This window comes from Odontesthes bonariensis, chromosome 9 (assembly GCF_027942865.1).
Source record: "Odontesthes bonariensis isolate fOdoBon6 chromosome 9, fOdoBon6.hap1, whole genome shotgun sequence".
NCBI lineage: Eukaryota > Metazoa > Chordata > Actinopteri > Atheriniformes > Atherinopsidae > Odontesthes > Odontesthes bonariensis.
This window is the reverse complement of record NC_134514.1, coordinates 33,167,030-33,238,600: the sequence shown is the minus strand read 5'-3', so window position 1 is coordinate 33,238,600 and position 71,571 is coordinate 33,167,030. Positions and strand designations below refer to the sequence as shown.

General features: G+C 40.5%; 3 protein-coding genes and 2 long non-coding RNA genes across 6 annotated transcripts; 3 read left to right on the top strand and 2 right to left on the bottom strand.

Moving 5' to 3' along the window:
• Positions 1-15,477: 15,477 nt before the first annotated feature.
• dhrs13b.2 (dehydrogenase/reductase (SDR family) member 13b.2) lies at positions 15,478-23,349 on the bottom strand. Of its 2 annotated transcripts, XM_075474065.1 has the most exons (8): positions 22,966-23,348; positions 22,574-22,750; positions 22,223-22,498; positions 21,706-22,035; positions 17,360-17,707; positions 16,911-17,000; positions 16,726-16,745; positions 15,478-16,609 (listed from the first exon to the last, which is right to left on the bottom strand). In XM_075474065.1, exons 1-8 carry the CDS (start codon positions 23,018-23,020, stop codon positions 16,595-16,597), a joined length of 1,311 nt encoding a protein of 436 aa, XP_075330180.1. In that variant the 5' UTR covers positions 23,021-23,348; the 3' UTR covers positions 15,478-16,594. The 2 variants fall into 2 exon arrangements, with proteins under 2 accessions (XP_075330180.1, XP_075330181.1); XM_075474066.1 differs by lacking the exon at positions 22,574-22,750 and having other exon boundaries at positions 22,966-23,349.
• Positions 23,350-23,519: 170 nt separating this feature from the next.
• Positions 23,520-33,733, top strand: gemin4 (gem (nuclear organelle) associated protein 4). Its single transcript, XM_075474063.1, has 6 exons — positions 23,520-23,728; positions 25,899-27,887; positions 29,562-29,718; positions 29,860-30,133; positions 31,617-32,330; positions 32,436-33,733. Exons 1-6 carry the CDS (start codon positions 23,707-23,709, stop codon positions 32,643-32,645), a joined length of 3,366 nt encoding a protein of 1,121 aa, XP_075330178.1. The 5' UTR covers positions 23,520-23,706; the 3' UTR covers positions 32,646-33,733.
• Positions 33,734-33,975: 242 nt separating this feature from the next.
• LOC142388608 (TLC domain-containing protein 3A-like) lies at positions 33,976-36,823 on the bottom strand. The gene is made up of 5 exons (XM_075474064.1): positions 36,494-36,823; positions 36,155-36,238; positions 35,764-35,983; positions 34,759-34,854; positions 33,976-34,391 (listed from the first exon to the last, which is right to left on the bottom strand). The coding sequence occupies exons 1-5, from the start codon at positions 36,613-36,615 to the stop codon at positions 34,101-34,103; spliced, it is 813 nt and encodes a 270-aa protein (XP_075330179.1). The 5' UTR covers positions 36,616-36,823; the 3' UTR covers positions 33,976-34,100.
• A 751-nt stretch (positions 36,824-37,574) lies between these two features.
• LOC142388937 (uncharacterized) lies at positions 37,575-39,574 on the top strand. Its single transcript, XR_012770348.1, has 3 exons — positions 37,575-37,751; positions 38,635-38,697; positions 38,831-39,574. It is a non-coding gene; the product is annotated as an uncharacterized LOC142388937 (long non-coding RNA).
• Positions 39,575-66,387: 26,813 nt separating this feature from the next.
• LOC142388936 (uncharacterized) lies at positions 66,388-67,485 on the top strand. Its single transcript, XR_012770347.1, has 3 exons — positions 66,388-66,442; positions 66,524-66,583; positions 67,128-67,485. It is a non-coding gene; the product is annotated as an uncharacterized LOC142388936 (long non-coding RNA).
• The last annotated feature ends 4,086 nt before the right edge of the window (positions 67,486-71,571 follow it).

Sequence of the window (71,571 nt, the reverse complement as noted above, 5' to 3'; positions counted from 1 at the left end):
ATAACTGTTTGTGGACTGTTAAATGCTGCACCAATCGTTTGCGGCAAAGTGGCTGTCTGACGGCAATATACTATTATGTTCAAGTTTGATATTCTGTGTGGCGCTCTGTCATGGTCGCTAGGCATGCTGTTCCTCTTCATGTGGATATGGTGGACCAGCGTAGTTCTATAGTCAGGCTCTGTTTAGTGGCCTATTGGAAGTGTGGATCAGGGGAGGGTGAATGTGTTTCATTTGGGGAAATACACTCTATTGTTTCTATTGTTATTATTGTTTTTCTTGCACATGTTCATTTACTTTTGCACTTTAATAAGTTTCCTTTTTGTTCAATACTCAACTCCAACACATATTTACATTATAGTATCACAGTATGCCATCTGAACTTCAGTTCACCTCTTGGAATGTAAGAGGTTTAAACAAACTTGTCAAGCTAAAGCAGGTAATGAGTAGGATTAAACAATTGAAAGCTAAGAGTCTTTCTGCAGGAGACGCATCTTACTCCTGAAGATGTAGTGAAGGTGAGGAGGAGATGGCCTGGCCGAGTATTTTCTTCATCTTGTAGTTCCCACGCACGTGGGGGATCACTCAAATACATAACTCACTACCATTTCATCTCATTAATGTCGAGCAAGATCGATTTGGGAGATACCTTGTTATCCAGTGTGAAATTCTTTCAGAGGCTAAATCTTGTTAATTTATATGGACCCAATGACGACAACAACTTATTTCTGTCAATGGCTGATATGCCTGGGAACTTCATCATAGGTGGAGATTTTAATTGCACCCTCCAGCCTGATATTGATAGATCTACAGGTATAGATGCATCCCATACCCAAACAAGAAAAGAATTGTTGCAGTTTATTAGAGAGCTAAACTTGACTGATATATGGAGAAACACACACCCTAAGCAGTCAACCTTCTCATGTTATTCTGCCACCTGTCAGACATTCTCCAGAATTGACTATTTCTTGGTCTCTGCTTCTTTAACATCCATAATACCCAGGAGCTGGTATGATAGCATCGTCATTTCAGACCATGCTTCAGTTTAATTTAGTTTGAACATGCCGCAGCCTCTGACTTACACCACAAGATGGCGCCTTCAGTCATTTTGGCTCAAAGACCCAGAATTTATGAAGTTTGTTGGGGCACAAATTGATTTTTACTTTCAAATTAATACAACCCAAACATCAGCTGCTATACGGTGGGTAGCATTTAAAGCCTTTCTGAGAGGCCAGATGATAAGTTACACAAGCTATAAACACAAATCTTGAAGGTTGGAGATGGTTGAGTTTGAAACAAACCATTTCAAAAATCCTTCTCAACAGTCATTTAAAGAACTTAATGGGCTAAATATAATGTTCTAACTGTAAATAAGGCAACTAAAAGCCTTGCTAAAACTGAAGCAGTCCTATTATGAACAAGGGGAAAAGGCTAGTAAGCTTTTAGCTTGGCGGATTAAACAATCTGAAACTGAAAGAACAATTAATGCAATTCAGTTGGATGATGGTGTGGAGTCTAGTGACCCAAAGGAAATTAATAATGCATTTTTAGGTTTCTATCAGAACTTGTACAGCACAGAGCATTCAAACTCAATTTTACATAAACAAAAAGAATTCTTGGACTCCTTAAACATTGATCCTCTTGAAAATAATTTACTAGCTGATTTAGACCTGGACATAACCACTGTGGAGCTGTCCGCAGCCATTGGTGCAATGAAAGGGGGAAAGGCACCAGGCCCGGATGGGATTCCCATCGAAATTTATAAAACATTTTGGGAAGCATTAATACCGCCTTTGCTTGAAATGTATGAAGAATCTCTAAATAGTGAGTCCCTCCCCTCCTCTCTGAATATGGCAATAATTACCCTGTTGTTAAAACCAGGGAAAGCATCCACTTTGTGTGGATCATATAGACCAATCTCACTCCTCAATAATGATTTAAAAGTTTTGTGTAAGGTTTTAGCTAGAAGGTTAGATTCAACCCTGACCAGAACGGCTTTGTGATGGGACGACAAAGCTTTCACAACATACGACGGGTTCTGAATATTGTTTTTAAAAAAAGTGGATGTGTGAACACTGCTATATTGTCATTGGATGCCGAGAAGGCTTTTGACATGGTGGAGTGGCACTACTTGTTTGAAGTCCTTCAGAGATATGGCATAAAGGGGAAATTTCTTAACTGGATTAGACTTCTTTACTCTAACCCTCAGGCTGAAGTTCTAACAAATGGTCTGTCTTCTGCTCCCTTCAAGCTTTGTAGGGGCACAAGACAAGGTTGCCCCCTGTCTCCATTGTTGTTTACCCTAGCAATTGAGCCACTTGCCATGGCAATTAGGAATAGTGTTAATTTCAAAGGCATAACTATAGGAGATATGGAACATCGTATAGCCCTGTATGTAATTTTTTTCTGCTCCAATCTGAATCAGACTCTGCCTGCTTTGCTTGACCTAACAAGTTACTTTGGTAGCTTTGCAGGTTACAAAATCAATTATTCCAAGTCGGAAATACTGTTTTTGAATGAAAGGGAGAGACTGAACCCTCCAGTCCACTCTCCCTTCATGAATTCCCTAAATGGTTTCTCTTACCTGGGTGTGAAGATAAGCCCCTACCATTGACAAAATTGTACCTAACAACTACAATTCCTTAACAGAAAAGGTTACTCAACTTATAGATAGATGGACAAATTTACCCATCTCTATGATTGGGCAAATAGATGTCTTAAAAATGTCTATCCTACCTAAATATTTATACTTGTTTCAATCTATCCCTCTTGCTCCCCCACCTTCACTCTTTAATCTACTTAAAAAGCTCTTTTCAAACTTTATATGGAACAACAAGCGCCCCAGGCTCAGACTTTCCCTATTATACTTACCATATGATAGAGGTGGTCTAAAAGTACCTAATCTAGAATGGTATTACTGGGCAGCTCAAATTAGAGCAGCAATGTTTTATTTTGAGAGGAATCTTCCTCCAGCCTGGGTTTCAATAGAATCACATTTAGTTAACATTCCTTTAAACCTGTATCTATACTCTGCAAGCAAACAAAAACTAATCAAACATACTAGTAATCCCTTTCTCAAAAATTCGGTTTGGCACAATGTTCTTGCACATCTGGGAGAAATCAGTAAACTAAATCAGTTTTCTCCAATTTTTGGTAACGATGACTTCCTACCTGGTAGAGCGGACTCAGGGTTCAAAATCTGGGCTTCTAAAGGTATAGCCAAAATAGCTGACCTCTACAATGATAACTTGGTTCGTATGTCATTTGAGGAGCTTAAGTCAAAATATGGGATTCCTGCAAAACACTTTTTTAAATATCTGCAACTACGGAGCTTCATCCTCTCCAAACAGAACAATAGCATGACACCTCCTCCCCTAACTTTTCTGGAAGACTACACTTTGACTTTCTTACATGACAGGGGCCAGATTTCATTGTTATATAAGCTGTTTGTAAGTAAGTCTAAAGAGTCATCTGAACGCTTACTAAAAGCGTGGAGAACAGACTTGGATTTAACAGAGGGCTTAACAGAGGAGGAATGGTCAGATGCATGTCTCATTGCTCAGACCCAATCCATCAATACAAATTCAAAACTACTGCAGTATAAATGGCTAACTAGACTATATATAACTCCAGCTAAACTGCACCGCTTTAATCCCAGCATACCTGACACTTGCCCCAAATGTAAAGACCAAAAAGGTACTTTATTCCATTGTATCTGGGAATGTCCACAGGTACTATCATTTTGGAAAAGAGTATTAGACCTGGCTAGCGAAATCATTGGTAAGGAGGTTCCTCTTAAGCCAAAATTATGCATATTAAATCTCTACCCAGAGGGCTTCATTACCACCCAAAAAGTAAAATCTTTGCTGAACATTTGTTTCTTGGAAACCAAATGATGTATTGCCTGCTCTTGGAAGTCAGACACGCCTTGTACTACAGCACAATGGTTGAGGGGATTGACCTTTTATGATGCTTTAGAAAAGATAAGCTACTCAACAAAGAACAAACTTGACAAGTTTTGGAAAATGTGGAATATTTTCTATAATTTTCTTGAGAATAACAATATGGATGTAGATGGTTGGATGGATGACAAATAGGACTTAGTTGTCTTTATTCAATTTATTTATTTAATATCTGGTCTTTTTAGTTTTGTTTTTTTATATTATAATGTAATCTTTATTTATGATTGTAGCGTGGATTTGTGTGAGTACAAACCATATGCTTGCTTTATTTATGCTTTATTACAAGTCCCCTTTCTCTATTTTGTTTTGTTTTATTATATATATATTTTTATGTAGCTTACTCTGCCATTGTGCTGTTTTGTATTGATCTCTGTTTGTTTATAAAATGAACAAAATTCTTAATAAATGAATGTTTAAAAAAATATAAATATATGTATGTCTCTTTGTTCAGAAACTTTCAAGCACCACAATGCTGTTCATTGTTTACCATTTTATTCAAAAGTGAAAAGTTTTACTGTATTTGACTGAATTTTATCCACTACATAGACCCATTTATAATGTTGTTCTTCATGTTTTGTAGAATCACTGAGCGACTTTCAGAATTCTTTTCACTGCACGCCCAAAATTATACCACTGTTGCTAATTTTGACATGAAGTTTTAAAGGATTAGGTTTATTTTTATGACAGGAAAGTCTTTTGAAGGACAATCTCATTTTACATATTTATGCCAGTTTTCATAGTAGTCAGTTCTATGTAATTCCACAGCCCAACCTTTTGAGATGGAGGGTGAAACTATAACCAGATAAATATTTATGTCCTGGTTATAAATGAAAGCACATGCTGCTCTTGATTCATCCACCTCAGTCAGTCATGTTCTATCTTGGCCTGTAATAGCAGGCCTGGACACATGACATTATATATGAGGAGCTGTGAAGGTAGAAGGTAGCCAACACTGCCTATTTTTACTGATTTTAAATGAGACACATCATGTGTTCTCATGGTATATGACTTTTGTCAGGGTGGAGGAACCCTTGCAATAGGACATATTTGGTTGTTAGAAGTGTTCCTGTTTACGTAAGCATATCCAGTGTCAGATTCAGTACTAGATCCAAGAGTAATATTAAAAACTCTGTAGTTTTGACATGGTGTGTGTCATGTAATTGAAATTTTGACCTTGATTCTCAGATGTAACAATTACCTTGGTCTTTTTAGACTATCATAAAATCAGGTGCAGGACTGCTTTCTGGCATTGAACGGAGGAAGCAGACTATTTATATACACACACATATATGCACACGTACACACATTTTTTTTTTTTAATGAGTGCATGTTTCTAATGAGAGAGCCTCAAAAGTAAGCATAACAATAGAATAAAATAAAATAAAAATATAGCACACCATTTTGTTTGACTTGTTTGTTTTTTTTCATAAAAAAGCTTAAATCATGCATAAGGAGTTTGTTAAAATACATCTGCACTTCCTTCCACTTCCTTTCAAAGTATATGAAGTTGCAGATATTCATTTTAAAAGTTCAGTTTTAAGAATTTAAGAGTTTAATTACTTGCAAAAACTTAATCCAGCATCATTCTGAACTATAATCCTCAAATATTAAAGACAGCTAACAACCTAAACTATAAAGCTTTTTTAAAGTAACGTAGGCTTAGTTAGAATTATTAAGCCCTTTTTTTAACAAGTCAACACAATTTCCTGAGTTTTTAGTGAAAAGTCTGAGACAGAGTTAAGACAAAATACCAGAGACACTGTACAACAGCTCCTTTTTCAACCATGTCTTCATAGCTCTGTTCATAGCAGCTGGTTTAAGAGTGTACAATGAGACATTTGACCCCATTTGACCCCTGTCTTCGGGGGCCTGTTCCTCTTTTGAGATAAATGTTATAGTATTGCATCGTCATGGAAATGTACATTTTAACCTCAACTATGCTCAATAACCCTTGAAGAACTTTATCACTGCATGCCAGAATATACAGTACCTCACCTGTAAGCACACATTGGTAAACACAGCAACATTAACTGAGATTAACTGAAATTAATTACCCTCCTCTACAGTTTGGCTGCATACAGTTGATACTGATCTCTTTTTAGGTACAATCTTGTTGAGAGTGGGGAGTTGAAGCCAGGATAGGGAAAAGTTTTTTTTTTAATTCCATCATTTATTCAGCCATGCAGTCCGCAGTAACAGTCACTACTACTCCGCTACTACTACTTTTTACTTTTTTTTTTACAGCTGAAGTGTAGAACATAGGCTGAAAGCCAAAGTGTGGGCTGAGCAGTTGCAGTGAAAAGGATCGGCAGGGTCAGTTGAAGAGTGTGAAATTAGAAGAGTTGAGAGGTCGGTTGTTGTATTTTTCTGTAGGGTCTGAATGAAAATTCTCGAAGACCTGGTTATTTACAGTATGTTAGAGAAAACAAAACAAAAAAACAAAACAAAAAAGAAACATTGCAGATAGACACCCTGGCAGTTAATAGATGAGCCAAAATTACACAATAATTCCTTCTTCCTACGCCTTCACAGCAACTCGCAGTTGTTTGAGGCTACGTGCCCACGACAACGCTCTGAAGCATAAACGCAGATGTCCGTTTTTTTCCTCCACAATTTATCTGCGTTCTCACGAGCGTCTTGGGGTGGATATCTGTCTACCCATGGGAACAGGGAAAACGTATAAAACTCGCAGTTTGCCGATGTAGTATGCACGCCCCGGACGTAGGTGGCAGTAGCAACAATACCTTTGGTATTGTTATATGAGTTATATTGTTATATATTAATAAATATGAGAAATGCCTGTTTTGTGGCTACTTCCTCCGCGTCAGTTGGAAGAAAATGGCGAAGCGCGGCAGCAACAACAGTACGCCTTCAAACTTTGTTTGGACAGATGATGAGGTCCAGTTGCTCCTGAACACGACACTGAACTACAAAGCCAGGAAGGCAGTGGATAATGTGGATTGGGAGAGTGTCCAAAATAAATATAGTGAGATATGTGAGTCGTTAATGGAGAACTACCCACTTAACGTGTGCAAAAAACGCACTTCTGCGTTTTGAACTGTTCCTACGGCGACGAGAGGTTGGATCGTTTTCAAGATCTCCACTCTGGAGGGCGTTTGCGTTTTCTCCGTTTTGAACTCCTAAAAACGCCGTCGCCGTGTGCAAGATAGGCACATCTGTCGAAATGTTCTGCGTTTATCTGTCGTTACCGTTGTCGTGGGCACGTAGCCTCATTCTTCTGTGTTTTATTGAAGTGTTTAGAAGGTCATTCTAAGAGCTGCTGCTCTTATTGGAATTTTACCCATGTTTACACGTTTGCTTTTGTAATGCTGTATTCAACTGTTGCATTATCTATATTGTTTTCATAAACAAATTTGAACTTTGAATTTCCAGCTTCTAATTAGAAAACAAATAAAAGGGTAACGAAAAGCTTGATTTTTCTAATTAAGATAGATCACTAGACGAAGTACTAGAAGCATATTAGTTCATGTCTTTCTTAACTGAATTATATAATGATGAGGATTTGCTGCAAATAGCAAAGCAAGAGAAAGTGTTTCGACTTCCTCATATACAGTGTGTTAGAAAAATCATGAAGTTATACTATGAGAAAAGCTGTACTATGTGATGGGGGGAGGCTTCCTATCTTTTGGTTCTCATAACATTGTGTAGCTAGTGAGATTGTCTGAACTCGATTTCTCATAACAGTGTATGGCTAGTAAATAGTAATAGTATTATTTTTTTTTAACACTATGTTTGGACACCGTGTTCCCTTGCCCGGACGCGGGTCACCGGGGCCCCCCCCTGGAGCCAGGCCCAGGGGTGGGGCTCGCCGGCGAGCGCCTGGTGGCCGGGTCGGTGGCCGGGTCTGTGCCCGTGGGGCTCGGTCGGGCACAGCCCGAAGAAAGGACACGGATCCCCCTTCCGACAGGCTCACCACCCGTGGGAGGGGCCATGGGGGTCGGGTGCAGTGTGAGCTGGGCGGCAGCCGAAGGCGGCAGCCGAAGGCGGGGACCTTGGCGGTCTGATCCTCGGCTACTGAAGCTGGCTCTTGGGACGTGGAACGTCACCTCTCTGCTGGGGAAGGAGCCTGAGCTGGTGCGCGAGGCTGAGCGGTTCCGGCTAGATATAGTCGGACTCACCTCGACACATGGCTTGGGCTCCGGAACCAGCCTCCTCGAGAGGGGTTGGACTCTCTTCCACTCTGGAGTTGCCCGCGGTGAGAGGCGTAGAGCAGGTGTGGGCATACTTATTGCCCCCCGGCTGTGCGCCTGTACATTGGGGTTCACCCCGGTAGACGAGAGGGTAGCCTCCCTCCGCCTTAGGGTGGGGGGACGGGTCCTGACCGTTGTTTGTGCTTATGCACCGAACGGCAGTTCAGAGTACCCACCCTTTTTGGAGTCCCTGGAGGAGGCACTGGAGAGTGCTCCTCCGGGAGACTCCCTCGTCCTGCTGGGAGACTTCAATGCTCACGTGGGCAATGACAGTGAGACCTGGAGGGGCGTGATTGGGAGGAACGGCCCCTCCGATCTGAATCAGAGTGGTGTTTTGTTGTTGGACTTCTGTGCTCGTCACGGACTGTCCATAACGAACACCATGTTCAGGCATAAGGGTGTCCATATGTGCACTTGGCACCAGGACACCCTAGGCCGCAGCTCGATGATCGACTTTGTGGTTGTATCGTCTGACTTGCGGCCGTATGTCCTGGACACTCGGGTGAAGAGAGGGGCGGAGCTGTCAACTGATCACCACCTGGTGGTGAGTTGGCTCCGCTGGTGGGGGAGGAAGCCGGTCAGACCTGGCAGGCCCAAACGTATTGTGAGGGTCTGTTGGGAACAGCTGGCGGAATCCCCTGTAAGGAGGAGTTTCAACTCCCACCTCCGGCAGAGCTTCAACCATGTCCTGAGGGAGGTGGGGGACATTGAGCCCGAATGGGCCATGTTCCGTGCCTCCATTGTTGAGGCGGCCGACCGGAGCTGTGGCCGTAAGGTGGTCGGTGCCTGTCGTGGCGGCAATCCCCGAACCCGCTGGTGGACACCAGTGGTGAGGGAAGCCGTCAAGCTGAAGAAGGAGTCCTATCGGGCCTTTTTGGCCAGTGGGACTCTGGAAGCAGCTGATGGGTACCGACAGGCCAAGCGGAACGCGGCCTCGGCGGTTGCTGAGGCAAAAACTCGGGCTTGGGAGGAGTTCGGGGAGGCCATGGAGAACGACTTCCGGACGGCCTCGAGGAGATTCTGGTCCGCCATCCGGCGGCTCAGGGGGGGGAAGCGGTGCACCGTCAACACCGTGTATGGTGAGGGCGGGGCTCTGCTGACTTCTACTAGGGACGTCGTGAGTCGGTGGGGGGAATACTTCGAGGGCCTCCTCAATCCTACCGACACGCCTTCCGATGAGGAAGCAGAGTTGGGGAGCTCGGACGTGGGACCTCCCATCTCTGGGGCTGAGGTCGCCGAGGTGGTCAAAAAACTCCTCGGTGGCAAGGCCCCGGGGGTGGATGAGGTCCGTCCTGAGTTCCTCAAGGCTCTGGATGTTGTGGGGCTGTCTTGGTTGACACGCCTCTGCAGCATCGCGTGGACATCGGGGGCAGTGCCTCTGGACTGGCAGATTGGGGTGGTGGTCCCCCTCTTTAAAAAGGGGGACCGGAGGGTGTGTTCCAACTATAGGGGGATCACACTCCTCAGCCTCCCTGGTAAGGTCTTTTCGGGGGTACTGGAGAGGAGGATCCGACGGATAGTCGAATCTCGGATTCAGGAGGTGCAGTGTGGTTTTCGTCCTGGCCGTGGAACAGTGGACCAGCTCTATACCCTCCGCAGGATCCTGGAGGGCGCATGGGAGTTCGCCCAACCGGTCTACATGTGTTTTGTGGACTTGGAGAAGGCGTTCGACCGTGTCCCTCGGGGACTCTTGTGGGGGGTGCTCCGGGAGTATGGAGTGCCGGACTCCCTGATACAGGCTGTTCGGTCCCTGTATGACTGGTGTCAGAGTTTGGTCCGCATTGCCGGCAGTAAGTCGGACATGTTTCCTGTGAGGGTTGGACTCCGTCAGGGCTGCCCTTTGTCACCGATTCTGTTCATAATTTTTATGGACAGAATTTCTAGGCGCAGCCAGGGCGTTGAGGGGGTCCGGTTTGGCGACCTCAGAATCGGGTCTCTGCTTTTTGCGGACGATTTGGTTCTGCTGGCGTCCTCAGGCCGTGACCTTCAGCTCTCACTGGAGCGGTTTGCAGCCGAGTGTGAAGCGGCTGGGATGAGAACGTCTGCAGTGATGCAGGCTCTGCACCGGCCCGTCGTGGTGAAGAAGGAGCTGAGCCAGAAGGCGAAGCTCTCGATTTACCGGTCAATCTATGTTCCTATCCTTACCTATGGTCACGAGCTGTGGGTAGTGACCGAAAGAACGAGATCGCGAATACAAGCGGCCGAAATGAGTTTCCTCCGTAGGGTGTCTGGGCTCTCCCTTAGAGATAGGGTGAGAAGCTCGGTCATCCGGGAGGGGCTCGGAGTAGAACCGCTGCTCCTCCGCATCGAGAGGAGTCAGATGAGGTGGCTCGGGCATCTAGTGAGAATGCCTCCTGGACGCCTCCCCGGTGAGGTGTTCCGGGCCCGTCCCACTGGGAGGAGGCCCCGGGGAAGACCCAGGACACGTTGGAGAGACTATGTTTCTCGGCTGGCCTGGGAACGCCTCGGGGTCCCCCCGGAAGAGCTGGAGGAAGTGGCCGGGGACAGGGACGTCTGGGTCTCTTTGCTCAAGCTGCTGCCCCCGCGACCCGATCCCCGGACCAGCGGAAGATGATGGATGGATGGATGGATGGATTATTTTTTTTTTAACTCAGACAACTTTGAGCCAGCTTCCTGATATGTTGTGCGGACTTGTCTCCTTGCTGCAAGAATAAATGTGTTAATTGTCTCCAGCGGCTCTGAACCTAATTTTGAGAGATTTTTCTAACAACTTGGTCCTTTGAGTCAGATCCCAACATCCTTTCCACTGTACAGGGTCGGAGCTGAAACCGTGCACGGGGGAGTCCGGGACTCCCAACTAAAATGCAGCTTACCTGAAGATTACTTCATCTATGATCCATCACATACTATGGTCACTCTTTAATAATAATAATGATAGACTATTAGCATGACCTGACTTATCCTTTCCTACTTTTCTTTTTAAACATACTGTGGGTCACAATGCTAGATTTGAATTAAACAGAAAAAAGCGGATTAAAAATAATAAACATATAAAGGAAAAGAAAAGAGAAAAACTGCTTGTAGTGCAGATTAATTATTCTGCTGACTTCAGTAAAGTAAGACACAATGGGCCTCATGCAAGAACATTTTCGTATTTTTATTCTAAATTTTTCTTACTTTTTTCGTACGAAGGTCTCGTACGAACACGCCACGTCAGATTCAACAAACGCTCTTAACTTCGGAAAAAGTGTGTAAACGACCTGCGTAAATGATAAATCCCACCCGTGCGTATTTAAGGGGCACGTGCACGAGGATAGTAAATTTGCATACTCCACGCCCAAAATTATACCATATAAGGCTGTGCTTCCTCGCTCCTGTGCCAGGAAATGTTGAGTGTTGAGTAATCAGAATGGCAATCTGAGATTGAAGTTCTGCTTTCAGAGATCCAAAAAGGAAAATCTGTAATTTTTAGCAGTGTCAGCAGTGGAATTACGGAACCTGCTAAACCGAAGAAATGGGAAGCAATTAGGAGTGCTGTTAATTCAATGTCACCTGTGGTTCGTAATGTCACCGAAATAAAAAAAAAAAAAAAAAGAAAAAAAGAAATGGTTTAATATGAAAATAGCTTAAAAAAAAAAAACGTCTTGCCATGGGCAGGCGCTCGATGACTGCAACTAAAGCCATGCAATCAGTTGTTGCCTCATCATGATGGCACTTTGACGGGGTGGTCCATGAGGGGGGTCTTCTGGCACAACACCTTCTGGTCTGCCTGGGCTGGTTCAGGTAGTAGGAGACCCTCGTTCATGGCAATATTGTGCAAATCTGGCATGCCTTCTCTGGGCTATAGAGCAGTTTGCCCCCGCTGTATCGAGACACCCACCTGGCCTTCAGCTCAGTGCGCTCCACGACAGGGGCACGGGGGCTTTGATGAGTATATGCGTCTTGTGCTCCAATTATGTTTGGCAGTCCAGCCACGACATGAAAGTCCCTCTTAATTTGTACTTGTTGGACAGGGGTGTATGGGAATTTGATCGTACCATGGGTGATAAACTGATGAGAGCTTTGATGACCAAGGGGAGCGCACATAGGAGTGGGACACACCCGATTTTCCTTTTTGGATCTCTGAAAGCAGAACTTCAATCTCAGAGCCCGTAAAGTTGTTCTTTTTGCGCCTTGATGCCATTCTCATGACTCAACACTCAACATTTCCTGGCACAGGAGCGAGGAAGCACAGCCTTATATGGTATAATTTTGGGCGTGGAATATGCAAATTTACTATCCTCGTGCACGTGCCCCTTAAATACGCACGGGTGGGATTCATCATTTACGCAGGTCGTTTACACACTTTTTCCGAAGTTAAGTGCGTTTGTTGAATCTGACGTGGCGTGTTCGTATGAGACCTTCGTCCGAAAAAAGTAAGAGAAATTTAGAATAAAAATACGAAAATGTTCTTGCATGAGGCCCATTGTCTTTTAATTTCACCTTGTGGCAAAGCTAAGTTTATTAAAGATTCATGCAGCTCTTTTGCGTCTTGACAACACTGGATACGATTTGCAAGCTCCAAATTCACAGAATTGACATTTTCATTTGATTCCATTAACGCAGTGATTGTTTGCATTTTACACTACTTTTTTCCTGACTCATTTCTATAACGAAGCACAATCCTTTAGGAGTGAGTTTTATATTCCTTTTTGCTGGCAACATTTCAGCCTCTTTCGGTGTATCATCAGACATTTTACTGATTCTTCCAACACTGCTTGTTGTGCTCCAGTCAAAAGCCAAAATGGACAAAACGTGCAGATAAAATAGCAACAAACAACTTAATTATTGACTGATCAGATCCAATTAATCGCACACAACGCCACACAAAGGTCGTGGAATTTTATGAATGGAAGCCGCTGACAGCTATGCATAAAGTGTGCGTAATGGTGACGTGCGGCAATTCAGCGCCGTTCAAACTTTTCCGGTTTGATATGAAATACTGACTTTCAAACTCCACTCGTTTGTCTGTTGTCCAATACAGCAGTAGTCTTACATACCAGTTTCCATGCAGTTTTAAGGCTGAGCACTTTTGTTCATCTGAGCTGCCGGCAGTGTCCCGTTAATGTCGATGACATGACAAAAGGTGTTGAACAAAACAATGCTGATCATCAGTCCATAATCCAAGAAAATCCAATCTGTCCAATGATTAGAATAGAATCCTTCCTTTGAGTCCAAGGGCAGGGTTTTTACTTGATTGAAGTGGCCATTTGTCCATAAAAAACAAATTAAACTTAAACCAAACAAAATCAAAAGACCACTGATGCACCATGGGGATGTGGTTTAACGAAGGTAAAAGAAGATGAATGTCCAAAAATGAATTCTTGCGTTTTTCTGATTATTTATTTCCAAACAATAAAACAAACAAAAGAACAAAGAAAACCTACTGCTCTCTCCCTTTCCCGGGTAAAAACCATTGACCCACCCCGGTGCATGCTGGTACTCCAGAGGTCCGTTTCATGAAGCAGGTTTAGTGAAAACTCTGAGTTGATTAACCCTGAAATGAGGGAAACCCTGAGTTTTCAGTTTCACAAAGGGAGGTAACTCAACCCCGAGAAAGAGGGGTAACTCTAGCCTGTTGCACAAAGAGAGGTAACTTAACCTCTCGGTCAGTTACCGTAGTAACAAACTCTCTGAACCTAACCTGGTCGGGACCAGGTTTTCCTCAAGAAACCTCGAGTTTGTTTCTGTTTCCGCCCTCTTTCAGCCACACACGACATTTGATTTCCTCATTCATTCAGTCAGCAGAGCGAGTTCTTCTACTTCTAGAAATCCATTAGGCACAGTAGGAGATGACTTTTTTCACGAACATGTCCTTCTGACAACGATCCCGTGGATGAAGGTGCAGCATTATTGCGCAAAGAAATAAATATTCGTCGGAGATGGTTATCAGACCGCGCATAAATTTTTGCATTTACAGACAATTATCTTTTTGAGCGGCACCATCAGAATTTTGTTGGGACAAAAGAAAAAAAAGACGTAAAAGACAAATAAATATTTGTATGAATAGGCTTAAAAAAGACATATAGGCCTATTATATTTTATAAAGACACTTGTCTCTTGGGGGTGGATTCCCTCCAGGGATTCCCTCAGCCACTGGCCTTCCGTTAGAGGTGGCGGTGCTGGGCACCACCCGTTTTACGGGCATCTGCCTTCTTTCTGTTGGCTCAGTAGAAATCTGTGTTAGTTTAAATAGGCAGAAGTATTTAACAGAACATGATAGCCTATAGATAAGAAGACATAGTTTATGTGTGTGAAAACAGCATTATGTTGGGAATAAAATAACTGCAGTCAAATAGCCACTTAATATTTACTTTACAGTGTAAAACATGATCAAAATGAGGTACCTCTATGCCGAGGTCTCACCTGTTTGAACAATGTTTCTATATTTCATCTTAAACTGCTGCCAAGTGCGCTTCTCCCCCGCGAGATTGCACCTAAATTAAATAAATGAATGGGCTACCATTCAAGCAGTTTTCCCTGTAATATTATTGTGATTGCAAAAGACTACATTTAAACTTACACTTTTGTTGCTGCAACGGTGTTGCACTTATTTCTAAAAACTATTGAAACTCGCCTTATGAGCGCATTAAGATTTCCAATTCGAGGTTGGTGAAAAACGTAGCCCCTCCTCTTCCCCGTTGTCATGGTGACTCGTCGAATCGGGGCTCCATTGATGCTGGCTTTTTAAAGTTGTGGTGCACACGCAAAACTCAAGGTGAACCTACTCAGAGTTGATTAACCTCACTCAAATCAGCGTTTCTGGAACCGAAAACTCAGGGTTTTCTATCTCAGAGTAGATCAACTCAGAGGTCAGGAATAGACTCAGAGTTGGTTGAACCTGCTTTGTGAAACGGACCCCAGGTGCCTACCTACATAAATAGCCTCAGGTGCCCAGTGTGACCCAATTAGCAAAATATTCTAAACAAATAACAAACAAAGAATATTAGCAAAAAATCTAATCTAAATAAAGCACTGAAATTAATCAAATAAAGTTACTCATAATTAGCAAATTAAATTTACAACTAGAACCAAAAAACAAAAACTAACTCTACAAATAGCTCCTACAGTTCCAGTGGCCAAAAATCCAAGGGTGGTGAGGACCAGGATGAGTGGTAGAACTGGGTTTGATCGGCTTGTTTCTCTGGAGTTGTGGCTCTAGCAAGTTGCATATTTGCAGCAGCACAGTACTTGGCAATCTTAATCGCAATGTCAGCCATTCGTCTGTCTCGGCAAGGATATCTACACGGTCTCTTCAAGAGCCTGACGCGCTAAGGCATCCAAAAGTAGCAAGTCAGCCGCTGGTTACACTTCCCATTGACCTTGTTATATACAGAGTCAAATTAACCTTCAATTAGTGAATGATTTAAGTCAAACAGAATGTCAGCATCATTATGGGGTATAATGTATATATTTATTTATGTTTGCTTCAAAGTAATTAAATATACAATCCATTAGTCAAGCAAACTTGATTGGAATAACAGCGGACTATTTTACGAAACTCCTACGACAGGTGTGGATCACTCGTAAATTCTGTTCGTACCTGAAAGAAAACGTAAAATACGAAAAGATTGGTGAATGCGCAAATTCTCTTAAATCACTCGTACGCACGATTTAAGAACAAATCTGTGCGTACGAACGGTTCTTGCATGAGGCACAATATATTATAACCCGACTTTAGTATCACTGTAACAAGTGCATATGAGTACATATACATGGTGAGTGGCTGTAAGCAATAAATTACTGTTTTCATTTTTACCCCTTAAGACTGAAAAAGAAAGAACCATATTAGCCGTTGTTAAACATGGGTTCACATCTTTAATCAGACTTTTAATATTCCAAGAACACAATTCCTTTTCACTCAGATGCTGCCGGTGCAAAAAAAAAAAAAAAAATCAGAACTACCTTTTTTAATTTAGCAAGTTAAGCAATTTTCTCTTCAGCTTTATTAATCAAACCTATTAAGTCTTAATCTATTTTATGGACATACCAGGTCCCATGTTTAGAGCTTCAGGTTCTGAATGAGTTAAAGGTGTTGTGTGGATTTTTCTTGTCAATAAAAAAATGTTCCTGTTACACTAAATCAAAACACACACTGTGTATCTGTGAGGCCTCGCATACATGTTCACTGATCTTCGTTGGCCAATTCCTTAGAACAATTCATAATTTTAGAACATCTGAAGCACCACTTTAAAGAAGAACCTTTAAAAAGTGATTGTTACATTATCTGTTGTTTGATTATATATGAAGAGTTCCTTGCCAAGATGATCAGCCATTTACGTAACAAGTTTCACAGAAACCCCAATTAACCCAAAGAAAAAAAATCAAAAGGTGCAACATTTTTAAACAAAAAAGAATGAGGGAGGAGTAATTTGAGACACAGTCTGCCTTCAGTGTTAATTCTTCTCACACCATCAGTGCTGCTCAGTATGGTTTCTTCTGCTCAGGGTAGACACACAAACACACACACAGATGCGAACACATTTAATTAGATAAAAACTTGCAATGATATTTGTGATTAAATAAAAATATATTTGTTTTTCATATCAGTTTACCTGTGCTAACTTTTTCTTTACTGTGGAGAAAATAAATGACAGTTAATCTTCAGGACATCAACACCTCACATTTCTCAGTGATATTACATATAGCTTGTCCTCATGTTATTTCATTTGTTTCTCCATTGAAGTTACAGATTTGTTGTAATTTAGCTGTTTGTTTGTTAAAGGGCTTCTTCACTCACCTGAGTGCAGGTGGAACAGCATTGTAGCCAGAATGACCAACAGAAAGACAAAGAAACAGACAGAGAGGTAAAGCATCCAGCTGGCTGGCTCTGTGGTGAAAGCAGACACAAATATTAACCTCTGCTGTCACCAGGTGGTAGCTGGTAGTACTGTAGCGCAAATTCTGTAACCAGGAGTGTGGTTGAATAGTAAACGCAATCCCATTCTATCCTTTTCCTGAGCTACTTTCTTTGACCTTGTTGGAAAACATCACAAGGTTAAGAATAGATTGTAGCAGACATTTCTAAGGACTAAGAAAAAGACAACTGCGCTGCAATGAGAATACAACCATACTTACATTAAGTTAAAATGTGGGTCTGCAGCACTGAAACTAAGGCTGCACAGATATTTTCTTCTAAAAGTGCTTTAGATACAAGCAAAAAAGACTATTTCACTGGACCCCTCTTACCTTCAACATTCAGGATGAAACTCTTCCTAATGGGCATTCTCAGAGACTGATGAGAAACACTACAGGTAAACTGCCTCCCTGATGCCTTGAGTGAAGCCTGGAGGTAGAAGAAAGCTGACACAGTGTAGGTCATGTCCTGGTTGTGTTTGTGGCTTGACAGCAGGACATTTGGCAGCACTTTAGGGAGAGTTGCGCCAACCCGTTGACCGGACATTGCTGGGTCCTGCTCGTACCAAACAATCTCCACATCCAAAGGGTAGTAGTTCTCTGCCTCACAAACAACCTTTTGCTCCCCGCCCTCCTGTAGCAAGAGAGTGGGTCCTACATTAAGGGAGACACGGGGGGGCTCTGAGGAGAGTGGGGAGAAAAAAATATATAGAGAGGTGAAGCAGACTTTCTGTCGGTCTTTCCCAAAACACAGGGTGCTTTGGTTTGCTATTGGATGTGTAAAATGATGATGTAAAACTAATGATGCCAATCCTGAAACACTTGGAGCTTGAAATAAGCAACTTGTAAAATTGTGGCCTCAAAATTTAAGCAAATGCTTACAAAGGTGTACAGGTAATTCATAACATTGACACTAATGGATCCTGGTAACTGTATACTGACTAAACTGAAAATATCACATAAGACAGCACTCTAGTGTCTATTCCTTTTTGAAAAGGTCAAATGTCCAATTAAGCTCTGCAGGCACAGTGTACACTCCTACAATGCCTGCTAAAGAAGATGGTTTCTCAAGGTCAGCTGTCATTTACAGTTTGTCATAGATATTATTTTGAATTTTCATCTCAGAATTTTTCATCCTTCACATCAGTTGAGAGCAACCCGAAGACCAATATATTGGGTTTACATAAATGCAAGAAGGGTTAAAAACTAAACCCATTTGTAGATGTTTAAAGATTGTTGCCTACTCATTTCAGTGTTACGGAAGCCCAGAACGGACTTTTTCTCCCCAGTCCGCCCCTGTTTATATGTGTTTATATGTATTTCTGGCAAAGGTGTACCCATTTTTACCCCCCTTTCATTGAAAAATGAATAAAGTAGCCTATGAATCAAACATGGAATGTGGAGCGTTTGTGTAACAATTCTGCTTGTGAAAATGCACAAAGCAATCCCGCTGGTGTGACAAGCATTTAGTTTTCTCGAGATAACGATTTATTTATCTCGTTATCTCGAGAAAACGATAACGGCACCTCTCGTGCATCATTCGGTAACCATAGAGATGGCCTGGGCCCCATAGCTGGTCACTGATGAAGTTGACTATATCAACAGGATCACTTAGGTGTAAACGCCTATTGAGCTGCAGTCGAGCCAGCCGTCTCCTTAAATGACGCGGGCTGATATGAAAGCTATCTCTACAAGCAGTGGCGATTCTAGAGTCTGTGGGGGCCCCAAGCAAAAAAATCCTAGGGGGCCCTACCGACCAGTGTTCGTCACCAAAACATCTGACACCAACAAAAAATGTATGAAATAAAACCTCTTTTTATTCCAAACATGAAAAACATTGTTAGTTTTAAAATATACATGTAAAGAATAAATAACTAAAAAAGACTATGTTGGCACTTGATAGCCTGTTGCTATTTATCTACCAGGTGTAGCTGGCCATCCAATAATAATTGTGTTCATTTAAAGATTCTTTGTGACAAGTAAAGCTGTTCATGATGTCGATTTCATAAGTATGGTTTTTATTTTCCACTAGCCTTGAATTTCTGGCGAACGTTGCCAACAATCGCAAACACTCTGAGGGGCTAGTTCTCCGCGAACATAGCCTACAGTGGAACTCTATGTGAGTTTGACGAAGTCAACAATCCAATTATTGAATTATAGAATGGCATGTTAACTAGACAACCTTTGACTAAATCATTTCAATTTAACTGTTCAAAGAAAACATGTTCACCACGAACGTTCGCCACTGTTTGAGACAGTTTATAAAGTAACTAGAACATTTCTGATTGAATGCACCCAGGGTATCTGCACATTTTTTTAAATCAACAAATTGAATAACTTTTAAGACCTTTTTAAGACCTCTAAGAATAAAAATTAAGACCATTACCAAGGCAAAAATATATATAAAAACTACACTCTAGGCTGTTCGGTGTTGAAAAAAAGTCCAGTGTGAAATGTGTGCTTCAGTGTGTCAACATGATCGCATAAGATTCGAACGCACAACACCACACACTACAGGACAATCGTGCCCAATTGTCACACCTCTGCGAAGGAGCGTGTTTTCGCTACCATTTGTCTGTCTGTTTGTCTGAGGCTCTGAGCAAAATAAATCCATAATTGAACCTAATTTTCGAGTTATGTCTACTGTTCTTTTACAACTAACAAAACGATTTTACTACCCAAGTTAACTTAAACCAGAACTTTGGACAACTCACATGAAGCACAGACTATGGACAGTGACTTTGCATTGCATAAACCACACGACAAAATTTAATTTCCTTCGGGATTAATAAAGTATCTCCAATCTAATTAAATTTAAAAAAAAACGAGCACAGACCGCTCATACAGTCAATGGCACGTACCCATAGAAAAAATACACACTCACCCACACATCACACAACCTGACTATCAACTGCTAACAACCATGATTAGTAACCTACACAAACCCAGACACATAATGGCTCGGCGGCCAGCAATCGGATAAACCAATGAAGTGAATCAATCCTGTGAAAGAATGAAAACAAGTGAATGAAACCTGCACTCACCCATTATGAAGTTAACTCTGCCAGCCCCTCCATAACCTTACCCCTGCTCAGCCAACTCCTTGACGTCGGGTATGGTTGGTAACGTTACTGCGGCTAGCATTAGCAACTAGGCTGCTAGGCTTGCTAAATCGGTAAGCATTAGGCTACTGAAGAAAGCTAGTCTTTTTAGCTACGTTATATTATCATCTTTCTTCTCGGCCATAAGTTAATCTTTGTTTACGGCCACTGGCCCTAACCTGACGCGCTAGCTGTCAAATCACCGGAAGTTTTCACCGGAAGTACTGGCGCACACACAAAAGTTCGAACGTCAGCGGTCGCCATATTGTGCACAGAGCGATAGAAAATCGTCTCTCCAGACATATCTTTCGTTCATTCCGCCCAGATGAAATTTAATGCCGCCCAGATGAAATTTAATGCCACTCTTCAAAAATCAGCAAAATTTAAGACATTTTAAGACCTTAAAAAACGTATTTTTTATTTAAGACTTTTTAATACTTTTTAAGGATCCGCGGAGACCCTGGCACCTCAGCTCTCGGGGGCCCCCTAGTGGCTCGGGGCTCCAAGCAGTTGCCTGCCTTGCCTGTTGGCAAGCTGCGCCTCTGTCTACAAGACAAACTAATTGAGAACCCATAAAACCCATATAAACAGGGGTGGACTGGGGAGAAAAAGTGGCCTCGAAAACCATCGGTAAATTAACTTAATTAACATAATTATCTCGTTGTCTCGAGAAAACCATAAAAAAAAGTTTATACGTACCACATCCGTTCTGGGCTTCCGTACAGTCTGTTAGTCTGTACTTTATAATGCTTTAGAATGATGTACCTAAGATCCGTTAAGTCCTACATTTTTTTAATATTTCATGCATTTTAACTCTATGGTGATAAGTACCTTTTTCAGAAGAAGTTACTTATTGGGGTTAAAACTGACAGAATAACAGAGGGATAGAAAAGATTTATCATTGGTTAAAGTATCAGTTAATCAAACTGAATTAAATTTTGAGGCTTTTCTATATTTGGCGGTGTGTTTTAAAGGGGAAAGGTTATACATTCAGGAGGTCAGGAGATAAGTTTCCACTGGTTAACTGTGGGACACCAATAGCTATCTCAAAAACACAGATCCAGACAGCATGGGTTTCATTATGTAACACACTAAATGAATCAATACCATGTGTTCCGAGGTGTGTGGGATGCAGTGATATCTAGTGGCGTGAATTTAACAGAACACACAGCTAAATCTCACCTGACCCAGCTCTTCCGAGCTTGTAAAAATCTATGACAGTCATGAAAAACCTGAAAGGCGTTCACTAGATTGTTTTGTTGTGTCTGATTGACTGAAGCTGCAAGGTGTGTTTAAATATAAATCGTTAATTCTAACTTAGTTAAAACCCAACAAATGATTATGCAGTTACAAATATTGTACTTTACTTCTGTTGATAGTTTGTTCTTAATGCTGTTATGGGATTTTTAGTCAGGGTCAACTTTGTCAATGAAAGCCAATTAAGCTCCATCCACTTGTGAAAACCACAAGATGTAACCGGAAGCTCCCCTATTTTTCTTTATAGCTTCAAATATCAGACAGATAAACATGTTGTGGCAATTTTTTTTTTGGGCCATGACACACTGCCTTTTTCCTCACCTTCAATTTGCAGATTAATATCCACACTCGCAAACAGTGGAATCACAGACACAGAACATATATAGGTTCCTTCACTGCTCAACTTGGTGAAGGGGAGGGAATAAGAGGCATCTCCTCCTGCGAGGGCCTTCAATCCAACACCATTCCCCTGAGTCTGCCCTGAGCGGCTGGTATGGCTGAAGAGTTTAGTCCTCTCTCCACGATGTTGCCGCAGCCACTCCACAGTGACATTTGGTCCTCGATGGTCAAGTTCAAATTGGCAGTGAAGTTTTTGCTGTGAACTCAGGCTGGCTTTCACTGACGGAGATTGAGTTTTGAGTACCATGGCAACTATGGAAACAGACAGGACAAAAATTATACACAGAGACATACAGAAATGAAGACAAACTTGTCTTTTACAGATATGTCATGCTGATGTGTTGTGGAACTCCACAGCTTGAGTAGTTTCTAACATGTCTTTTTGATCAGATTTCAGTGTAAAAGTGTCCCATAATGAGAAAAAATATGTTGACTTTACCTGTTGTAGTAAGTATCTCTCCGTCAACGATAGCAGGCCAGCTGCGGTAGTCCTGCTGATCTGGTGGAGGTTGGTTAGATGGAAGTCTCAGGAAGCCAGTGACGGTGAAACGGCCCTTTGTGTGTTTGAGGGTGCAGCTGAACCAGCGGTTGTACCCTTGAGCCCCTTGGACTGGCCATCGGACATGGATGCCTTCTGTACTGTATCTACGCAGCCCACACTCCAACTCTTCTGCTTTCACTCCTTCCACATACCGCCGCAGGTCCAATTTGGATCCTAGTACAACATAAACAAATAAAAATAAACCGTAACAGTTGTAGTCTCCTCATCGTGTAGGCTGCAGAAACTGACCTGTGAGCAGGAAAGTGATGGCATTTGGATTAACAGGAGCATCTCCTTTTTGACCAAACTGCAGCATTGCCTCTCTGTGGATCAGCTGAGTGTCAAAGTATCCCTCATTATTCACAGACACATGTTCATCGGTGAACTGACAGGGCAGCCATGGTATCTGATGGACACTCTGCAGCCCTGAACAACAAACGCACACAGCCAGTTCATAAAACTTCCACACACACTTACGATAATTAAATGTGCTAAATGAATTAAATTGACATTGCCACATGTATGTGGCAATATTGTATACAATAGTAGTTCTGTCACGTATTTCTGTGAATTTCTACCTCCCGACCAAACATAAACTCCCAAATCCGCCACAATCTGTAATAACCCTTGAAACAACTTACCTGTACACATATAAAAGTAAATAAGAATCTTCAATCGTAGACCCATGGTGATCATTGGCAATTTCTACTTTGACTGCTATAGCTGCTTGAGAAACACACCGAGTTGCTCGAAATACTTTCACTTTCATTTTGCAGGGGAAAAAAACCCTGCTTTGCCTGCGACTGGCATCACGTGACGATCAGGACAATATCACGATGATACATTATAAAATATTCTTAAACGTCTCAAATGTGTTATTGATTAATAATAAACTAGGGTAATTTATTATTAAATTTTGATGGGTATCAATGGAGCTACTGCCCGCTAAGAGACCTACTTGTTGCCGAACATGAAATCTATAATCAAACAACTAAAGTACAGAGATGAGCTGAAGATAGCTTGACATATGAGATCCTTGCTATGGTGAAACCTGCCTGCTTTAGGCAGCATGAGGAAGGGAAAGAAGGACTGTTTAAGCCAGAGAGACACAGGACGCTCCAGACTCTTTGGATGACGTCACCAACATTTGTAGTACTGAAGATGTCCTGAGGGGTCGCTGTGAAGAACTGGGACCACATAAGAGACGCGGGTGCTGTTGTTTGCTGGCGGAAGCGCTTACTACGAAGTAAAAACTACGAAAAGCTTTTGTATTTGACTAAATATACTCGTTCCAAACGATACGCCGGGACTGTTTACGAAGCTAATTGGACCGAAATTAGCGAACTAGTTAGTTTACCTGCATTTACGTACGCTCAGCAGCCATGACACTGACTCTGAACAAAGGTAACGAAACACTTTTACTCTCTCTACGTTTGGATTTTCTGACAATAAAGCAAGGAGCGTGTGACTCATGGGTTTGGGATTTGGATGGTTAAAGTGATGTTTTTCCTCATTTTATCTTTGCTGATTATTTTCTTTCCTGTTTTTGCTCCGTTTGGAAAAACTTAAGTAAAAAGCTGAAAAAGTCAGAATTACATAGATACAGTGTCACCTACACTTTAACCAGTGTAACTCACATGTGTGCAGTACCATAGACATATACGTAGACGCCTCATGGCGTGCTGGAACGTAACAGCGTCGCCGCCATATCGGGTGGACTTCCTCACTCTGGGCCAGTGTTTCTCAATTCCGGTCCTCGGGACCCACTGCCCTGCATGTTTTCGATGTTTCCCTCCTCCAGCACACCTGATTCAAATGAATGGCTCCTGATCAGGACACTGCAGAGCTTGATGACGAGATGATCATTTGAGGCATTAAGGCCGCACCACATCGCAAAATTAACTACCCTGGAGTTACAGAGAGCCAGCATACGCAAGAAGCTGTGCAAAACAGTTCCTTTTCAAGGGTTTCAGCTCCCCAGCCCCAGTTGCAAGCCTAACAGTGACGACTTGGAATTATAACGCTTACTCTCTAGGCCTTTAAAAAAAATGTACTGAGCTGGTACAGTATATCTGTGCAATATTATATTACATATAGCCTACTGCGTCAGTGTTTACTTCCATCATATTTACAATTCCACCATTTTTAGAATGGTATATATCTTTTTCTAATATATTTATAACTGTTTTTACTACTCGACACTTTATTTTTATTTATTTTTTTATTCACAACACTTTATTTTATTCATTGTTGCTGTTTTGTCTGTTTTTCTTGCGTGCCAAAAAATTTTTGTTGTAGGAATACAATGGCAAATAAAAAAAATCCTTGAATCCTATATGGGAGCTTGTATGTTTATGTGTTACAGAAGGGTCTTGTGTGTGTGTGTGTGTGTGAGAGAGAGAGAAATACATTCAAATGAACAATCAAACTTGTTTCTTTATTAAAATATAAAAATTTATATTTAAATTAATTTATAAATTTATCAATATGCCATAGCCTACCATATGTCTTTGTTAAAGAATGTAATACAAAGTGATTCAGAATGAAAGTACGTATTTTTAATGTGTGACAGCGTCCTGTATCGTAACTAAATCTCTGCCGTTTGTAACAAACCAAACCGTGTGAAAATCCTTTAAATATTTGGGGAGTTATGATCATTGTAGTTGGGGATATACACCTTCCTCAGTCAAAATAGAGACCCATCCAGGATGGCGGCCGCGCTGATACGTCAGCTCCAATAGGCAGCGTCAGTCTATGAGGCATCTACGTATATTATGTCTATGTGCAGTGCAGTTGTCGTGTGCACAGGAATGAATGACAGTTGATAGATTTGTGGATTATTCTTCCCCGTGATTGGTCAAAGAAACTGCTGTGCTGCTCTGACCTGACTGTCTCTCCCTTTAGTGCCACCGTGTTAAACAATTCTTTGTTTTTTTACATTAAAAAAAAGTTAGTCAGTTTGCAGAATGGGCTTTCCTATTTTTTTATTTGCATATTAGGAATTTTTTAACAGAAAAATAATTAGTTACTCATTTCTCCACAATGATGCAAAACATCCTAATTTTTCTGCGTCTTAATGTGAGGCTGTCATAAAGTGAACCTCTTCTGTTTGGGGGAGTTGCTCAACAATATGGAATTTGTACATTTGTACTTTTGTTGTAAGAATAACTAAATAGCCGGGGCGGTCGGTGGCGTAGTGGGTTAAGCAGCCGCCCCATTTACAGAGGCTACAGTCCTCGCTGCAGCTGGCCCCGGTTTGAGTCCCGCACCGGACGGCCCTTTGCTACATGTCTTCCCCATCTCTCTGCTTCCTGTCTCTCTCCAACTGTCTATACATTAAAGGCATAAAAAAAGCCCATAAAAATATTTAAAAAAAAGAATAACTAAATAGCCTTTTATTGTTATTTAAATAAAACATAACAAAAAAAGATGAAGAGCTGCATGTTTAATAACATATTCTCATCAGAAGAGTGTTGAAAGAAGAAAGTTCACAGTGCTTTTCTAACTGTTTGTGTGAATATGTTATATCTTGTTTCTTTGTTTTATATTGAGCCTTTCTCTCTTGTTCTTTCAGATTCAGCCGTTCTTCAAGGTGCTTTCCTCCAGGCAGACAAACTTTGCCACCCCTCATCCCTGTCCTCAATACAGAAAGCTGACTGGAGCCAGGTGGGATACCCAATCCTGCAGGCAGTCAGGCAGATCTGTGGACAGGATGAACCCAACCTGGAAGCTTTGACCTGGAAGAAGAGGATTGTTTGTGCTGTGTGGTTGAAGTTGTTGTGCACAGAGGCTGAAGAGGATGTTGAGGAGGCATGGAGGGAGAACCCTTTCTTCTCCCTCCTAAACAGCCTCCCTAAAGTTAACTATGTTGTCTTGTTGGAACTAGTGAAATCAACAGCAGCTGCACATATTTTTTCCAGTTTCCTGTTACATCTTCCTCAACCTCAGATCTGTGCAGAACTGGAAAGGCTGACAAAACACATGATGCGCGATCCCACGAAGGAGGATGATGTCCATTTCTTTCTAGAGGTGTGGTGGGAACTGTGGAAAGGCCAAGCTGAACCTACTGAAAGAGAAGTAGAAAGCATGGAGATGATGTTTGCTAACCAGTTTGCTCATCTCTCTTTGAAACCATCCAGTATATCCCCTCAGGCTTCCAAGAGGTTAAAACTGGACTCACTGGATTTATTTGCATCACAGGAAAACACAGATGTTCTGCACATTCTCCTCCATGCACTTAAAAATATGACAAGTCACTTATCCTCAGTAGAACTTTTCTTCAAGGCCCTATCCATTTCCCTTGATGCGTTTTACACATCTTTCCTAATAGACCAAGAAGTTGCACTTCCAGCTAAAGAGAAGCTGCATATCCTGTGTAAAGTCATCAGCACCAGAAAAAATGAGAAACTAAGACCTGAACTTATTCAGAAGTTTCAAAGAGACTTGCATGCTTCAAACTCTCCATCACGGTTTAAACCCAACAGGATCGGGCAGAGTGAAGCCTTGAGAGTTATAACAGAACTTACACAGATTTGGCAAGAGAGGGGTTTCGTCCATGACAGCTCGACTCCTTCTGCGCTCCAGCTTGAGCAAAGTGTCCAGAGAGTCCTGACAGCTCTAGATAAAGATAAAGATGAAGCTGTGGCTGAGAAGAATGTACTAAGAGGTTTGCTAAAGTTACTGGCTCTCCCTGCCACAGACGGCAGTACTGAAGCACACTTGCAGGTCACCAGCACCATCATTAGTCATCGCCTGGAAGACTACGAGAACTTTGTTACATTATTTGCAAGTGAGACGTCTTGGGCACAGTTTGATGAACTCTGGATGGAGTGCCTAGAGAAGAACCCAACAGCTTTTCGGCAGCACAGCACACTGATCAGTCTCTCCTCCACCCTCATGAATAAACTACACAAGGAGAACTCCAACATAAGCCAGTCCAGGAAACTAATGAAAATTATCGCAGATATTTTCTCTTCACTTTCAATAGAAGACAAGAACAAAGCACTGGCTGCCATGTTGAGATTATCCAGCAGGGGGTTCTTTGGGTGCTCTGTCCCCCCTGCTGTGACTGATGGGTTTGAAAAGGAGCTCAACATGGCCTTCAACTGCATCATCCAAGGAGGGGGTAGAGCATCAGAAGCAGTATCACAGGGAAACCTGACCACAGCAGTCTCTTTAGTAGGAAGAGTGGCCTTTCAGAACCCAGAGGCAACTTTAAGGTCCTGCTGCCATTCAGCTGTTTTTAACAAAGGAGCTTTTTCTCTCATTGCAAAGATCCTCCAGGAGCTTCCTGGACTCCTGCGTCAGAAAGGAAGAAAAGATAGAAAACATAGTAAAGAAACAGGGAGGAGTACAGAGAGAGGTAGCAGTCTGCTCTGCAAGTGTTTACAGGAGACGGTTAGGAACAAATCCCTGTCGGTCAGTGAAAAAGAACAGTTCCTCAAGTTTCTGGCTCTGCTGATGTTGCCAGATGTTGTATATGAGGGAGAGGAAAAGAGACAAAGCTGTCTGACACCTCAGGAGGTTGTGAACACCTTCATTCTGCCTAATCTCTCAGCTTTAGGTGAGTATCCCACGACTTCACCCACACTTTTTAGACCACTCATCTTGCATAAATGAGTTCTTTATAATGGGGGACAGTTTCAACACCTGAGATGATCAGTTTTTACTTCTCAGTAAATGGAGTCAATTTTACTGCAGATCTTTCTTATCAAGACAAGGCACCATTTCTTTTTCTGCCCTTCACTCACCCACCAGTCATGCACCAATGTCCATGGTTAGATACACTTACTCTACCACCTGAGCCAAAGCCCCTTAGATAAAGTGTCTATCATACCTGTAGATTAAAGGTCAATGGCAGGTTTAACTTGATTTATATTCAATTGTTAACACAGAAATCTGAAATATTATGTGCTCTAACAAAACCGAACATATAGCAAGGTATGTGAAACTGTAGGGTCGTGACTAAAACTGTGTATACAAGAAGGCAGGGATGTGTGTTTTTATTCTTAATATTTATAAAGCTGAGCATATTTATATTTTCCTATTGTAAATCTCAGTCATTGCCAAAGTTTCCACACAAGCCTTATTTTCAATCCCATGTAACCATTATAAGATGCAGACACATAATAAGACATAATTTACAGCACAACGTGACAATGAAAGCAACAGCGAAGAAGAAGAAGAAAATAGTGCCTAAAGCGAAGCTGAGACAGTCATCAGTGATGTGGGGAAAATAAAAGCTATGACCAGAATGAACGGTTAAAACGTAACCGTAGGGATTAGCTCTTAGGTTCAAAGCAAAGGATCCTGCAGAGGTACAAAAGACAAGTTGGCTAAAAAGCACATCAGCGTCAGGGCTACAGGAGGAGGACCAGCAACCTCTGCGTCATCTGCATCAGCTGAACGCGGAGCCTGTAGAGTATACGTCCTCTCTGGAGTTCTTTTCCTTAAGTCGCATAAATAAGCTCTTCCAACAGAGTCAGAACAGAGAAGCCTTCCTTAAGTTTCCCATGTCTCCAGTTATTCATAGCTCCCACAAGTGAGTATGATTATATTGACTAAACTACTAAACAAAATGACAAAAAAACAGGCAAACGCTAATGTATTTGCCAGTTTGTTGTTGTTCTATTTCCATTTCACCACATGTAACTGAAATTACTCCAACAGCATGAAGTGTACACATTCTTCCTTCATAAATACTTCCTGGTTTTTGTGTGTACACATCTCTGATGCTTTTGGCCCCTGGTTTAGACCTTAGACCTCCTGCCTGTTCTCCTAATTGGTACTTGGATATTCCTACCAACTGTCAAGGCGTTTCCAGACCAGCTGACAGATTTGATCTCTCCAGCATGTTTTGGGTGTGCTTTCTATTCGTCAAACATGGGAAGCATCCTAACCACATACATGAAGCACCTCACATGGCTCCTTCCCATGTGAAGAAGCAGTGACTCAACTCTGATCTACTCATCTCTTAGAGCGAGTCCAGACAGTCTTTGGTGCAAGCTTGTTCAAGTTTCAGTTATCCATAACTTGGATGTTTCCTCTGGTTACTTTAGTGTTAATCTTCCCACCAGTAGTCCCACCATTAGTTTTCAGCAAGATGCTGCTTTGGCCACTGTGTTGATCATTATCAACATCTTCACCAATGACATAGCAGAAGCAAATTCTGCCTGAAGTAGCTTTAACGGATCTTATTTTCCTTTTATTGCTTAATCACTCGATCATATTTCTCCAGGTCACTCCAATGTCGAGGCAGAGCTGAGTCTGCAGCTTCTCCACACTGCTCTGTCTGTGGATGTCCAGCAACCTGCTCCTTCTCCTCATTGGGTATTGGAATGCTCTCCTTTCCCCCTCCTCTATGTTCTGGCACAGCTTTACAACCAGACTCTCAGGTGTGGTGACTGTACTTAGCATTTACTACTATATCAATGTTTTTTCTTTAACTGTTGACCCTTATTAATGACTTTCACACAGCAAGGTTATTGCTCTAACTTGACTTTGACTTCACCATAAATCCATCTTGTTTCTGCTAGATGTTGGGAGCAGCACCCAGAGAGTCCCATCCACCTCCACTCCATGGACACCAAGGAGTTGCTGGTGTCTGTGCTGACTACTCTGGGGCAGGTGGTGGGTGCAGAGGTGGCGGCGGTGGCCCCCAGCAGCTGGTCTAGATCTTTATTCTGGCTCTACAATAAGATGGAGGAATTGGACTGGACTGTTCGGTTCCACCTGAAGCCTGTGTGGGGGCAACACTTTAAAAACGAGGTGCCATCTTCCCTGCTGGCAGTGTGTGAGCTACCTGAACAGGTAGGAATCCTGCTGTTGGTGTAAACTCAACATACTTGTCCTTTATGATAAAGTAAAGGGGTACACCTCCTATTTTCCACATCTGTTGTGGTTAGTATTAATCACCTTGTGAAAATGGTTTAAAGTGACTGCTGTGGCTTTGAAGAGTCTGACAAATAACCTGATGAAGTCACAGTTAGTGGGTCTACATGATGAGATTAATTCAATTATAGCTATAGTTGGACTACGCTCCTTATTTGGGTAAGTCAATTGTCCAAGTATATATGGCGGTGAATAAATGGAATCATTGGCACAAAGCATGTCATACCCTGGTACAATAGGTGGCGCTGTACCCATTTCAACAAGTGGTAATAGAGCCACTTCCTGTTGACCTCTTCACCACCTTTTTAAATAAATCTTCATTCCTTGCTTTCCTCCTATCGATGAACTTTAAAATGTTAAACTCCTTCAGCTGGTTCAGCATTAACCGAGTCTACTCATCCATCCAGAAGTGCATGTTGCTTCTTGCATTCTCCATCGCGTTGTTTGTTTCTTTCCGACAGCGGCGAAAACAACAGTAATATCGTCTCCTTAGACTTCCGGGTCACAACCCCGGGAAATAAGCTCGAGTATGCGCAGAACGCAAAGTCCAATTCCCAGTCAAATTCATCGTATACAAGCAGGTTTAGTGCAACTATCAACAGTTATTTTGCGGTCCGAATCCGACTGCGAGGAACCCGATCTGGTCCAATTGTTAGTCAGACTAAGGTGCTATTTTAATTTTAAAAATATTTTACATTGTCACTGAGGTTAATAATTAGCCTGTTGCATCAGAGACAGGTGAGGTGTGTCAGGCAGATGCAGATTCTGTAGAGAGAATCCAGAACTAGTTTCTTCTGAGGTGCCTGAGTTATTCCTCCAGGTATCTTTTGGCTAAGTTAGTTGCTGTTCTACACTACGTATGACATGTAACAATACAGTATTGTTCGCACATTGCACAAATCTCGACTTTGTGCGATTTGGCCTTTTTTCACTTTTTTGTTATATTTTTAGAACCAAATTAATTGACAAAAGATGATAAGTTGCTAATGAACAACATGTTAGTTGCAGCTGTGCTTTGTTTAGCCACAGCTACTGTAATTTTCAGCAGGATGCACATGACCTTAGTGGATCTGCATGCAAATGCAGTGTACATAAGTGAACAGATGGATGTAGTATAGATAACATATTATTGTTCACTTCATAATGGTGTGTGAACATACATATGGCAAATTATACTTTAGCTATTTTACACAACCTTTCACACTTGTTAGTGTCTTGCTCAGCTGGAGTCTCTGTTCAGTGTTAATTGTCCAAAGTCAATAAAATCGTCTTTAATCATTCATGATGAAATTGTGATAAACTTTCTTGAAAAGGGAAGCGGAGCTGAGGCTGTCACTAGTTTGAAGCTGAATATTTTCGCCTTCGAGCCCATAATGAAACACTTGTTTCCGTGTGTCTGTAGGAGTGGTCATGCTTGGACCTGCCTCAGTATGGCGAGGGCACAGGTCTTTTAGCCTGGATGGAGTGCTGCTCTGTGTCAGACTCCCTGCAGTCCATCATGCTGTCCTGCCTCTCGCTCGACCAACGCAGGCTCGACCATGTCAGCATGTTCAGCAAAGGCCTGCTGGTGGTGCTGACTCAGACCCTTCCCTGGTGCTCTGTATCCCAATGGACCAGACTTCTGAGAGCCCTGAGGGAGCTGATCACCTCTGGTCGCCTGAACGTCCCCTTCTCTTTGGAATACGTGGACTATCTGCCTCTCCTAGACCTGAGAAGGTTTTCATGTGAGCTTCGTCTGTCAGTTCTCCTGCTTCGAGTGTTTCAGCTGCTCTGCGGTTCCAGCTGCTCTCACTGGCTCTCAGCTGATGGCTGGGCCCATGTCTGCAGGTTGTATGCCCACGCTGTGAGGGAGATGATAAAGTCCCTAAAAGCTAAGTTGCCTCTTCCTTCACCAGGCACTGCAACTGTCTCTGTTTCACTGTCTCCAAAACCACAAGTGTCTGGACATTTAAATCCCGCTCTCACTACAATCAAAGCTCCTAAAATGCACAAAGATGCAGTAAACGCTCCTCAGAAATCAAAAGAGTCACATATGGAGGAGGAGGTGGAGGCAGCTCCAAACCAGGAAGTTCTTTTTGTTCTCAGTCAGCTCTACTGCCACGTTCAGCACATCCAGGTAAGAAAAGCTGTCATAGTGGAGTGAGCCAGAAGTCTCAATCCTCTAAGAGTCAAAAAGTTTAATTAGGGTTTAAGTTTAATCTGTAAAATTGGTCTCTCCCAGGTGATGATGCCAGGAGGCCAGAGTGAGCCTCTGTTCCTGTGCAGTCTGGAGGTCCTGAGTCATTATGAGGCCATCATGGCTGCTTTCCCAGACAGCTGCAGCCCTCTGGAGAGCGACAACACCCGCCTCTTCTTCTCCACCATCACAGACAACTTAAACAACCAGGAAATGAAGGCTGTATTGCAGCAGAAGATCACTCAGCTTGTGTAATCACCAGCTTGAATACGCACTCATTTATTGTGCTGAAGACTGATGGTCCAAATGCTCAAGATTCTGATCATTAACTGATCAACAAGGACAAAAGTTGAGTTGTCACAAACAGTTCACTCAGCTACTGAAATGAGACAGAGCTGTGTGATGGTTTGGAATCTGAGCGAATAAATGTGAGTCTTTCCAGCAATTGTTTTCTTGTTTCCATCACTCACATTCACTTCCACCAATGTGCTAATTGAACTAGATGGTCAGTTTAAAATTTTTATTATGACATGCATAAGTTTGACCCCTAATCTAGACAGTGGCGCGTTTCCACTAGCTCGCTTCAGCTCGGCGCGCTATTGCGTGTTTCCACTAGCACGCAGTACCTGCAACCTGGTAGATTTTCCGTATCACCTCAGCCCTGGTTCCAAGCGAGCCGAAGCGTTACTAAAACGTGACGACAGCCGACTGCCTTCCACTGATTGGCCGATGAGTGTTGTCACTTTTCAATACTGTTTTGTCTGGCGGCCAGGAGTCTTCTCTGGCTCTCTTCTCTTTCCTTCTGTGCGACAAAAAGCCACAGGGTGAGCAGCAACACGAGCGCCTCGATGTACACTAAAAAGTGCTATACAAATCTTTTCACTTTCACAGCATTAAATCTTTTGACCAATTTCATTCCTGATCAATTATTACATTTCTATATATTTATTGAATAATTTTAACCCTTTTGGACATAATAACCCATGTGTTTTAAACGATAAAAACACAAAGTGCAAGTGAATTTTTCGATAAATGACAATAACACTGATTTTTAACGCAATATGTTTTGAGCAGTGTGACTTTAAAGCTGCAGTAGGCAAGTTTTCAAAATTACGAGTCTAAAGTCGGAAAATTCGAACTGATACAACTCTCAGGTCCCTCCCCCAACCTCTAACAAGCTCCGAATCGCCCCCCAAACCCCTCCCCCTCTGTGGACGAGGTTGTGCACGTGAGTTCACACCAGTGTGAGCGCACACAAGCTGGGGCAGACTCACGCTCAGCAGCGTGTGCACAAGCTGTGATTGACAGGTAGGATTCCTCCACCCTAACTTGATTGGTTAAAAACAGCCGGGAGCGCTCGGTTTTTGTAAGCATGATTACAGGCTTCAGAGGGAGCTACAGATTTCGTTATTTTTCCTAAACAGCCTATTTAATATTCTACTTCCAGAATCCCATGACAGTTCAAGCTAATATGACTAAAAAAAAAGTTGCCTACTGCCGCTTTAAAAACATTAAGTCCGTATTTTACGTTTGAAAGTGGGAAAGAGTGTTTACAAATTGTAGAGAAACAATTTAAATGTACAATTTATGTAACTTTATTTATTAAATCTAATAACATGCTTTGTTCTGACAATACTGATTAAATTTTGACTTAATTCTTAAAATATTAAAGCCGCATTATCAAAATATTTGTGGAAATGGAGGGACTCTTCAGTCTGACCTCAGCCTGTCTGTGTCACCCTGCTGCCTCCTCTGTCTCAGGTAGAGTCTGTTAGCTTTCCTCAGCAGCAGGATAAACCAGTAGAGCTGTGGAGCCAGGACCACCAGGTTACCCACATTGCATTGCAGAGGCAGATGAAAGGCTACTCTGTGAAGGGGAATCCCAAACTGTCGACCATACATCCAGTACATGAAGGGGAAGAGCAGGATCCGACACGTGAAGAAGGTCAGGAGGACAATGAAGCCGTTGATTCTGTGTAGCCTGGTGTTATCAAGGTGCAGCTGTGTGTCAGGGGACATATGGGGTGACATACAGGAAGTGAAAGGAAACTAGATGAAAGTGGAATAGTGTAGTGGTGCAATAGTATCAACTTGTCTTACTGTATTTACTCAGAGAAACTACATTCTGACCTCTGTAAAATATTGGGGCTACAATCATCTCTGCATTATTATGGCAATGCAGTTTCCTATGTTTGCGGATTACATCTTCCTAAAAATCAAGCTTTGGTTGATCAGCTTTTATAGTTTGGGCCAGTCTTACATAAAACTGGTCCTTTTTTCTCATTTTGATCTTCTCTGGCTAAGAGCAAGATGGATGGTTTGAGTGCCATTTAGTGTAAATAATACTGGTGGTGTCCTTGTGGTTCACCTGAATGAGAATCTTTCCAATGGAGATGAATGGGGTGCTGAACTCTGTGATGAACATGCAGCCAATGAAGAAATCTCCCAGTCCTCTCCTAAAGAACTGCAAAATCAAACACACTGGACAGTCAGCACTAAGCCCGATCCAGGCAAGCTTTATTATACAAGGAAACTGTATGTGTATGTGAACTGTATGTGAAATAGTGACACAATTATCTGTTGTCAGACTAAAGCCCCTATACAGAAGGTCCTAAAGTACCACAACTACTGTTGGCCACTATAACGCTGCTTCCAAAACATCTTTGGCTCCCATAGACTCCCATTTAACAATGTACATTTCTCTCATGCAAATTAACTAAATTAATTTCTTCAACAAGAAACTGTCACAAATATTTCCATAATTAAATAGTAACCAGGAACCTCTGTAGCTTCACCCTCTTGTCCAAATATAGTCACCAGCATGGTAACCGCTGAATATCGAACTCAAGACTTAAAAACTCCAGCTCGAAACCCAATGATGATGTCATGTCTCTTTTTTTATTTGTGACACTGAAATCAATCTCACCACATCTTGAAGGATGTCTCAAATCCTGAAATTAACTCAATGGAGGATCCATCATACAATCTGCAGTTGGATCATCCGACTCCACCCACAACCTATTCCACTGTTAAGGGTTAGTGGGCATGGTTTTTAATATAACATGATAAACTACTTTGAGGTGGGCAGAGTGGGATGGTTGAACTCCACCTTCCCACAGGTTGCAGCAAGTGGCTACTAGGATGCACGGCTGCATCATTTGTGATCACTTTATCCCTAATTTTGTTTAATTTTGATAAATGCCTGCTGCTTTGACTCCTCTCCCCTCAGCTCTCTTCCTTGTCTCCTCAGCGCAGGTGGGAGGGACTAAAAACTCAGAGAGGAAGGCAAGGAAAGAAATTGAGGATGGACATACTGAGAAATGAGAAGATCAGTGTGATTAAATTATTATGACAATGTTTCATCTATTCTCACCAATGTGATGGGCATGAAAATAAGAAGCAAGGCCACATGATGAAGGACCAGCATCCAGTCCTTGATTAGGAAAGCCCTCACTGTTTGAAGAGAGTGGCTGCTGTGTGACCCGGAACCACCTCTGACCCTCTCAGTGTGGTAGTGGCTCAGATACATGGCATAGATGTCAAAGGCCATATAGGGAGCTCCAAACAGAACAAAGTTGTTGACCAGCCAGTGACTGTGTACAGAGATAGTGAGCATTTTCATTGGATTAATATCAGCAAACCAGAAACGGCACAGTTTTGTGAGTTGTTTAGCCACAAAAGCCTTAGTAATGCGTTAATAACTTATACAATGTAATTGTTCTTTATCGTGATTTAAAACTCAGAATTCTCACACACTTCCCCACCTGTCAGTCATGACGTTGCTGCAGGATGACACAACTGAGACTCCAGTTGCAGTTGCCAAAGATGCATGGAGCGTGGAGACCAGCCTGAACAAACAGTCACACACTCAGAGTCTGCCAGGCACAAAGTTAACACTGAAACTGTGGACTACACGTCCCTTTTTATGTTCCAAAAAATTTATAGTTGTTCATTTTATATTTGTTCATTACATATGCTGCGAATTTACCCGCTCCCCCCTTTTATTAAACATATCTCCACAACGTGATTAAACTGTCAGAAAAACGAGTCAACATTGAATTGTGGGAAAGGATTTTAGTGAAGCGGCTCGTGGGGATGCAGACCTCTCACTGACGGAAACCACGTCGGCTTCCCCCCATAGCGTGAAAGTGTTTTTAAGTATTTTCCGAAGACAGTAGTAAAGCCCCGGAAACACCACAGCTCCACAGACCAGGGAAGTTATCATGATGTCAGCCGCCTGTTCTTCCTCCTCCTACTTCTGCCGTTTAACAACCGCCTTTAGTCAAGTAAAAATCCGTTACAGTCAGACAGTTACAGGTACAATATACCGGCAAAAGCCTTACGTCGATATCAGCTAACGACTACTATTAGCCTGTTAGCTTGTTCCCTGTAATGTGGTTTTCATTAACTTCCTGGTTTCATTTCAGTCGGAGGGCATTGGTCGAAAGACAATCGCCATTATCCAATAGAAATAATCAGAGTGGTGTAAAAAGAGGGTGGCAACACTCCCTAATGCTGGGTGTACACCAAGAGCTATGGAAGCAAATCGTAATCAAAATTCAAATTCAAATGCATTATCAGAAATGCTTTTTCATTTTAAGAATGTGGCTGCATTATTTGACTCATAAATAAAATTACTAATCAATCATCCTATTTGCATTTCAATTTTCTTCTTCAAGACTGCTCATTCTTTCACTTAATTCAAATGAAAAGGACAAAGACATTTGAAATTTAATTTTCAAAATATGCCTCAGCAAATAGATACCAAAATTCAATTTGAAATGTAAAAGTTGAAAATTCAAATGCATTATCAGAAATGCTTTTTCATTTTAAGAATGTGGCTGCATTATTTGACTCATAAATAAAATTACTAATCCTATTGCATTTCAATTTTCTTCTTCAAGACTGCACATTCTATGCCATAATCAAAAAGAAAACAAAGCGGACATTGCTTTTTCGTTTTCGTGGTCTGCATGCAAAATACTGCCCACAATTCGATAACGAAAAAGCAATCTGAGCGGCGCAGGAGAGTGACGTCACGCCTGCTGACCGTGCTACCCATCATGTAGGCTACGGTAGGGGGCGGTGCGCATATTTGCTGTACAGTTTAGCTGCCCAGGTGGAGTCAAACAATATATCCGATTCTGATGCCCGGCCGTGACCGGGTTGAACGGGTCACAGAGAGCTTGGCTGCATACTCTGCCGTCACAGATTCAGAGGTTAGTGCAGCAAGGGCTTGCGCGCCGAGGCTGCGGCCACGACCGGCCATGACTTTCTGGCCGCGGCCATTACTGAGGGAGCAGCCATTAATGAGGCTGAGACAGACGTTGCGAACAGGAGTCGGGGGATTACCTTTCACAGGTAGGATTCAACATTATTATTGGTTGTATTTTGTCAATAGAATATTATTGTACTGTATTTGTGTCTGCCGGCGAAATCGTAGCCAGCAAACGTTAAACTAGGATATGTTTATAGCCGGTGTTATGCCGAGAAGTGCACCCCCTGCTGGTCGTACTTTAAGGAGAGTCTGTGATGGAATGATATGATATAACTACATCATAATTTGTTTACCTAATTGAATTAACGGATGCAAATCTCAACAAGTCCAAATTTGTATATAAAATTAAAATAACCAAATTTCATAGTTTCAGGTTCATTTTTATATCATTTCATCTGGGCTATAATGAGTTGAGATTGTTAATAGAAAATGTATCCAACCGTCTTTCGTGTTGACTACAAAAGTATTAGTCACGGCCCTTACTTTTGAGTATATGTCCAATAATATAAAAATAGTTAGGAATAGGAATACTCTAAACTCTACAATTGTCGGATTATCATAATTGTACACGTATTATTAATTTACATGAAGAGATGTGAAAAAAAGATGCACGAATGAAACACCATTGTCAGCTCAATATTATTTTTTTTGGATAAATGTAATAATCCACACCTGAAACGGTTTACGCGCGCTCCGTGAATGGGAATGCACTTCTCGGCATAACACCTCTGTTCACACGGCTATTAGGCCAACGGAGACTTCATAAATCATATATTCCATAACACAGGCTTAGATTACAACTAACACAAGAAAGCTACTTTTGAAATATTGCAAATATTACTGTTATAACATTGACCATCAGATTTTACACAGGTTTATTAATGACGTTTATTATGCCTGTATTATTCACATGTAATTCTTTCATCCTAACAAAAGTATTTATCTCATGTCATACCCACCCCACAGATTGTCCGACCGAGAGTTGGTGTTATTCCCTCCATCTTGGGCTTACAGGTTCACCTAATAAGAGTAGGTGTATCATCATAAAGCTATTAGCATTCATAAATTGAAATATTATCAATAACAGGGCGGGGTGAAATACTTATCCCTGTGTGTGTGTGTATTTTTTTATATATTTTAATATTATGCTTCTTCATTTTAGCCAGAAAAGGGCAGGACTACATGTTCTTCCAGAAAAGCTGAAGAGAGCCTGTCTGTGACCACTCAGGATGACCTAGAAGCTTCAACCTCAAACTCACTAACTCAGCCTAATGATTTGAGTATTTCTTTTTTAAACATCATATCAAAATTATCGTTCTAAATATGTTAAATAGCTACTTCTCAATATTTATACTGGTGGATGTTGTGGACAATGCTTTGTACTACATCGCAGGGGTTGTAGTCCTCCAGATTCTGCAAAAGCTGTCCTGTGGTGTGTGCCATGCAAGCTTGGTCAGAGATGCTGTACCTTCATCATTTCATGATAGCTACCACTTTCTAGCCCTGAAAAACAACGGTGTACTAGTGATTCCATCATGTGGCACAGTGAAGGTGCTGAGAGCTGCAGAGTGGGTGATTTGCCAAGCTTCAGCAAAGCTGTAAAGACGGCGACAGTCACGTACATCATCCGGGAGGAGAACGGAGGATGTTTTTCAGCTTGGGGAACACATTGAGGAGACAAAGTTTGGCATCAACAACCATTATTCCAACTTGTTGTCATTGTTTGTGTCTGTGTTTCTGAAAATAAGGCTCCACCACATTGGCAAACTGACCTCTCTTGACCTGCATAAAAGGGAGCATGAGACAGAAGCTCTGCAAAACACTCCTCTTTCAGGGCTTTTAGCTCATTTTGTTTTGCTTTAGGTTGATACCATTCAAAATATTAAAACTTGTGTATATACAACTACCTTCTTGTACAGTGTTTTTTATATTCTTTATATTTTATTATAGTATTTCTATTTTTCTAGACTAACTCTGAACAAGTAATGCATGTGTCTTGACTGCGGTTCATGCACAATTGCCAATTTAAAAAACATTGCACCTTGAACCTTGATCCTATGGTCATAACAAAGTTATGCTGTGAAGCCAAAAAAGCAAAAATCAAAGATATTTTCTTACATTGTTTTGGCCTTGTGAAATACTTTATTACAGATTTGATAAAGATGTTACATAAAAATCATAACAGCTGGATAGTGTCTTTATTCCTCTTCAATGATACAAAGCTTGTAGTACATGATTGGAAAATTCGTTAGGTCAACAGCTTGAATGATCTTCAAGCAGTGTGTATACATACGTACTCATTCATTCGTAGGGCACCATAGGCAATCGTCAAATAAATACACATACAAAACAAACATCCTCTACCTTACACTAGACATATATATATATATACACATACATATGTATATAACAAAGCTGGATTCTCATTCCATCCGTTCCAAAGTACAAAATTACGACAAGGCTCGAGCTGCCAAAACAGCGGCAGCTGACAACGGGCATCGGTGTCTTATAAATATAGCCTACTGACCATGCGCGAGCCCTTGCTGTCATCCTGAGTGGTCACAGACAGGCTCTCTTCAGCTTTTCTGGAAGAACATGTAGTCCTGCCCTTTTCTGGCCAAAATGAAGAAGCATAATATTAAAATATATAAAAAATACACACACACACAGGGATAAGTATTTCACCCCGCCCTGTTATTGATAATATTTCAATTTATGAATGCTAATAGCCTTATGATGATACACCTACTCTTATTAGGTGAACCTGTAAGCCCAAGATGGAGGGAATAACACCAACTCTCGGTCGGACAATCTGTGGGGTGGGTATGAGACATGAGGTAAATACTTTTGTTAGGATGAAAGAATTACATGTGAATAATACAGGCATAATAAACGTCATTAATAAACCTGTGTAAAATCTGATGGTCAATGTTATAACAGTAATATTTGCATTATTTCAAAAGTAGCATTCTTGTGTTAGTTGTAATCTAAGCCTGTGTTATGGAATATATGATTTATGAAGTCTCCGTTGGCCTAATAGCCGTGTGAACAGAGGTGTTATGCCGAGAAGTGCATTCCCATTCACGGAGCGCGCGTAGACCGTTTCAGGTGTGGATTATTACATTTATCCAAAAAAAATAATATTGAGCTGACAATGGTGTTTCATTCGTGCATCTTTTTTTCACATCTCTTCATGTAAATTAATAATACGTGTACAATTATGATAATCCGACAATTGTAGAGTTTAGAGTATTCCTATTCCTAACTATTTTTATATTATTGGACATATACTCAAAAGTAAGGGCCGTGACTCATAGTTTCAGGTTCATTTTTATATCATTTCATCTGGGCTATAATGAGTTGAGATTGTTAATAGAAAATGTATCCAACCGTCTTTCGTGTTGACTACAAAAGTATTAAATTTGGTTATTTTAATTTTATATACAAATTTGGACTTGTTGAGATTTGCATCCGTTAATTCAATTAGGTAAACAAATTATGATGTAGTTATATCATATCATTCCATCACAGACTCTCCTTAAAGTACGACCAGCAGGGGGTGCACTTCTCGGCATAACACCGGCTATAAACATATCCTAGTTTAACGTTTGCTGGCTACGATTTCGCCGGCAGACACAAATACAGTACAATAATATTCTATTGACAAAATACAACCAATAATAATGTTGAATCCTACCTGTGAAAGGTAATCCCCCGACTCCTGTTCGCAACGTCTGTCTCAGCCTCATTAATGGCTGCTCCCTCAGTAATGGCCGCGGCCAGAAAGTCATGGCCGGTCGTGGCCGCAGCCTCGGCGCGCAAGCCCTTGCTGCACTAACCTCTGAATCTGTGACGGCAGAGTATGCAGCCAAGCTCTCTATGACCCGTTCAACCCGGTCACGGCCGGGCATCAGAATCGGATATATTGTTTGACTCCACCTGGGCAGCTAAACTGTACAGCAAATATGCGCACCGCCCCCTACCGTAGCCTACATGATGGGTAGCACGGTCAGCAGGCGTGACGTCACTCTCCTGCGCCGCTCAGATTGCTTTTTCGTTATCGAATTGTGGGCAGTATTTTGCATGCAGACCACGAAAACGAAAAAGCAATGTCCGCTTTGTTTTCTTTTTGATTATGGCATAGAATGTGCAGTCTTGAAGAAGAAAATTGAAATGCAATAGGATTAGTAATTTTATTTATGAGTCAAATAATGCAGCCACATTCTTAAAATGAAAAAGCATTTCTGATAATGCATTTGAATTTTCAACTTTTACATTTCAAATTGAATTTTGGTATCTATTTGCTGAGGCATATTTTGAAAATTAAATTTCAAATGTCTTTGTCCTTTTCATTTGAATTAAGTGAAAGAATGAGCAGTCTTGAAGAAGAAAATTGAAATGCAAATAGGATGATTGATTAGTAATTTTATTTATGAGTCAAATAATGCAGCCACATTCTTAAAATGAAAAAGCATTTCTGATAATGCATTTGAATTTGAATTTTGATTACGATTTGCTTCCATAAAGAGCGACCTAAGCTACCTGGTAGCGGAGGTAGCTGGAGAAGCTTCGCTTGAGAATTTGCTTTTTTTTTTTTTTTTTTTTTAACTTCCTTTTATTTAAGAAAAAAACATGTTTTACACTTGAGAATTTGCTTTGGTAGCAGCTTTGGTAGCTCGTGACGTCACATTTAGAATGTTCAATTTTTAAAGGCCCCGCGGCTGTGCAGCACTGTAGCGACCCGACGTGAGTGCTTACCGGATGGTCTTAACTTTCTCGATTTCTCTACCTTAAATAACACATTCAAAATTAAATGGGCTAAACACTTCCTTAAAAATCCAACCTCTATCTGGAACCTCATACCAGATCACGTTTTCTCGCGCTTTGGTGGCTTTAACTTCATTTTAAATTGTAATTACAATGTTGAGAAACTTCCTGTAAAACTCTCATCTTTCCATAAGCAGGTGCTCTTAGCGTGGACGCTCATTTATAAACATAACTTCTCACCTCACAAATACCTCATCTGGAACAACAGAGATATTTTATTTATAAACAAGTCACTCTATCTTGAAACTTGGGTTCAAAATGGGATCCTACTGGTGGCTCAGCTGGTTAATAAGGAAGGTAAAATTCTCAGTTACAACGAATTTTGCTCAATATGCAAATTTCCAATTAATTTCCAGGAGTTCTCCATGGTGGTTGATGCTTTACCTTCGGGCACTTTAATGCTGTTTAAAAACACTAATTATACTCTATCTGTTCCACCCAGTATCCCTGATCCAGCCGAGTCATCTGTGGGGAAAATCTGTTTTTCACAGGAGATTAGGAAGAGCAATAAAAGAATACGCAGGTTGTTCCAAGAATCTATTATTTCTCGTTCGTTGGTAGAAATTTACTGGAGCTGTTATATCCCAGATATTCACTGGAAAACAGTTTGGATGATCCCCCATAAATATTTAATTGTAAACAAGGTGAAGGAAGTGTCATTTAAAATTCTCCATAAAATTTACCCTGCTAAACACTATATGATCAAATTTAAAAGAGACATAAATACTAATTGCAGCTTCTGTGAGGATCTTCCTGAAACTTTAATACATCTATTTTGGCTCTGCTCTTTCACACGTAGGTTCTGGTCAGAGTTTAGCAGGTTTATTAATGACCATATTTTAAAAAAAGTTTCTTTATGCTGGGAAAATGTTTTATTTTGTTTCTATAGATTTCATAAAAAGGATGCTAAATGTTTCTTTATAATAAACCTGCTAATCCTCTTTGCTAAATTTTATATTCATAAGTGTAAATTTGCTAATAAAACACCATGTTTTTCTGTTTTCATTAAAGATATGGAAATATATATCAAATCAATAACAGACTCTACAAATGAAAAGGCTCTAAGGACAATTTCAATATGTACGTCTTTGCATGTTCTTATTTAATTATCACCCCTGGTTGTTTGTTTGCATGGTTGTTGTATTGTGTTGTATACTTCAATCTGGTAGTTTGTTGTATACTATTATTGCTTAAATAAAGTTCTTAAAAAAAAAAAAAAAAAAAGAGTGCTTACCGGATGTGAGTACTCCGGATATCCGGGCGAGTATTTACGTGCTTTTCGAACATCACGAATGCTTTGCGGTACCACTGCCACCCGATGTGAGTAGCGCTGTGAGTCGCGCACGAGCACACCGTTGTTTTTTTTTTTTTTTTTTTTTTTTTAACAAACTTTATTAGAGCTCTTCAAAAGTATACAAAACAAGTCAGGGAAGTATTCTTGACAGTGTTACAGTTTACAAAACCGAACGTGAAGTGAAAAAGAAAGGAGGAAAAAAAAAGTACAATAAGAACAAACGTGGCGTGGGCTGAGTATCATATTTAAAACAGCAAGGATTTAGCAATACTTTGATAGATCACATTTGTTTTCTTGTTTGGATTAGAGACATATTTAAGTGATTTAAAATATTGAACAAAGTAGTTTAGAAAGACAGTAAACAGCGGAACAGCATCTTTCCATTTGCATGTATGAATAAAATATTTGCTCAAAATGATCACAAGATCAGAGACATCAGAGTCCAGGTTGTCCATGAAAAAAAGAATGTCCTTAGAAGTGAAAAAAGGTATATTAGAAATTTTAAGCGACACCCAACTATGAATATCAGACCAGAAAACTTTAACATGTTGACAGCTGTAAAAAAGATGATCTGTAGTTTCTATTTCAGATCAGAATTTTATATTTTTTATATTTTTATATTTTGGATCAGAATCAAACTTAAATCTTCTATGTAAAAAATCTCCAACGGGGTATACATCAGATATAATTTTGAAGTGGGTTTCTTTTACCTTAGGAGGAATTGGATATTTCATATAAAGAGAAAATGACTTCTTTTTAAAGGCATTATCTAGGTCTTGTCTTTTATTGTTGACATTAAAATGCCAAAATATTTTTTGTTTAAATGCTAGGGAGACCAATCTGTTACTACATCTTTTATCTTGAAGCGATACATTATCAATTGTCAGCGAGATCAAGCTAGTGTTGATTGAAGAATATTGCATGGTATTTTGGATAAGATTAAGTAATGGTATGGGAATTGCTTTACAAACCTTGTTATAACTATTACGTGAACTCTCTATCTTATATTTCTTTATAAAGTCATCGTATGACAACAGCATTCCATCTGTATATAATAAATCATGAATAAAACATATGCCGTTATCATACCAATCAGATTTAAACAGAGACTCCCTGTTGATAGTTACAACCCTGTTGTTCCATAATAAGGAATTGTGAGGGGAGAAGTTGTGAGTAAAAAGCAACTTCCCAAAATCTAATGCTTGCTTGTAGAAGCTTGACAACTTTAACGGTATCTTAGAAACTTCAAAATCACAATTAAACAAAAACTCTAGCCCTCCAACCTTATTAAAAATTTTATTGGGAATATGAAACCACATCGATTGAGGCTGGGTAATGCATTCTTTCAACCATTTAATTCTGAAAGCTGCAACAATAGACTCAAAATCTAAAGCATTCAAACCTCCATTTTTATAATCTTTAACTAATTGTGATTTGCGTATATAATGAGTTTTATTTCTCCAAGTGAACTTAAAAATGATAGAGTTGGACAACTTTATTGCCTTTGGAGAGATAAACATTGAGTGACAGGGATAAATAAGTCTTGACAGACCCTCAGCTTCGGACAGCAATATGCGACCTAGTATTGAAAGATCACGCGTTAACCAGTGATTAAAAACTGTTTTTAGTCTGGGAGAAATATTGGCATTCTCTCTATCACTGATAGAGGCTTGGTAATGAGCACACCGTTGTGCTGAAGTAATCTCACGGTTGACACGAAACAATAACAATATAAGATTAGTACGACGCCGTTTGGTGCTATTGTCTACCATTAGCCTACCTGTTCTCTGCCGTGAATGATTCTTCATTACCACTACACACGCGCTGTCAAGCAGACTGGACTGAAAGTCTTATAAACACCATTGTTTTAAAACTTTAGGATTACACTAATCTATGTTGGGAGTCAAGCACAAGACCAACCAAGAGCTGAATGCGCATAGTCAATATTGAAATATAGTAAAAAAAAAAAAACATTTTCCATTTCAAAATTAAGGGGACATAAACAGTAGACTAACTGGTTTTATACGATTAATTTTGCAAAATATATACTAACTGGTTTTATATGATTACTTTTGCATACATTGGTGAATGACAAAAAAAAAAATAATAATAATAAAAAAAAAATATATATATATATACACACACATACACACTCACTCTCTGTTCCAGCCACTCCATCCAAGGGCAGACAGTGGAGCACGTGGAAGTTTTTAGGTACCTGGGCACCGTCTAATGTCTGTGAGAAAGACCGGAGCCACACCAAAGACAATTTTCTGTTGTTGTGCCACCTGACATTTTTGGGGGCAATCTGTCTTTACTTCTGTATGCTACAAAAAAAAAAAAATAAATTAACGCTATTTGAAATTCCACTAACCGTTAAGTATCAACAAGTGTCTAATTTATGAAAACCTGGTGCATGTGTAACCAGGGGTTGTTACACAGGTCAAAACTTTGACTACGCCAGTCTCATTAAGGGTGAGGCATCACTAGGGCTGCTGTACACAAACAATTTCCCCTGCAGATGTGAAAGAACTTGAGGACACAGTTGTTGCAAAACATATACTTTCCTTTATTTTCTTCTTCTTGTATAAAACTAATACAACTAACTAACTAATACAACTAATTCTAAATGTGCAGAGTTGCAGAGAGGGCAGGCGAGTAATAAAAGCACAGTGCTACTCTGATATTAACATGTATAGTACACATTGCGAACTTGAAGCACAGCAAACAAAGAAAACCAACACAGAAGTTAGTACATGGTCTTACTGCATAGCAGTGGACTGTGTTCACAATGTAGAGGTATACATTTGAGACAGTCACTAGGGTTAGGGGCAGGGGCATAAAAAGAGAGCACGTCAGAGATGTAACAGGGAGCAAGACCGTGTAATGCTTTAAACACTGTTAGCAGAATCTTAAAGTCAATTCTATAGGAGACAGGCAGCCAATGTAGGCCTGCCAGAACAGGAGATGATGAATTATTTTTTTAAAGCATAAATTCCCTGCACGGTATGTACAAAAAAACCCAAAAACATTATATTTTTTATTACCTGGCCATTCGTCTGGGGGTGATAGGCACTGGAGACCGAATGCTTAATGTGGAGCATGTCAAAAATTCTCTCATTTAACTGTGGACAAATTATGTAAAAAAGATTATGGTTCCATGAATGATTTCATTCATGGAGAAGTATGATGAGCCACAAGTTTGTAAATGGGCCAGAATGACAACAGCTGAACTGGATTGAAGGCAGTTCTACTGATGCAGACACCAACACTGTTACTGATGTAAAAAGCTTCTCACCTCGTTTACAAACTCCTTCCCTTGGTCAGTTATTATTCTTTGGACCATACCGAACGTGTACATGATTTTTACAAGTGCTCGGCATACCTCCACCGCTGTCTTCGAAGGAAGAGGGGCGGCAGCAACCCACTTACTGTACAGGTCGGTCATGGACATAATGTACTTATGTCCTCTTTCCGTTTCCTTCAGTGGACCAACAAGGTCCAGCCCGATGACGGTCCAGGGATCTGTAACCTGACAAAAATGCCTCATATTTATGTCACCTACATTTTGCAGATGGATACATAAAAGTAACACACATTGTGTAGGTTTTTTCTTGACAGAATGCAAACCGCCTGCTTGAATTGAATAAAAACTCGCTACCTTTATGGGATGCAGGGCTGGGGCATCCGTTTGGATGGGGTCATTGAGCTGACACTTGTGGCAGCATCTCACCTAAGACAAATAATAACAACACATAGGAGAATTCTTTCCACTCACATTTTTACTGCGTGTGACGACAAAATCAGACACAATGAGGAACTAGGCATACAAGATGATATGAATAAAATTCTGAATAAAAGTAGGCTTCTTACTTACCCAGCTCTCGACGTCCTTTGCCTGGCCGTCCCAGAAATGGCCAGCAATAGTTTTATTTCTAGTACCCCTTACACCTCTGTGGTTGCCAGACCCAGGGAGATTGTGGCACTCGTTAAGGACGGCAGTTTTTTCCGCGTCACTGGTCACCACCAGCCGCATGTACTGCCGCTTTGGTCCGACATAAAATATGCGACGATCTATTAAAACAAGAAAAATTATAGGCCCAACGAATTTAGACTTTTTGATAAGGCTACGTGAGGTTAAGTCCTGATCGCGAATCATCTCCTTGGCTCGCTGCCAAGTGCTAGTCAGCACACTGACATTCTGACAAAACAACAGAGTAAAACAACAAAAAAGTCTTGATAGCACATCATCTCCTTGGCTCGCTGTCGTGAACGCTGCCTTTATAAGTGCTAGTAAGCATCAAGCGACAGTTCTGACAAACATTGACATTCTGACAAAACAGAGTAAAACAACAAAATATAATAACATGATTAATGACAGCAATAAATGCGCCTCCGCTTCCGAGTAGGCGGATAGGTAGGCCTATAATTGCTGACATAAATTAAGTTTATTATTTATATCTCGAGTAAGATTGAAAAAAATGTCAAGTCGGGAATGTGATGAAATTGGGCTTACCTTTCAGTACAAAGTTTTTCGATGCGCGGCGAACCTTCCATCTTTCCTCCTTCCCCCAGAGGGGCAAAACTTGCCCCGTCTCTAAAAACGTTTTTACATTCTCATAAAAGCCTTCCATCTTCTGTCAGGAGTCAGACCTGTCAGGAGTCTGACCACAGATTCTCTCCTCCTACTCAACTAGGTCTGTGCTACTCAAATTAAGTAGCTGAGGTAAAAGTGTCGTAAATACGCGCAAAATACGCGCCCGGATATCCAGAATACGCGCCCGGATATCCGGAGTACTCACATCCGGTAAGCACTCACGTCGGGTCGCTACAAGCACCCCCGCGAAAAAAAACATGAGGAAAGAGAGGGCAGGGACACGAATAAACGTGTTGTTATTTACAATTTGTTATACAAGATATACATCACGTTACAAATTATGTAAAACTACATTAGGTACACCTGAGAAGAGCAGGAATAGCAGAGGCAGCTGTGAAAAAGAAACTAAATTCGAAATAAAATCCGAAATAAAACTTAATTGCAGTGAGAAAGGTATGCGTGGATAGGAACTAAAGTTTACACGTCTGTTTCCGCGAACCCCGCGGATTGTCGGACCCCTACAATCTGTGAATTGTCATTGGTTTTTGCCGAAACGCGTCATAGCTCATTACCATAATGTTAGCTTGAGTTTAATCGCTTGAATCCGCTCTGGTAGCGCAGTTCTCTTCGCCACTGGAGAATCCGCTCTGGTAGCCCAGGTAGCTCACCCCATAGACATCATATAGAACACTAGACTGAGCAACGAACGTAACCGCTCTTGGGCCGAACGTAACGCAGGGCCGCCATATTGGAGTGGTGATTCGCTCCATTCAGTATAACCGGGTTGATAGGAGCAATGAACAGTCAGCGCATTTAATTAATAATATATCGCTGAATAACACTCGTGTTTATGCGTTTTAAATGTCATCCGTGAAGCACTGATAAAAAAAAAACATGGTTTGGCGGGATTTATTGTTCATACTTGGCATAACGTAACACAATATAGGCCTACATGAGTCATTAATAGTTCATGGTTCACCTTTGAAAAACAAACAATTCAATTCAATTCAATTCAATTCAATTCAATTCAATTCAATTCAAATTCAAATTCAATTAAAAAACACTTTATTTATCCCAGAGGGAAATTAAATGTTGATGTAGCTCAATTAAATCAAATAGTTATTATAGATGCTGATGGCTGTGGGCAGGAAAGATTTCCTGTAGCGGTCCGTTTTGCATCCAAACTGAAGAAGCCTTTGACTGAAGAGACTCTGTTTTCTGATAACAGTCTCATGGAGAGGATGTTCAGGGTTGTCCATAATTCTCTTGATTTTATGCAAAATCCTTCTTTGCATTATTGTCTCCAGAGGTTCCACAGTCGTCCCCAGAACAGAACCAGCCTTCTTTATCAGGTTGTTGAGTCTTTTTAGGTCCCTGGTTCTGATGCTGCTGCCCCAACAGATGACGCAAGAGGAAATGACGCTCTCAACAACAGACTTGTAGAAGATCTGCAACATCTTGTTGCAAACCTTGAAGGACCTTAGCTTCCTCAAGAAGTACAGTCTGCTCTGTCCTTTCTTGTAGATGGCTTCACTGTTGTGTCTCCAGTCCAGTCTGTTGTCCACATGAACACCAAGGTATTTATATTCCTCAACCACCTCCACTTCTTCTCCCATGATGGAAACAGGGTTTCATCTGACCTTGTTTCTCCTGAAATCTACAATCATCTCCTTTGTTTTGTTAACATTCAAGATGAGATGATTGTTCCCACACCATGCCACAAAGCGGTCCACCAGCTCTCTGTACTCAGCTTCTTGTCCATCTCTGATACACCCGACAACTGCAGAGTCATCTGAATATTTCTGTAGATGACAGGAGTCTGACTTGTACTGGAAGTCTGAAGTGTACAGAGTGAAAAGGAATGGTGAGAGTACAGTCCCCTGTGGTGCTCCTGTGCTGCTGATCACCTGGTTAGACACACAATTCTTCAGTCTGACAAACTGTGGTCTGTTTGTCAGGTAGTCATTAATCCAGGTGATTGTTGAGGCCTCCACCTGAGTCTTCTGGAGTTTCAGACTAAGCAGATCAGGCTGGATTGTGTTAAATGCACTGGAGAAATCAAAGAACATGATCCTCACAGTGCTGCCTGCTTTGTCCAGATGACAGTGGGTTTGTTGAAGCAGGTGTATGATAGCGTCTTCAACTCCAACTCCATGGCGATAAGCAAACTGCAGGGGGTCCTGATATGTGCTGGTTTGCTTACACAGGTGGGTCAACAGGAGTCTCTCCAGGACCTTCATGATGTGGGATGTCAGTGCAACAGGTCTGTAGTCATTGATATCTGAAGGGTGAGTTTTCTTTGGTACCGGAACCAGACAGGATGTCTTCCACAACAGTGGTACCTTCTCTTGGGTCAAGCTAAGGTTGAAAAGGTGTTGCAGAATCCCACAGAGCTGCTCTGCACAGGCCTTCAGGACTCGGGGGCTGACACCATCTGGACCTGCAGCCTTGTTCCGGTTCAGTCTTTCCAACTGCCTCTTCACCTGACTTCTAGAAACAGAAAAGTGGGAGGGGGAGGCAAAGGGGACAGCAGCATCTCCTGATTGGGTTGATGACAAACTAGTGGAAGCAGAATAATCCATGACTGAGGTGGAGGTGGAGATGTTACAGGAAAGCTGTGGGTCAGAGGAGGGTGGGATGTTTATTTGGCTGGGAACAGGATGGGAGGATGGTGAGCTTGTTCCTGAACTGAACCTGTTGAAGAATGTGTTCAGCTCATTTGCTCTGTCCAGACTTCCATCCATCCGATCCTCCCTCTGCTTGAGGCCTGTGATCTTCTTCATTCCTGACCACACATCTCTGATATTGTTCCTCTGCAGTTTACTCTCAAGCTTCTTTCTATACACCTCCTTGCTCTCTCTGATCTTGACTTTGAGCTGCTTCTGTATACTCCTCAGTAACTCCCTGTCTCGCTCCCTAAAGGCTCTTTTTTTCTTGTTCAATAGTTCCTTTAGCTCACTGGTGATCCAGGGTTTGTTATTAGGGAAGCATCTCACTGTTCTGGTGGGGATGGTGTTGTCCACACAGAAGTTTATATAGTCAGTCACACACTCAGTCATGGCATTAATGTCCTCTCCATGTGGCTTACAAAGAGAAATCCAATCGGTTGCATCAAAACAACCCTGTAAGGCTTCTTCAGCTTCCTCTGACCACTTTCTAACAGTCCTTTTTGTGACAGGTAGTCTCTGGACAAGGGGTTTATATGCTGAACAGAGAAAAACAAGGTTGTGATCTGATTTTCCCAGGGGAGGTCTTAATTTGGAAATGTATGAATCCTTGACATTTGTGTAAAACAAATCCAATGTCTTGTTTTCTCTGGTAGAGCAGCTGACAAACTGTTGAAAAGTTGGCAGTGTAGCAGAGAGTGAGGCATGATTAAAATCACCAGATATTGCCACAAAAGAATTGGGGTGTTGAGTCTGTATCTTAGCAACAACGGAACTGATGACATCACATGCAGTGTCGGCAACAGCTGAGGGTGGAATGTAAACAGCCACCAAAACAACACTGGTGAACTCTCTTGGCAAATAATATGGACGAAAACTTACTGCCAATAGTTCAATGTCAGGACTGCAGATACGACTCTTCACAGTAACATGTCCTGGGTGACACCATCTGTTGTTGACAAGCACTGCCAATCCACCCCCTTTCCTTTTCCTGCTACTCTTTAAATCTCGATCTGCTCGTACAGTCAGGAAGCCCGGCAGAGAGACGCTGGAGTCGGGTATATGATCCTGTAGCCATGTCTCAGTAAAACACATAATGCTACATTCCCGATATTCTTGCTGAGTCCTTATCAAGGCTAAAAGTTCATCCAACTTGTTAGCTAACGATCTTACATTTCCCATGATGCAGGATGGCAGAGATGGTTTGAACTTCTTCTTTCTTTCTCTCCTCTTTGCTCCTGCTCTGCATCCACGACGCCTCCTTTTCGATTCCAGTGGGATTTCTGGCTTCAGTTGTCGAATTATTTCTGCTTTTCCAATGTTATTCAGCTGCTCCCTGTTGTAAACCATCTTGTTGCTATGGTTATGCATCATGACAAAAGAGTAAAATATACAAAAGTATTGGGAAAAATTAATCCAGCTGCACAGCATCCAAGGCAGGAAGGAACAGTTGTCCAAAAAATGCAATTTCTTCCAAGAAATAACAGGAATGAAATTTAGAAAAAAAGAAAAATCTCAATGTGAGGTACAGAGCTACTCCAACGTGCTGCCACCCTCAGCAGCGCATTCTAGAACAATTGTGATGAGATAACGAGTCATTTTTTCATTTTATTTTTAGTTCTTAAGTGAATCATACACGGACCTTCAACATTACAATATTGTTTTTTTTCACACTTCTTTTTTTCCCCACAATTATTTATATATATAGGGAAGATATCCACTGGCCATTAATATACAAAAAAGAGCACTACAATTTTGGATGCACCTCAAAACAAGTCCCTCAGACACACTGCACTTTATTGCAGCAAAAACAATGTGTATAATATAAATTAATCATTACATGTTCATTATATTTTATGCTTTGGCAATACATTTACTTTTTCTGGTTCTCTGAACCTGGAGCAGTTCGGGAATCATCAGCATCAGTGTGTCAATGTTTATAACAAACCCCATGACTGACAGGTACCTGCAATTGGAAAAACAAAAACATTCATTATTCTGATCAGGGCAAAACAAGACTCCTCTTGAAAGCACCATGTGATGTCATTAGTGACAGGTTGAAAACTTGTATGTCCATTTTTTTTCCTTTTTTAAGAGTTTAAATATAAATGTGATAATGTAAAAGATACGAGGTTTCTGCCCGTCACCAACGATGTGCAATTTTTGTAGACAACGGAACCCATGGAAAAAAGTGTGAAATCAAGTCACAAATGTAATGCACGCACCCCACCACCCATATCAACAGTGATCCGACTCAGTAACCTTAGCATACGTTCGCCTAAAATGAAGTTCATAAAATGCTGTACAGTTTTTTATTGTTTATCTTTATTTTAAACTTTGTTGTTAAAGTATGTCATGTTTTCATTTCCTTAATTTCAAGCCATTTATATAATAGGATGCTATGGTTGATGCCGAGCTGTCAGCTCTCATCTGTCAGCTGTTAGCTGATCGGTCATTCATTTACGATGTGGTCGCATAGTGTTAATACGCCAATATTACTCTGCCGTTGCTCTCCGCTATTACTTTGTTGTTCAAGTAGCCTATGTCATGTTTTCATTTTCATTAATTTCATTATCATATCATCAAGCCATTCATATTCATCTTGTGAGCTAATCTAGCTAGCCACGGCCTCAGGAGCATCTATTTATACTACAACACTCTGGTAAAACAAATAGATTCAATAGTACGGTAATGTTAAATCTTACTTGTGAAAAGTAATCCCACGACTTCTGTTTTCCTTAATTCGCTCGTTTGAGCAGTTGTATGCTGAACACCAGCCAGGCATCTTGACAAGTCTCTAGTTGCAAATTCAATGACAAACGTTATCGTGAGCTTGACGTTCACCACTCCAAGATGGCGGCCGTTTTTCTCGCGTCTCAGCAGCCAATGCTCAGTCTAGTGTTCTATATGATGTCTATGGCTCACCCTCCATAGATAAATAATGATTTCCGGCGCTCAGGTAGCGTAAGCATTACCTGACTCCCGCCCTCTGGTATTCGCATACCAGTGAATACCAGGTTGTGTGAGGAAAGGGAACGCCCCCGCGTGTAGTTGGTAAATGCAGCCAGATGACGTGAGTATATATAGCGTAAGCAGAGAATGTCTAATGGTAGAGACAGTAGAAAACCAGCATGTACGGATGGAGGTAATTAAAATCTGTCAAGCCATCTTGCCAGAAGATTAAAAGCGACTGCCAGAAGTGATTGACACTGTCCATCGCCTTGGTACAAAAAATCCGAAGGGGCCCAGAAGCGTCATCATTCAGTTTTCGTCCCGGGTTCACAGGGGTGCTATCTGGGCCGCCGCCAAGATATGTTCGCGTAAGAGGTCAAAGGCAACTTTGCCTGTGCTAAATTTCACTCAGTTGTGTTTGTTTATGGTACAGTTCTCGATGGTACTATATGGAGCATCGCGTTAGTTCTGGCAGACCACGTAGTCAACGCGCCCTTTGCCTATTGGCTGACGCCGACCCAACCCTTATGGCCAGCTGCGCTCAATGGGTAATCAACTGATGCTCGCAATTGGATGCTAGCATTTGGGGCACTTCATTTAAACTTGGTTTGCTGTCACTGCTTTTTTTTGTGCTCTCTGCTTGCACCCACCACCTCCCCTGCTCCACCGACTTCTCATTGCCAAACAATGTCATACTGTTGTTCATTGTTGCTTGCTCTGTTCTAGGGGGTTTGTTGCCTTTACAGCAAATGGAAGGCACTCCACCTGAGGATGCTGCTGTTCCCTGTCTTGGCTTCCATGGAGCTCATGGGAAAGTCGGGAACTTCCTCCGAACAGAGCCATACCGCCAAACATAAATTGTATGCATTCAGAATAAGCTTCTGAAATTCATCTCTGTTCTCGTCTCGTTTTGACGAGAGTGGTTCTGACAGAAAATAGTTTGTGGTAAGTTACTTGCGACTTAACTGTCTACTACTTACCTATTTCTTGTTGTTTTGTTTATTTTATATTTCTCAAACTGTCTTTATCTTTTCTTTCATTAAATGCCAGGGGTTTAAGGGATAGTGGGAAACGCAAGGCGTTATTTCTATATGCTAAAAAATGTAAAACAGATTTTGTCTTTCTCCAAGAAACTCACTCCACAGCTAATGAGGTTAATTTCTGGAGGTCACAGTGGGGAAACGATATCTGGCTGTCACACTGTTCAGAACGTTCAGCAGGTGTGGGCACTCTAAGATACAACTTCACAGGTAACATTTTGCACACAGTTACTGATAGTAATGGTCATTTTGTATTACAAGTAATTGACTTTAATAAGGTTATTTTGATTGTCACTAATGTTTATGGTTATAGCACTAAAGCAGAAAATGAGAAACTTTTTGATATCATAGAACAAAAAATATTAATATGGTTAAACAAGTTCCCAAATGCCTTCCTTTTAATAAGTGGGGATTTTAACGTTGCTCTTGATAATATTTTAGATAGATGGCCATCAAGACAAAACAACAATGAAAGCTGCTATTTAAAGCTTTTCATGCAAAGTTTTGTTCTGATAGATATTTGGAGAGAAAAATTTCCGACTAACAAAGTATACACATGGTCTAATAAAGCGGGATCCTCCCAATCTAGAATTGACTACTGGCTGATGTCCAGGGGTCTAAAAGAAAACGCAACAGCACAAATTATAGCCACACCATTAACAGATCACAAAGCTATACACATCATTATTCCTCTATTCCCTGCTTGTCATAACCGTTCTTCTTATTGGAAGCTGAATAGCTCAATTTTAAATTATGAAGATGTAAAGACTGAAGTTAGTAGAATTATTCAAAAATATTGGAATGAAGCTCAAATTGATGATAAATATTGTAACAAGTGGGAACTTATGAAATTCGAAATTGCCAAATACTGTAGAAAATATAGCTCTAATCCAGAAAGGGAAATCGTTATTAGTCAGCTAGCAGACGATACAACCTTGTTCTTAAAAGACTCCTCTCAAGTATCTCATGCTCTTAATATAATTAATGTGTTCTCTAAAGCCTCTGGTCTATACCTAAATGTGAATAAATGTGAATTATTGGCAGTGAAAGACTCAGCTGCTCGCTCAATAGCGAGCATTCCTGTCAAAGATAAGGTAACATATTTAGGAATTTCCATCACTAAAGATCAGAAAGTCAGAAATGACTTGAATTTCATCCCAATCATAGAAAAGGCTAAAAAAAGATTTAATTTATGGCTATTAAGAGATTTATCTTTAAGAGGCAGAACTCTAATAACAAAAGCAGAAGGAATATCTAGACTTACTTATGCGGCCCTTTCATTACATATTGAAAATAAAACCATTAAAGGGATAGATCAGATGTTGTTCAACTTTTTATGGAAGAACAAAATGCATTACATAAAAAAATCTGTTGTCATAAACACATATGAGAATGGGGGACTTAATTTTTTGGACTTCTTCTTTGAACAACACCTTTAAAATCAATTGGATTAATCAATTTCTAACTTTCATAAACAAGCACTACTTGCATGGTCAATGATATACAAACACAATTTTTCACCACACCGTTACTCCATATGGAATAACAAAGATATACTTTATAAGAACAGATCAATATTCTTAAGGGAGTGGTTCAACAATGATATAATTTGGGTCAAACAACTATTCAATAGCAATGGTAACTTATTTTCTTATGAGGAGTTCCTTCAATTTTATGGAATACCCGTAACACCAAAACAATTTGCCATCATCTTTGATGCAATCCCACCTGGTGTAATAATGTTATTTAAAAGCAACACATCTGCCTCTATACTTGATGCTCCCTTCACTGAGGTAACCAACTCACCAGTTGGGAAAATATGTTTTGTCCCTTCTTCTAGCAAAAAGAAAAATTTTAAAATTTGTGCTCTTTTCCAATGGAATATCAGATCTGTTTCTCCTGTAATTTTTCACTGGAATAGTTGTGTAAATGATTTATGCTGGGATAAAATTTGGTCTCTTCCTCAAAAATTCTTTGTGCTTAATAAGGTTAAAGAAGTGTCATTCAAAATTATTCATAGATGTTACCCGGTTAAATCATTCTTTATCAAATTCAAATTTGTTGATCTTGATCTGAAGTGTGCCTTTTGTGACAATCATACTGAGACCATTATTCATCTGTTTTGGAAATGTGAATATACCCGTAAGCTGTGGCAAGATATTTGTAGATTTATTTTAGATCATATATACTGTGATTTTAAGCTCCTTCTGCAAAATATAATTTTTGGTTTTATAAAGAGTGATGCTCCTGCTGAAAAAGAATATTTTTTAATTAACCTCATTTTAATTCTTGCTAAATATTACATCCACAAATGTAAATTTGCCAAAGTGAAACCCAATTTTTATGCTTTCATGATAGAACTCCAGATATATTTTAAGTCAATTTCCTCCTCTAATAATAAGAAAGCTATCAAAACTATAAATCTAGTCTCCCACTTTGAAATTTTTAACTCAGTGTAATCCTCATTGTTCATGTCCCCTGGTATATTCTCTATATATTTTTCTTTCTCTTTCTCTTTCTCTTTCTCTTTCTCTCTCTCTCTCTCTCTCTCTCTCTTCATTTATTATTTAAACTACTTATGTATGTATTTATTTTGGTATGCTTATTTGTTCTTCATTTATTATTAATGGTACTTGTCATGTTTTTGCACTATTTTTGTATCTTGTAAAGCAAAATAAAGTTGTATTAAAAAATATATATATATATGTCTAATGGTAGACGGGCTCTGGCGTAAGTCGCTCTTGGTGGGAATGCGGAAGTCACGTGGCCAATAGTTCCAAAACAAAGGACGTAGCTTAGTTGATCTCAATTGCTCGCCAAGAACAATTACTGGTAAGTTAATGAAATGACAGCATTTTAAACGTTTTTTACATTTTTAAGCATAAGCTATCAGAAGTATACTCTTAGATATCGTTATTTTTTTTTTACATTTGGTTAGTATGAAATGTCAATGTTAAAAATGTAATAGATTTAGGGACCTAACTGAAAGCTTGGTAACGGAGGCTAAGGTAACTGCTTTCTGCCTACGCCCCCCTCTGCCGGCTCCCTGCTCCATGTGCGCATGCGGTTCTACCGGCTTTGGATGAAGAACTGACGGAATGGGGAGGGTGGGGTAGGGTTGCCAACCGTCCCTTGAAAAACGGAATCGTCCCGTATTTAGAAACAAATATACGCGTCACGTATTGAGCTGAAAAGGGACGCACTTTGTCCCGTATTATCGTGAGAATAAAAAATAGTCCATAAAATGTCAGTGGAATAAATGAATAACACGGCGCTTTATATGAAAATGTAAGGTAAACCTGCTCCCTGGCCCGCTCCTGCTCTGTGACCAATGAGCTGACAGCACATTCATAAAGGAGTACGACAATACGGAATCCTGCTCATCTCATTGGTCGAGGTTGCCTAGCTGCGAAGAAGATGGCGGAAGACAACAAAGCAGCATGGGTGACCGTGTTCTATGTCTATGGTGACAGTGACACAGACGCCGGCACTGCTGCGTTAAAGTTCTCGGACCGTACTCCTCCGCTCATTGTGACCTCAATTTTGAAATGTCTTGCTCAGAGTTTTACTCTGTAGCACTCAAAGGCAAACAGCTCCTTGCTGCAGCAAGAGCTCAGAGGAAGTACAGATGGAAAAAGTAGCATTGAGTTGAGTTGTGCATTAAGTTCATAAGTTCTATTTTTAAACATGTTTACAAGTCTGTTTGCACTTTTGTTATTGTCTATCTATTGTTTTATATTTATTTATACAGTTTTAAGTTTAAGACAGATTTCTGTTTAAAAAAGATATTTATTTTATTCAGTTTATTTTGTTATTTTGGAATAAAGTACATTTCTGGTTAAACTTTTGTTTTCCATGTGTTTATATCACTCAAAAAATGCATTTAATTCAACTCAGATTCGAGTCAAATAGTTAAAAAATCTTTTCACCACGCCAGGAAGGGTGAAGGCAATCGGGTCGGCCGTTCCTGCCAATGAGGTGTCCCTTATTTTTTTTTTAAAGGAGTTGGCAACCCTAGGGGGGGGTGGAGCTTAGAGGAGGGGACACTTTCGAATCTTGCTAGCTCTCTTGCTAGCTCTCTAGGATTACCTACCATAGCTTTAACTTTTTATTGTCAGGTGACATTATGTATTGTTTTGATTGTTAGTTTTTAAAACATTACCAAAATACTATTATATGCCTATAGTAATAATACATTTAGGTATTTCTTAAGTATTTTCTCCGGTAAGTTGATGAAATTAAAACATTTTTAGGCATAGTGAGGCATTAGCTGACTGGTCTTTAACTAATTAAGTAAGTTTTTTTGCAGCATGAGTTTGCAGCTGTGATAATGAATTTATGAATTTCTCTGTTGTTGTTGTCAGGGAGGTCAGCAGATGTGGTGGTCGCTGCTGTCATGGATCAACCCTCATTAGGGCTTCAGCACATTTCTACAATGTCCAAACCCTTAAATTTGATCAAATACAGTTCATTGTTGCAGATTAATCTACCCAACAGTATAAATAGCAGTAAAAGAACTTCTTTATAAACGCTTGTTTTACATTTTCCAGGATGACATTTTATAATAAAATGTTTGGTTGAAATCTTTGTTTTTGCACAACTGACACACACTTATGTTGTCATTTAAAGCGGCAGTAGGCAACTTTTTTTTAGTCATATTAGCTTGAACTGTCATGGGATTCTGGAAGTAGAATATTAAATAGGCTGTTTAGGAAAAATAACGAAATCTGTAGCTCCCTCTGAAGCCTGTAATCATGCTTACAAAAACCGAGCGCTCCCGGCTGTTTTTAACCAATCAAGTTACGGTGGAGGAATCCTACCTGTCAATCACAGCTTGTGCACACGTTGCTGAGCGTGAGTCTGCCCCAGCTTGTGTGCGCTCACACTGGTGTGAACTCACGTGCACAACCTCGTCCACAGAGGGGGAGGGGTTTGGGGGGCGATTCGGAGCTTGTTAGAGGTTGGGGGAGGGACCTGAAAGTTGTGTCAGTTCGAATTTTCCGACTCGCAATTTTGAAAACTTGCCGACTGCAGCTTTAATATAGTTTTAACCAGAAAAAAAGTTTTTAGATTCATATTTTAATCAATTAATTCATATTTTACAATAGTTTTCCTGCTTAAAGCACAATAAACAGTTACAGATGCATTACAGGGTAACAGATGCATGTATTTAGTTCACATGAAAATTAAAAACTTAAATATAGAACAATTATGTCTTCTAGAGAAAAGAAGAATTCATCCCGGTTCATCAGTCAAAGCATCTACAGCCACATATTTCCCTCCAAGTCATTTAAAGCTTCTTTAAAATAATTTATTCAGCTCAGCTTTGCTATTCAGCTCATTTTCCATCTTCTACAGATGGGGTGTTAGGGACAACAGGAGTAAATCCTGGGAACAGACAGTAATATCATGCTTTGTTGGAGAATGTAGATCTGAAGGTAATCTGGACCACTGGCATGTTTAAGTATAAAGGAGGACGGGGTATAGCTGTCCCCTGCTAGCATGCAGGGGTACCCTCTACCATTTAAAACAGTGATAAATGTGTCTCTGCTGCTCCAAAAAACAAAAACGTTGATAAAATACATAGTCAATAATGTGCAAACAATCAATGGACATAATTTGTCAATATTTACCAAAAATTGCGTTGTAAATGTTAAAGTTGTCATTTTTGTGCTTCGTCCCTCTAAAACCCGTTAAAACTGACTGACAGTGCTGTGACGTTTGGAACTATTGAGGCTTACATGAACCACGTGACAGCATAGCAGCGACATCAAAGCGTGTCGTAACTGTATTTACTCTATAGCTCTGGAAATAATCAACCTTAGATAACCTTCATGTTCTCTTAATTGATCAACAATTACAGTTATAGACATATAAATTAGATGTAAGACCATACTGTACATACCTTATGTACACACACATACATATATATATGAAATAAATTTCAGTGATCTTAACGTACTTGTTTATGATGCTATTTTGTATCAATATTTTATTGTTTTTTTAATTTGATGCTTATATTCCTTTATATTTTGTTTTTACTTTGTATATAAATAAAGCTCAGTTAGAGTTTGAGTTATAGATAGATAGATAAACCTTAATTCATCAAGATGCAATGGAGCTCTCTTCAGTTGTAGACATAAATTAACTTCTTTAATAATACAAAATAATGGTTTCAGCACTGTAATACTGTAGATTCAAAAATTGGGACTGCCAAATGCAACAATTAAAAAAGACAAAAACAAACAAATGAATAATAATGAATAGGGGCACGAGAAGCCTCTAATATGCAGAGTCTGTAACTACAAAGTAGAATCATCCTTTCATAAAACTCAGTTTTTTTTCCTCTGGACTAAAGTTTAGATACAGGATTGGATTTTAGGGATGGATATGCATATGATTTTCTAAAAACCCAGTGGAGGTATATGAAGAAAAACTCAAACTGAATGTCAGGAAACATTGTGTAAAATAAACTTTAACTGCACAAGGTTCTTTAACTGACAGAACCTCGAAGAAATGAGATTTGATGGGTTTCAAACCTCTGATTTGTGTGGTTTCTATAGTTTCTCCACTATCTCCAGAAGCTGATTTACTTGAGTTTTTGAACCTGCATATGTATCAAACACATAATGCCGATAATCACATCTATCCAGCACCCACTGCAGAGGCTCTCCTTTCTTCTTTATGTAGTTCTCAATTGTCATTCCTCTCAGTGCGTCTTTGTAGGTGAACAATACCACAGCCATTATAACGAACAGCCTTGCCACTCTGTATTAAGCCCCATTGTACCGGCTTTTTGGCTGCAGTTCCACCAGAATTCCACTGGGGGCGTCGGTGGAGACCAGAATGAATGGGGCCCAATGGAGCTAGATGCTACAAATGGTCAGTTTCACCTAAGTCTCCTCAAGAGCGCTCAAGTTTGAATGTAGTTTCTGAGAGCTCAACATGGGTTTCAAGTCAAAAATCTACTGAACGAGTACATATATCCCTTTGATTTCTTACAGGTTGGCTTCTTGTTGTCCACAACGCGCTAGCATTGTGCTAATGACAGCTGGTCGACCAGCTATGTATGACGTATATACACTTCAAATCCTTTTTTTAAGCAAATGAGTGGCTCTAAAAATCTAAAACTCAGCCATGGGTATTTTCTAAACACCCTCTTTCGAAAACAACATTCGAATTACTAGAGAAAAAATTATATCTTGAGATAAGGGCACGAAAGGGCGTATAGCTCCATAGGACTCCATTCATTCTGGTCTCCAAAATTGGGCGCCCCACGTGGAAAGAGGGTGGAACTGCAACCAAAATCGCCTCGTTGGAAACCGGAAATGCACCGTGAGTGGCGTATCTGTCCTATTATAGAATCTGTGACAATACTGTCGTACTCCTCCAAACATGGTTCCCCAATATGCTAAGACAGCTCCTCTGTCTCTCTCTCTGAATGAGTCAGTGGGAACAACCAGCAGGAACCTCACTTTGCTCCATGCAGGACATAGTGAGGGGCTCCGAATGATCTCTCTCCTGACCTGCTCAGGATTGGCCAGACCAAACAGACTCTACCCAGGAGTGTCCACCACTGTCACAGTCCACCCTGACACTTCTGCATGGCCTGTAGAGCACTGGATGGTCTTGATTTCACTCTGAAATTCCTCTCTGTCCAGGATCATGTTCCCTGCTGAAGTCTTCCCAGATATTCTCCTTCCCAGGAGGATGAGGCTAAGGGCAGGTTTCAAACAAGCTGGGCCTGTTGGAAATTCTACAGTAACATATAGTGGAGCAGTGTTCATAGTTTGTATAGCTTACACATATTTAATTTGTGTTGTTGATTGAGCAATCAGAACATAAAAAGTCAGAGCTTACCTCTGGGTGTATATGGCCATCCAGAGGTAATCAGTTCTCTTTGTCCTGGATTCCCATTGCTCACTTTACTATTTCCTCTTGCCTTGCATGCCACCTTTGCTCCCCCCTCATACTCACATCTTGTCTCACTCTGTACTGGATCTCCCTGGGATGTTTTATAGCCACCACCATCCTCTGTATTTTCTCAAAGAGCTCTGTAATCTGAGCCAGTGACACACTGGACTGACTGGTCATAACCTGATACCTGTTCCCACATCTTTCCAGCAGCCACTGAAGAGTACCAGCGTGTCGCCTTAAGTGCTCCTGGATGGACAACCCCCCTAAAGTACAGAGAACTTCACTGAATAATATAAAGGAGAAATATCAACCTCACATTATACGACATGCCTTGGATGTCTGAACTCTGAACTGTTTCGCTTTCCCTTTTCAGCTTTGCTCTTAACAGCACATTCTCATTAGCAGTTATATAGTCCTAATTGTTTCTGGAATTAAACATAAAATATGACATACGAGCACAATAACGGTACGTTCACATACCACAGTAATGGTATGTGCAATGTTAGCCTCTGAAAGAATAAAACACAGAGAAATTTATAACTTCAAAGAGTAATCAGTACCAACTGTCCACAGACAAACTGTAGACTAGGGAACTGGAAATAATACCGAATAAATAAATCAGTTTGGTATGTGGTAGTCTGAGCTCTGTTTACTGTGTGAGCTAATGTGAGCTCGAAGGCTGTTTACTGTATGCTCCGCCATACATTAATAATGTTCTGTGATGGTTATAATTACCGTCCAAATTCACATTTACTATGCAAAGCCCAAAGCTGTACTATCAAAAGAGGCACACACCATGGAAGCTGCATGGAAGCTGTAATCCAGTGGTATTTTGACAAAAGCATCAAATAGATATTTCATCAAAACCTCAAGAATTGTGTAAAAAAGGAAAATAAAAGGAAAATATCTCCTTTACGTCTTAATGACCAAAGCCAAAGAGTCACTACATCATGCTCTCACCACAGTTATAAGAATTGAGCATACTTAAAAAAAAAAATATGACTGTATGTACAAAGATTGCACTAATTTATCCAACTTTCACCAAAGTCATTACATATTTTTCCTCTGCAACATATTCTGCGGTAATCCATGCAACATTCTTTGGGTCAGTGTCAAACAGTCAATTAGTCTTTTTTTTTTTGTCCTATCAGATGTCAAGCTCCACTTTCCAATTATGGCTACTTCTGATTGCAAATGCCTAGAAGCTTTATAACAGCTATGAACAGATAACAGCACCATCACTACATTCACTTCCTACACAGCCTATAGCTCAACACAAAATAGTTTTTTACAGGAGATGTAACATTATCAGGAAAAAAGTGTAGTTCCTGTGTGTGACTATTCCACTGAATATCATGCTCACTCATTAACATCCTTAAAGGCAAGAATGGTAAGCAAATGGGAGGAAAATTGATATGGAAAGCCATAAAAATTAAGGGTTTCTAGCAAAGCTGGCATGCCAGGTGCGTTTTTATCGTCAGTTGGTTAATGCAGAAAAGCAACATTTAGTGTAATATGTTGCATGAATTTGCTCCTTGAATAGAGTGCCCTAATCACATTGTGTGTGCTTTTTAACACCATAAAAAAAAGAAATATTTGTCAACTATGTTTTGTTTATGACAGCTTCTTTTGTCTTGACTAACGTCCAGCGGTAATAACAAACTTTTCTGTAATATAATGATATATAATATGCATCAACTTTACACAAGAAATGACAAACTCTTAATGACACCAATAAGAAAAAAAATCTATAAAGGCTCATTCATGTTAATGACAAGTGTCATGTAAAGGTTTATCACAGTGCTGTCAGTTGATGCTGTGAGATAGCTGCAGAAATCATTAATTTACCTAACTTATCACCATGGGTGAACAGAACCATGGCTCGCTGCCAGATGGGGGTTTGAAGCAGACTGAGCTGGGCCTCCATGGCCCTGCATTCCTTTTGACCAAAGGTGGTGAAGGTAGGCAGCACGAGTAGGATAACATGAGGTCCTGGGTGGCAGAGAGCCAGACCTCTGCAGAGCTCCTGGGACACTTTGCCTGGAGTAGTGGAGTGGGACAGCCATCCTGGAGTGTCGACTGTCACCTGTTCATGAAATTCAGACAAAGTGAGTAAGGAACAGATTTAGTTTAAGTGGATAAGGATAAACTTTAAATTTGATCTTTTGCCTGTAATCCACAAACGGTGCCCTTCTCCTTGCAGCTTCGGGTGGTTTTCTTGTGGAAGGCTTGTCTGCTAAAGATGGTGTTTCCAGCTGAACTCTTACCACTTAGCTAGTCAAACCCACCCTTCCTCTCCACTGAGAAATGCAACGAATTTGCCAACTTTTTTAGCCACAAAATCAAAACAATTAGACAAAACATTAACGCAACAAGAAAACTAATCTGTGTCTAAAACCTAGAAATAACTCTGACGTTATGTCACAATTTAATATTGTGACATAAAATCCTAGAGGAAACAGTTCGGCAGCTGAAATCAACAACTTGTTCTCTGGACATGATACCATCCGACTTTTTAAAAACGGTTTTTACCTCAGTAGAAAGTGATCTCCTACGAATAGTTAACAGCTCACTGGCATCAGGCATTTTTCCCAAGTCACTAAAGACAGCTGCCATTAAGCCACTCCTAAAGAAGAGAACTCTAGATGCCTCTATGATGAACAACTACAGACCTGTCTCTAACCTCTCTTTTATATCCAAGATTATTGAGAAAGTTGTATTTAACCAGCTCAACGACTTTCTGAATGAAAGTGGAAGTCTTGATAAGTTTCAATCAGGCTTCAGACGTCATCACAGCACTGAAACAGCTCTGGTCAAAGTGTTAAACGACATTAGGTTGAATACTGATTCTGGTAATGTTTCAGTCCTGGTTCTGTTGGACCTCAGCGCTGCGTTTGATACTGTAGATCACAGAATCCTGTTGCACAGGCTGGAAAACTGGGTTGGACTTTCTGGAGCGGTCCTTAACTGGTTCAGGTCCTACTTAGAAGGCCGGAGTTATTTTGTTACAATTGGCAGCTATGAATCTGAGCGAGTGGCCATGACTTGTGGAGTCCCCCAGGGGTCAATTCTTGGACCTCTTCTGTTTAACTTGTATATGCTCCCTTTGGGTCAGATATTGCAGAATTTTAACATCAATTATCACAGTTATGCAGACGATACACAACTTTATGTGTCTCTGTCACCGGACGACTGCAGCCCAGCAGACGTACTGTGTCAGTGTCTGGAGGAAGTAAACACCTGGATGAGAGAGAATTTTGTAACCCAGAAGAGAAAACGTCTTGCGCTCTTTTATTTAAAAAATAAGCAAAGCTTTTATTTTGAAAAGAGGAAGTGTAAGTCTCTTTTTCTAGCTTTATTTCCGGTTGAACAGGAAGTGCTGTCTTCTTTCTTTTTAACTTAACGCCAAATTTACTCTACTGAATTTCGGAAATGAAAAGAGGTCGGTCATGGACGCCTAGAGCTAAACTTTGTCATTTTGGTGAGTTTTAATGCAGAAAAGCATTTTTAAACAAGTAACTGCACTTTTCAGAAGTTAATTTGGAATGTCTGTTATGTTAAGTTGATGGGAGCACGAGGTAGAGAAACTCCATTGCCGTGTCCATATTGAAACCTCATCTTGGTGAGTTGAGACATGTGCTCGTATGTGCTAGCATTGTGCTAACGCTAAATGGCGGTTGGATTTATTTCTGTTTAAAAACCTTAAAAATGTTATTTCTGTTAAGATATGATTTCACCCAATGATATTTAAGTTATTTTTGTACTATTTTTTTTGTTGAAACCACTGGTTAATGATGTTAAATGTATCTTTTATTTGTTATCAAAAGGAAGAATATTAGAGCTAACCAGACTAAATGCTCCTTGGTAAAGGGATAACTGATTGGTAATTCATGTTATGATTTACACAAGTTTAATCGATTATTTAATTGGTTAAAAAAAATACTAATCATAATTTTATGGTTAAAAGAGAATTTCATTTATTTGTTTCATGTGGTTAAAATTAATTTCATGCACTACAAAGGATATTTTGAGTTAAAAGAAACATGCATGTAAAGTATTACTGTGGTAATATGGAAATTGAAGATAAAAACTAAGCTATAGCTGTAAGAATGGATAAGGAAAAAGGATTATTTAGCTGTATACAATAATATCATTATTGTGTGTAGGCTAGGTTTCTTTTGCTGATTAAGAAGTTGGATCGAATTCCTGGATTTTCTCCGGACGGAGATGGCGAGCCTGTGCCCAAAGAAGAACTGAACATCCATTGAGGAACATAATTCTTCTCTCCAGTTGTGAACATCCATGTGGTAACAATACGACCACTGAACGGAAAGAAAGAGCTGAACTTAAGAACATTTTTTGACTTGACTGACGACTATAAGGACAAACTGAAAATCTGAGCTCAATTGGACTGAGGTTTTGATTTTGATATGCCGGCTTGTTGTTATTATTTTGGTTGAACTGTGTTGTCGACTTACGTTTTTATTTTATTCTTTTCTACAAAATAATAATTATTTTTGCTCATTTCTGCCTCCAGTCAATTCATTTTGCAATTACCTTGGTTTCTATTGTAATCCTGCCGAACCTAGCAACTGGTCTATAACTTTTGAGTTATCTTAAATTATTTACTAAGTCAGAGGTTACAATTTTCTACAATTAAATGAAGACAAAACTGAGATCATTCTGTTTGGTAGCAAGAGAAGAGGGTCAGCGTTGGTAAATATCTTGAGACTCGGGACCTTACAATCACTGACCAAGTTCGTAACCTCGGAGTGTTGATAGACTCAGATCTGACTTTCAGCAGCCACATCAAAGCTGTCACCAAGGCAGCTTTTTACCACCTCAGAAACATCAACAGAATTAAAGGTTTCCTCTCCCAAAAAGACCAGGAGAAACTCATCCATGCATTCATCTCCAGTAGACTCGATTACTGTAATGCTCTTTTAACTGGACTTCCCAAAAAGAGCATTAAACATCTGCAGCTCATCCAGAACGCTGCTGCTAGAGTTTTAACCCGGACTAAGAGATCTGAACACATCACACCAGTTTTAAAATCTTTACACTGGCTTCCAGTCAGTCACAGAATAGATTTTAAAAGCCTGCTGATGGTTTACAAATCCCAGAACGGTTTAGCCCCAAAATACATCTGTGATATGTTCAGAGAATATAAACCCAGCAGAGCTCTTAGATCCAAGGACTCAGGTCAGCTGGTCCAGTCCAGAGTCCAGACTAAACATGGAGAAGCAGCATTTAGCTGTTATGCTGCAAATAAGTGGAACAAACTGCCAGTGGAGATTAAACTTTCACCAAATGTAGACATTTTTAAATCCAGGTTAAAGACATTTCTTTTCTCATGTGTCTATGCATGAAATATCTTTTAACTTATCTAGACTGTTGCCTGTTTTTAAATTCATTTAAATGATTTTATTTGTTTCTCTTTATATTCTTTTATGTATTTTTAATGCTTCTTGCACTCCCTGTTGCAATGCTTTTATTTTATGCAAAGCACTTTGAACTGTTTGCACATGAAATGTGCTATACAAATAAATTTGATTTGATTTGATTTGATTTAGCTTCTCACCCAGTAACAGCAAAACCAGTTGCGATGGGGTTGGCTCCGGACCTGAACAAAGGTCATTGTAAATGGCAGCTAATTTTGTTTATGATAAATGATGCAGTTCTGCCACTCTACATTTTTGTGCTTTTATTTTGAAGAGCACCGCTCTTCTTCTGTTACTTCCTGTTAACGCTGACGCTAGATTTTCTGCTCCCGTCTCATAACGACATGGGCACGTTGCTCCAGAGTTGGTAAATACACAAGAACAACTTAATTACTTTTCATATTCTGTTGAAACTTGTGAAAGGTATTTTATTGTGGTTCGCTCCTTGTTTTGTGTCATTTGTATGTCACATGCAAAGACTGTCACTGAGAGATGTGGAAGATAGGCTGCTAGCAGACCGAGCTCAAACTTAGCGCCCTTGGAAGCAGAAGGAGGTAAATGGTGTATTTATTTAATGAGTGATTTATTTAATTTAAGACAAAGGGAAATTGTCATTATTATATTATTTTCAGTTAGAGCTGTAACTCATAAAATGTTAATTTCATGTAAAATTCATCACTTACGTTTACTACAAATGATTCATTTAAGTTTAAAATGTAAACATGATTCTATGCATTATCTGTGAAATATGGTACTATGGCATTTGTATTTTTGTGTCCATTTTATAGTTTTCACGGTGTCAAAATGTCGGTGGTGAAAAGAGGAGAGAAATAAAGTTGCACCAGTCGAAGCTCTGAGCATTTTGTGTGAACAATCCAAGTGGGCCGCTACAGTGAAAACTCCTTGCTACAACCTGCAAAGAAGCTGACACCTCATCTGAGATCCAGCTACCAAACTGATACCAGCCAGCTGATTCCACTCGCACCAATATCCTGTACAGGCAAGACTAAAAAGGCACAGCACACTGAAGGTACAACTACGGATGCTGAAAAGGACATTGAGTGCTAAGGAGCAAAAGAGAACTATTTACAAATGGTATGTGTTTTAGGGATGAAAAATTAACGATATGTCTGTTTAGAAAAAGGTTAAAAAAGGTGAAGCTATTAATGTCTACAACGATTATTTATGACACTTGTTACTGTTTTCATGCTAAAAATCCCTTTGAATGTCCATAATCTGTAAATGCTTGATATAGATATTACTCTGTGGTAAAAGGTAACTACAGCTCATAGGTGTGAATTCAGGTATAGGATAATCAAAGCCACGCTAGACTTGAAACAGTTGCACAAACAAACAAGATGTCACTCCCAACAGAAGAAACAGACAATCCCACAGACACGCCACTCAGGTCTAGCTCACGTGAGAGAAAGCTAACAGAGAAAGGCCAAGAAATGCATGACCAAGACACCAAAAAACGTGAAAAAACGTTTAACAAGGCCTATGACTCTTGGAAGCTAGCAGCAAGGGAGACTAGGACAAAACTAAAAACCCTCTGCTCATTGGAAGACCTCAATAAACTACATGAAGATATTCAAGCAAAGTATGATGCTGTAAAACTGCAGTATGAACCTATTCTACGTAACTGTAACACCACGCCAGAGATTGTCAAAAAAATGGACGCCTGTGTTGTGCTGACAAAGGAAATTTGTGACCTCATAAGCAACCGTCTAGAGACTATTGATGAAGATTATAACGATCAACTTGAAAAAGAAAGAGTAAGAGAAATGTTAAACAAAAAGGAATATGGGTCTATCTTTGGCTTAACTAAGACTGAAACTGTAAGTTCATCAGAGTCATCAGAGAAATCAAGCCAACACTCCAGCTCAACCAGTATCCATAACAGTAGAGTAGATGCAGAAGCAGAGCTCGCTGCTAAGCTGGAACAATCAAAAGCCATGGAAGAAATTCAAGCACAACGAGCACATCTTCACAAGTTAGAAAGTGAATGGAAACTTAAAGAGCCAAAAATGTTGTCAGAAATTAAACAAAGAGAAGTGGAAATGCGACAACAGTTGGAACAAGAGAGAGCAAAACTGCAGCAGTTACAAGCAACAAAAGAGGTTGCTATAGCCACAGCTCGTGTGAGAGCATATGACAGTTTTGAAGAAGAAATTGACAACAGAACTAGCTCAGCTCACTACAGGACACAAACAGAGCCTTGGTTGAATCCAGACGCTGCTTCATTCCGACCTCGACAAGCAGTTCCTGAAGTGACAATGACCCAAGAGTCTGTCAGTTTAGCACAAGCAATTGCTAGCTCATTGAGTATGAACCGCTTGCCAGTCCCTGAACCCAACACGTTCAGTGGTGACCCTTTAAAGTTTACAGATTGGAAGATGTCATTCATGACTCTGATCGACAGAAAACCACTTCCAGCAAGTGAGAAGATGTTTTATCTCAAAAATTATCTTGCTGGAGAGGCACGCAAAGCTGTTGAAGGTTTCTTTTATAGAGATTCAGAGGATGCATACAATGGAGCATGGAAAGTTTTACAGGACAGATATGGGAACCCATTCATCATACAGAAAGCTTTCCGCGATAAGCTCATGAAATGGCCAAAGATCAGCACAAATGATCCGCTAGCACTACGAGAGTTCGCCGACTACCTCCAAAGCTGCACTGAGGCAATCCCACACGTCAAAGGATTAGCTATTCTTAACGACTGTGAGGAAAACCACAAGTTGCTCAAAAAACTGCCAGAATGGATCGTTCGAAAGTGGAGTCGAATTGTTGTGGATGAACTTGACACATCTGGCAGCTATCCAACTCTTGCATGTTTCACAGAGTTCCTTAGCAGAGAGGCACGGATAGCTTGTAACCCTATTGCTTCTCCATTCTTGATAAATTTCAAACCTGTAGATGATAGAATCCCAAAGAGAGCCAAAGCTTTCAACACAAGCATACAACCAAATAGTTTCGCTCAAGAGAAACAAGAAACGAACAGCAACAAACCAAAATCGCCTTGCTCTGTCTGTAAAAGTGAAACTCATGGCATCACAAGGTGCCCCACTTTCACAGCAAAGAGTGTTGAAGATAAGAAGGCATTCATTCATGAAAATCGGCTATGCTTTGGATGCTTAAGAAAGGGTCATATGACTAAGGATTGTAA

Excerpts from the sequence above, each read along its gene's own strand:
- dhrs13b.2 (XM_075474065.1), bottom strand. The coding sequence starts at position 23,020 with ATGATCACCATGGGTCTACGATTGAAGATTCTTATTTACTTTTATATG. Across the intron at positions 17,708-21,705 it reads TATTAATCTGCAAATTGAAG|AGCCCCCCCGTGTCTCCCTT; the intron begins GTGAGGAAAAAG and ends CACTCTCCTCAG. Across the intron at positions 17,001-17,359 it reads TTTCATCCTGAATGTTGAAG|AGCCAGCCAGCTGGATGCTT; the intron begins GTAAGAGGGGTC and ends CTTTCACCACAG.
- gemin4 (XM_075474063.1), top strand. The coding sequence starts at position 23,707 with ATGACACTGACTCTGAACAAAG. Across the intron at positions 27,888-29,561 it reads GCCTAATCTCTCAGCTTTAG|GTCACTCCAATGTCGAGGCA; the intron begins GTGAGTATCCCA and ends ATATTTCTCCAG. Across the intron at positions 32,331-32,435 it reads GCCACGTTCAGCACATCCAG|GTGATGATGCCAGGAGGCCA; the intron begins GTAAGAAAAGCT and ends GGTCTCTCCCAG.
- LOC142388608 (XM_075474064.1), bottom strand. The coding sequence starts at position 36,615 with ATGATAACTTCCCTGGTCTGTGGAGCTGTGGTGTTTCCGGGGCTTTAC. Across the intron at positions 36,239-36,493 it reads GTGGTTTCCGTCAGTGAGAG|GCTGGTCTCCACGCTCCATG; the intron begins GTCTGCATCCCC and ends CTGTTTGTTCAG. Across the intron at positions 35,984-36,154 it reads AGCAACGTCATGACTGACAG|TCACTGGCTGGTCAACAACT; the intron begins GTGGGGAAGTGT and ends CTCTGTACACAG.